We start from the raw sequence: 72,089 nt of genomic DNA, 5'->3' as shown, positions 1-72,089 counted from the left end.
TGGCAATTTCCTGCATGTCTTCCCCCTTTCTCACCTAGCTGTCCTGTCAAAAATTAAAGGTGGAAAAACTCCAAAAAATAATCTTACAAAAAAATTAGCACAACCACACATCCAATCAGCAGAAGACCTCAGACCCTTTGCAAAAACTATACACTAATTTATGAAAACCATATTTTGTTATATATGAAACACACTCGTTCCATATGACTTAATTCAGTTTGAACCACTTACACACAGCTGTTGCCAACCTAAAACACTTTTAGCAATTCTACTTCTCAGTGATTAGAGTACTTTGAATGAAGTACACAGAGAAAGGGCAAATATACAAGAAGTTCACCAAACACTACACAAGACCAATGCTGCAGACTGAGGAAAATGTTGTTTATTTCTCTTCCCATACCCAAATCAGTCAACATGGAGAATCACAACAAAACATGTCCCAGTTTTCATACGGCTACTACAGTAGTGTGCATAACACTGTTAGCTCAGCAAACAACAGACACACATAAAATACTGTATCCAGTACAGGTTACAATTACAGAAACAAAAAACAACAAAAAAAGATCTGAAAATACAGTACAGAAAATACTAGACTTACCTTCTGCATTTTTATAGTGCTTAAACCTGATTGGTGTGTCTACAATTAAGCAATCATGTGTTTGCACACCTGATGGCGGTGTTTTACTAATAGGTGTGGTCATTTGAGAGTCAGTGCTTTGGAATTGCAAGGAAGTGACATCATGATATACTTCTGTTTGTAATGCTGCGTTGCAGACACAATTTTTACCCCTTAAGTTATGACTTCAAGTCATGACTCACGACTTGGTAGCGTTCCAGGGTTCAGGTTAGGCTACCTAATGTTGACGTTAGCTAGCCGCTACCTAAAACGCTGACTTTAGCTAGCGGCTACCTAATGCTGACGTTAGCTAGCGCTAGCTGATACTAGCGATTTCTAGTCGCCGACATATTTTGGGCTTCATTTAATAAACATAACCTGTAGTAGTACACAATCATATGTGCATTGTTTTGATTACAATGTGCGGAATTACTTTACGTTGCCTATTTATGTCTATTTACCGGCATCTGTACAGCATCAACAGGGGGTCACCATTGTTGTTTATGTGTGTGTGACATCAAAAACTGTAACTGGGAGTACAACCATCTGGTAGTAAGTTAGCGGTTTGTCTGACAATACCAGTGTAGAGTGTAAGAGTGTAAGGTTTTGATAATTGTTTAATACTTTTGTATTTCAGTGTGTAAACAATCGGCAAAAACTGTAAGGAAATAGGTGAAATATGACAGCGATTCATAAATTTGGGAACCACTGCAATAGAAGATACAGGATTTAAATGTCGCCACCCTGTGTATATTGCACTCCCTGCACCACAGTAAAACCAGACTCATAGCTAATGGAAAAAAAAGTGCTGCTGACGCATATGATGTTTCCTGTCATAAATAAACTCAAGGATTAGTGCTAAAAGTGCGCAGAGAAACTGTGCTCTCCTGTGATATTCCACCTCCTGCACCAGGCCAGGCTGTCTATCTCTCAATCTTCAGTCTCCACAACAGTCTGCAGCAACGGAGAACTGCTTTAATAATAAATGATTGTACCTGTCGAAACTGTGGTGACGGGACAATATAACGCCTGTGTGTGCCTGTTAACATGTGTGTGTAAAGTAGGCAGCTTTGTGTGTGTGTGTTTGTGTATGTGTGTGTGCGCGACGGCCACAGGATGTGTTATTGTCTTAGGGGCAGAAGTTCTTCCTGTTTATCATGGGGCTGCTTCCTTCCTTCCACACATTTTCCAGCCGTTGGAAGACGAGGAGGTATCAGTCAAACCCTCTGCTTTGTATCCTCTCCTTGTTCCCCTCTTATTGCCTCCTTGCTCCATCCTGACCCTGGATACACACACACACACACACACACACACACACACACACACACACACACACACACACACACACACACACACACACACACAAACCCACACTGAGAAAGTAGAGGATGTGAACAGAAGGGCTTGTTAAATCCAACTTTCACGTAATGTCAGTCTCCCAGTCTGTCAATCTTGCATGTATTCGTTCGCCCCATAGAGGATTCACGTGGTGTCAACATGAGCAATGTTCCGAGGCTGTCATCATGCATTCACATGGAAAAACAGCTGAAAGCTAAAAAGCAGACAGGCAACATGAAGCTATTCTTACTCAGGGGCTGTGGGACTCTACCCAACTAAGCACACACATTTCTTCTATGTTCTACCATGGACTCTAACATTTTTTGTGGAAAAAATGCCTTGGTTACCTTGTTTCAAGCCATTCTAGCGTGGTATAGAAAGCCTGCAGGAAGACTCAGCTTGATTTCTGCCAGTTCTCATTAATATTCAACCAGCTAAGCTGTTTGAATCTGATTGGCTAACAGCTAGCCAATGAGAGCCTGGCTGTCAGAATCCTTTACCCAGCACAACTGGGCGAGCTAATGAATAGTAATGAGCTCAAACAACATGATGTTAGACTGACCAGCTTTTGTAATTGGCCTGATTTCTCCGCTTATTTCTGTTCAGTGGCTAGAGCTGACAGAGGAGGTAGCAGTTCATTTTCACATTCACCACATAACACAAACACATATGGACCTAACATATTTCAAAAAATGCAAGTAAAAACGGTTTTGTATGGCAGGGCACCTTTAAACAACATTCAAAACATACAATTCGCAACATGAACATAACATGCCCCCCTGACAATGGACACACACCACTACTGTTTCTGGTAGAACGCTGGGTTATGTTGTAACCTTGGTTCTCTGAGTGAATAGACTCTCCAGCTGAAGGCCACTCGGAGATGGCCTACAGATCAGAGATCTGAGAGATCAGAGAGAGATCAGTGATTCCACGCCAGCACAGGTGCTTTATAGACCTTTTTCACGGCAGACATGTTGACATGTCATAGTAGGAAAAGCACAGGCGTATTCAAAACCATTACTGATGGATGCATTCCACTTAGGAGAGACCCTGGTATTAAACCATTACTGATGGCTGCATTCCACTTAGGAGAGGCCCTGGTATTAAACCATTACTGATGGATGCATTCCACTTAGGAGAGACCCTGGTATTAAACCATTACTGATGGCTGCATTCCACTTAGGAGAGGCCCTGGTGGCCCTTCCACTTGATGGAATTGAGCCATCGTTAAGGTTATCAGTTTCAGCTGTGTTTTTCCTACTATAACAAGTCAAAATGTCTGCTGTGAAAAAGGTCCATGGCCGAGTCCTAATACCAATGAGTCTAAGACAAGTCTAAGAGACAACAGAAAAACATCTTGAGTCCGGACTTGACTCAAGAACTACAGCGCTGATATGCACATCTTGGAAAATACCATTATAAGCAGTCTTTTTTATCCATCGTTAAGGTTATCAATTTCAGCTTGGCTTTTTTTTACTATGACAAGTCAAAATGTCTGCTGTGAAAAAGGACCATAGGGCATGGCCGGCAAGCCGGTGTGTCTTAAAGAAGTATCCACGTACCTGACCTCAGGGGGATCATCCCTGTGCATATGGAATATGTAACGGTGGAGAGATATTCTCTATGTTCAGGGTAATGTCAATTCAACAGTGTTGAGCTGTGTATGCATAAGATGTTTCAATATCCACTGCCCATGACTGTCAATTTCCTAATAAGGATTAATGTCAAAAATGGCTTTAACTTTTTTTTCATTAAAGTTATTGGTTTGTTTTCCTCCTAGTATCACCTTCTAGTTTTGGTGTGCCCCCTGGTGGGATGAGAGGGTGCTATCACATTAAAAACCGATCATGTCATTGTGTACCCTGTGTATATACAGTAACATACAGAATGAATAACAATACATTGAATAAGATTGAAAAGATTCTGAGGGACTTAAGAACAAAATATAAATAAAATAGAATGTAAAAAGGGTAGGTGTAATAAGAAAATGCTTCAACCTACACATTTTCGGTCAGTATTAGTAATAGAAACGAGTTAAAGGTGCAGTAGGTAATACTTATAAAACTAACTTTCTGTCATATTTTCTGAAACTGACCCAATGTTCCAGTAGAACTACATGAAGCAGGTCATTTACAAAAAAAAATTGGCTCCTCTGGCACCACCGATTTGCAAAAATCCACCGCTCCCTGTTCAGATGCACCAACCGGGGCCAGGGGGGGGTTGTCTAACTGCGTGTCAATCACTGCTCATGCACACGCATTCATTCTCCCTTGTGGGGGGAGGGGCTGAGGAGACCGTTTTGGGCTTTACCTGAAAGGGGGGAGGGACTGAGAAGTTGTCGATGTTAAAATGTAATGGCTAAGTCCTGGATCTTCCCAATCCTACCTACGGCACCTTTAAGATGACACTCTATGAATTAAGGTGTCCCTTTTGTTTAGTTTTTTACCATTTATGTTATGTACAGTATGTGATGTGTATCTATATGATCGAAATAAACTAAACTAAAAACCCTCTATTGTGATTGTCCCGGGGATCCAGGAATATTAACCAAAAAAACAATTTTAATAAGAAAAAAAGCCTTGATAATGATATGATTCTTTCTTTTTTTTCTGTCTCCAGCTGTTAAGAGTCCCTGTTCTCCGACGGAGAGGAGGGTGAGCCGCAGCACCCAGTCCTATGGCTCCTTCACCATCACCCCCTTCACCACCAGCAAGGAGAACCTCCCTGTACTCAACACACGCATCATCTGCCCTGGTAAACACATTTATCAATGAATTGTTTATTTCAAATAATCACTTTCCTAGTGTTGACACGAAACTAAATATTTACATAAAGGGTCCAAGTGTAAATTCATCAACTATATTTTTTCAAGGGCCAGAATTTTTCTAAGCAGACACTCTGGGGGCCGGACTTTGAAATAAGATGAATTTAAAACCTAATACGCCTATTCTTGTTCGAAATTTTCACTTTCTTACTGAATTAATGCTATATTTTTTTTTACATGTATTAGTGTGAGCAAACTCCTAAAAAACATGGAAACTCCATAATGATAACTGGCTGTTTAACTAGAAAATGATCTCAGACTAGGAGGCAGTTCACTGAGGAGTGATGGTTAAAGTCTGTGATTATGGAAACATTATTGTAGTATGCAGTGTCCTGATTGGTGGAAAATGCTTGCAGAAAGAAAAGGCTGTTGTCAGGTAAACATGTCACTGTCAAAGAGGCTGAAGGGAAAAGTTGAGGTGGAAAAGCCAAAAGCCCAGCTTTAATGATGAATGACTGATAAGCAGGCTATGCACTCGTCATGTATGCCTCATTTGCAATGAAAGCTGTTGCAAAATAATACAACCAGCATCATCATCATCAAGAATGAAGAACTCGAACATAACGATCGCGTCATTCACGTGCATATTAAGTAGCCACTTATAATACCTCCATAGATTTACCGCTCCAGCGGAGTTTGGTTTGTTCAGCCAGCAGTGAGGTTCACAAGACTTTGTCCAAATTTCCAGATTCCAGGCAAACTAAGATAAACAGTTAGACTACAAACCGACAGCTATTGTTTTAGCTTGTTTGTAAAAATTCGCTATTTAAGAGTAGAGCTGTAGTTGCTTAAAACAGCGTGGTGGACAAGAGTGGACTGAGCAGACAGAGCAGATTGAAATATCGCTTTCTACATTTTATGCCGGTCTATACAGGTGAGTGCATTGATAAGTATTGGCTTTTTACTCACGAAGGTTTAATTGTAGCCTATTTACAGAAAAGAGACTAGCATGAGTTCATCTGCCCCAGCGGTGTTGGTAACTCTCTCTGTATCGTTCCCAGTCAGGTGCTGCGTGTTTTAACGCACACACATCCCGGCTCAGCTGTGTGTGTTTTAACGTGTGTGTGGAGCTCGGGCATCGTTGTACAGAATCCCGGCATGTGAATAGAGGGGGGCTGGGTTTTTGCTCTAAATGCTTGAAATGATAAATAACAGAATGCATTTTTTCCTCTTTACATTTTGTGAAAAAAGCTTTGGCGGGCCGGATGTGGCCTGCGGGCCGCCAGTTGACGTTCACTGCTGTAGGTATTCCAAATAAGTAGTAAGGGAGGATATATTTCAATTTATTTTCTTTTAACAGACCTTAAAGGTCCAGTGTGTAACGTGTTTAGTTGTTAATTATCAAAATCTGTGTTGCCAGTTCACAAACTTTTTCCTTTTTCATGAATATTTACCACCACCATCAATTCCAAGTATTCCTTTTGGCTTGAAATTTTACATTTGCATTTGCATGAACTGGGGTAGACGCTCCATATTGAAATACGTTAGCCGGTAAGGGACATACAGGACATACTGCTAATGCTGCTAATGGGTATCGTAGCTTCCCGGTCCCCGGCAAGTTTGAAGAAGGAAACATGGAGGAACACACATATTCAAAATCCAAATTTCAGGAACAGGAGTCTTCTTCTTCTTTGCCCAGAAAAAAGAAAAAGGATATTGAAAAGAGCAAGAGACCGGCATCTTCTGAAAAAAGCGTGAAGGCTACCGTAGCTGTAATACGTACTTTGAACTGCGTGGTGCGAGAGAGTTGATTGCGATATATGATCTCAACGCTAGATGGGAGAAATTCCCACACATTGGACCTTTAATGAAACTAGGGCTGTCCTCAACTAAAGAAATTCTCAGTCGACTTACACTCACAATGATTTTGTTGACTAATCGATTAGTTGATTTAATCGAGAGATTAAAACTGAGTTTCTCCACAAAGAATCACGCAAGAGCACCACTTTAAATCACTCTAAATTCAACATGAAAAAAGCATTAAAAAAGGATTGAGAGTAGGGCTGCACAATATATCGTTTTTTTTATCGTCATCGCAGTATCAGCTGGCGCCATATACACATTGCGAAAGGCTGCGACATAGCGTGATAGACACAAAAACAGATTTTTTTTTTTTGTGTTAGTTGAAAGAAAATATCAGTAGAAAACTGCAACACTAAAATGTAACAGTCATTCTTTTTTTAGTGGTGCCTTTATTTTAAATGAAAACAAATTGAACATTATTTCAATTTGTTCAATAAAAGAATGTTGGAAACGATTTCCTTTCATTTGTTTTAAGTCAACAAGCAATTTGTTGTGATGTTGAAGAATTCTGAAAGCAGCAGAAATGCAGAGCTGAGTACACTTTAATGTTATCGCATATCGCATATTTTCCTCATATCGTGCAGCCCTAACTAAGACTAAAAGAAGCGATTAGTCGGGCAGACCTTAGCGAAACACACAAGGACAGGGTCATCAGGACATTTGGCCTGGGCCTTGTGTGACAAATGTGTGTGTTTGTTTGTGTGCAGGCTTGCGGGCAGGTCTGGCTGCCTCCATCGCTGGCAGCTCCATCATTAGCAAGATGCTGCTGGCTAACATCGACCCCTTTGGTGCCACACCCTTCATCGACCCTGACCTCGACTCACTGTAAGAACCGTTTCTCTTTGTGTGTCTCCTCCCATCATTGTCACTGTTTTGAAAATCTGCCTTTCTCTCTCGTGTGTAAATCTATATGTCCACATCCATGTCTCTCTCTCTGTTTGTCCTCAATATATTTGTGTGTGAGCTTCAGTACGCTGACTGTTTGTTTGCTTGTGTGGCGGTTTTTTTTTTCCCACCCAGAGAGGGCTACATGGAGAAGTGTGTGATGAACAACTACTTTGGCATCGGCCTGGATGCCAAGATCTCCCTGGAGTTCAACAACAAGCGAGAGGAGCATCCAGAGAAATGCAGGTGAGACACATTTCTCTTATCCTCAGGCATCTCTCGGCCTGTCAACCAATATTGTCATTGGCAAACAGCCATATTAGGGAAAGTGTTTTTTTTAATCAGTGAAAGCTGCGCCATTGCCTACTTTGCATTTACAAAGCTTTTCTTATCAATCAAGCTATATTTATATAGCACCTTTCAAACATAACTGAATGCAGTTCAAAGTGCTGCACAGTGATTGAAAAACGGAGATTAAATAGTGGATTAAGAGACTAATGCACACGTAGACAAATACAATATTGATTAAAAAAGACTGCTTATAATGGTATTTTCCAAGATGTGCATATCAGCGCTGTAGTACTTGAGTCAAGTCCGGACTCAAGATGTTTTTCTGTTGTCTCTTAGACTTGTCTTAGACTCATTGGTATTCGGACTCGGCCATGGACCTTTTTCACAGCAGACATTTTGACTTGTCATAGTAGGAAAATCACAGCTGAAACTGATAACCTTAACGATGGCTCAGTTCCATCAAGTCTCCCAGTAAGATATTTCAGTGAGTCAGCATGCACAATACCAGGGCCTCTCCTAAGTGGAATACAGCCATCATTAATGGTTTAATACCAGGGCCTCTCCTAAGTGGAATACAGCCATCATTAATGGTTCTGAATACACCTGTGCTTTTCCTACTATGACATGTCAACATGTCTGCCATGAAAAAGGTCTATTGGACTCGCCAGATATTCTCGTCGGTCTCAACCAAGTCCAGCACTATATGCTTTTTTCTAAAGTAACTTTCTCCCTCAAAACAAAACCATCGTTGAAGCGTGCTTGTTCAGGAAACAGGTATTGGTTTGAGTCAAAATCCATCTAGAACGGGCACTGACATTGGTCGCCTGGTATACACCTGGCTGAGTAATATACAGTACCTCAATCATCAAGTATCACTCGGTTTCATTTCGGCCACAAACACAATGTCAGAGAGCACTTTGTACTATGCATTCTTAAAGACAAAGTAATACGTTTAAGAATGGGAATATTTGTTACATATTCCATCGGCAGTCCTGAATGTATCTAAAATGTGTAGTTGCACTTCAGCTTTATGTGACTTAAAGTGCTAATATTATGCTCATTTTCAGGTTCATAATTCTATTTAGAGGTTATATCAGAATAGGTTTACATAGTTTAATTTGAAGAAAAAAAACACCCTATATTTGTTGTTGTTGGGAGTCGCATTACGCAGCAGCGCTAGGTAAGGACTACTAGCCAGTCAGAAGCAGAGTATGAGGGCGTGTCCTGACAGTACCAAGGTAAAGACTACTAGCCAGTCAGAAGCAGAGTATGAAAAAGGAAACCTAATCCCTGTAGGCTATAATCCACTATTAACGCTTATAAACCATTTTAATAAGTGAGAAAAGCTTACTGGCGTCTGTGTGGTTTATAGCTGCACCCCTTCCATCTATCTGTCCGCTGTTAAACAACTGTTCTTTTTAGGGTTTTTAGGGTCCTTTCAGTTAATTTCACGACCCTTTTCCTTTTTCACCACACTGTTAACCTCACCCTCTGTTCCCTCCCACACAGGAGTCGTACCAAGAACATGATGTGGTACGGTGTTTTGGGCACAAAGGAGCTTCTGCAGAGAACCTACAAGAACCTGGAGCAGAAGGTCCAGCTAGAGGTGAAAAAGGGAAAACACATACCTATAAATTGTCACAAAAAAACAAAACAAGTCATGCCATATGTGCAAAGGATCTTGCATGCTCAGGTTTTACTTTGAAACTTTAGTCTAAAAAAAAACATCCACTGGAAATTCTTTAGTCCCAGGCAGCTGAAGGCCGCACCAATCAGCAAACAGCGGGGAGTGATTTTGATGAGGATATGACTCGCCACTTCTCAACACTCTTGAAACCTTATTTAAACATTAAGTGTTGCAGATGTAGGGTGAAGCATGATTCTGCAACCGCACAGCCTATTTCTCACCTCAAATTTATTCAAAACTGATTCAGGAGAAACAACGTTTACAGAAAAGCTGTCACGCTTCTCCAGTCTGAAAATCAGTCATTCATATCCAGAGTGTGCGTGTTAGCTACAGTAGATGGCGGTCGGCACTCCCCCGGTTTGGAGAACGTGACAGCAGTACCGACACGGAAGCTAAGCAATGTCCTGCTGTGGACGGGGGCAGCAGCTAAACACATTTTAGATACCTAAAAAAAATCGATATCAGTTTATGGACACTATATTTAGAACGAATTCAGCGATTTACCTTGTTGTCAGACAGCCCTTTACGACAGGGAACTGAAGCCTTTAACTCTGCTCCCTTCAAAGCCACCAGACTCCTTTGACAAAAACAGTCATTTTACCTCACAGAACACGGGAGTTGCTGCTCTACCGCTGCCGCCATCGGTTAGTTAATTTGATAGTTTTGTTAGTTCCTAACCATTTAAAACACCAAAGTCACACAATAACACAAAGGAGTCTGGTGGCTTTGAAGAGAGCAGAGAAAGATATGCCTAAGACAGCTTCAGTTTCACGTTGTAATGGGCTGTCTGACGGTGGATAAGCACCTCATACAACCCCACTTCCAAAATTCCAAACTATCTTCATGCCCATTCATACTTACATACAGAAATTTGTTTAGATTCAATCAGATACCTAAAAAAACTAAAACAAAGGTAGTAAGATATAATGGATTTAATGTTTCTGAAACCTTCTCCTATAGATATGTATCCTATCCCTGCTCCCTTCACTTACTGGTCTGCTTGGTTATTGTTTGTCTTTCCCAGTGTGACGGCCAGTACATCCCCCTGCCCAGCCTTCAGGGGATCGCAGTGTTAAACATTCCCAGCTACGCAGGCGGGACCAACTTCTGGGGCGGCACCAAGGAGGATGATGTGAGTGGCGTTTACAGAACACCAGATGAACTCTGTGTAATGTTCCATCCTGCTGGACGTTTCCTTAGGTACCGTAGGCGACTCAGATCACCTTTGGAGAGAAGAAAGGGTGGTTTTGTTTTTCCTCCCCAAGCCAATGTCAGCAATTGGTCAGACCACTGGATCAACGCCCCAAACTCTCTCTGTTGTTTTATACTCTGTTGTTACATATGAAAAGGCCGCCTGGATCCTGGTTTAACATGAGCCAGTTGGACTGGAGGTGCAGGGAGAGGGATGGTTCGAGAGATATTTGTGCTTGTTTGTTTAAGGCCCAGAGCACAAGGGCTGCTGAGGGATTAGAGTCACACACACACACACACACACAACCCTTCGTGAGCCCCTGCAGAGGTTACCCTTGGACACACATGCAGTATGTGCATTTGACATTATGTAACTGTTTTGTTGGAGAGGAGGAAGCAGGGAGAGGACATTTAGTCAAAATGTAGTCATTGCATGCACACGAACACACACACACAATCAAAGTTTCTTCTTACTGTACACTTTGACACATTGCATCTAATCTGTAGTTTCACTATCAAACAAAGACTGATAGTTTACATGAAAATAAACATCACTGGTACCAAACACTGATGATAAAGGGAAATAGCTTACTTTTGTCACTGATAAACATGTTACCACCAGTTCAGAACGTTTAGCTTGAATGTGTTTTGGTTTCCATCTAGTGTCCTCGGCCACACATGACAACACATCTGATCATGTTGTTTGACTGGGACAGATGCTGACTCCTCATTGCTCTGACCTTATCACGGGCAGTTTGCTGGCAGAGATCAATACCAGGCTTGTTTGGCCTTTCAGAAACAATTTATTTTCACATTCAGCCTGCATCTAAACTGAGCTGACAGCGCAAATGTCTCCTTTGAGGCAGGTTTTTTTTTTTTTTTTTTTTTTTTTTAAATATACAAATATTGAAGAAATATGGGCTCACAAATCCTCCCTCTCACAATAACATAAAAGGATGTTCGCTGGTGATATTTTATAGTTTTCTTATTGTTAACAAATGAATCAACCCTGCATATCCTGTAGAGCCAAAGCCATTATTGGCATATTTGGCATATGGAAATTGCTTATACTTTTCTGAAATGTACATCGTCAGTAAGAAGAAAAGCATTTGGTAGTATTGAGTATTGAGAGACAGATGAACACATTGTTGGATCTTTTCATGAAACTTATATAATATAGAACACTAGCCTAACCCTTGTGAAATAGATTTAAATGATAGGTTATACAGTACACAGTCAATAGATGCAACATGGTAGCGCACATACAGTTCCTGAATGTCGTCATTGTGTGTCATGTAGATCTTCTGTGCCCCATCGTTTGATGATAAGATCCTAGAAGTCGTGGCTGTGTTTGGGAGCATGCAGATGGCTGTGTCCAGAGTCATCAAACTGCAACACCACCGCATAGCACAGGTGAGAAAACACACACACACACACACACTCAGAACAACATGAAAAGAAATACACATAAGAAGCACATCCAAGGCCTGAAATTAACACCCGAACACGCGCCAAATGCAGGTGAATTTTGCCATTGGCGGGTGATATTGTCGATCTACCTGCCACGTTGGCGGGTAGCCAATGAGAATTAAGTGATTCATTAGTTGCTTTTTGCCACTGTTGTCCGCAATTTCTTTGGTTTGAGCTATAAAAAATTTTTTTTTAAAAGTGGCGGCACATTACTGCGTTAAAGAGGCCAGCTGAAACAAGCAGCCGACAAAAAGATGAGGATGATTCAAAGAAAAGAAGACATTTTAAAACCAAGTGAACAGTGGGCGACAATGGCATGGTTCGTGAATGGCTGATTCATGACAGCAGTACAGAACAAATAAAAAGATTACAAATATATATTCAATGAGTCATTAATTATATTGATTTTGTTAATAACTTGACAGCACTTAAATGTGTATTCTTAACAAGTTCATAAATTATGCATGTGCATTTCCTGTATTTTACCTTTTATGCGGAAACAAAAAATGGCTGGTAAAAAGCCTGTGTGGCTAGTGGATTTTAAAATTCACCTGCCACACTGACTGGTGGCCAAAGAAGTTAACTTCAGGCCCTGAGCACGTCTAATTGAAACCTTTTCTGCCCAAATCAGTGTCGAACAGTGAAGATTACGATCCTGGGTGATGAGGGGGTTCCCATTCAGGTGGACGGTGAGGCCTGGATCCAACCTCCTGGAGTCATCAAGATCCAGCACAAGAACAGGGCTCAGATGCTCACCAGAGACCGGGTGAGGAAGAGGGACAGAGGGGAAGTAGGGCCAGGCTTTGAAGCAAATTAACCATACCGGACAAACGGTGGAATTGCAACTCACGGCCCGTCATATGAGGCCTTCTGGCCCAAAAATACTTGTCTGTAAATCAGTGGATCCTATGTTTTGAGCGTCACAACCCCCGCAAAGTGACTTGTTTGACTATCAGAATTTGATCCATTCGGCCCGATAACATTTGGAAAGTCTAGTCTAGAAGAGCCGCACGATTAAATCATTTAATCCCTATTCAAGTAAGCGGAGCGCTAAACCCGGAAGTATGGACAAAGCTTTAAAAGAATTACTTCACATGATATGTACTCATCCTTTGATTTTTCCTGCAGGCGTTTGAGAACACGTTGAAGTCATGGGAGGACAAGTTGAAGTATGATAAGCCTCCTTTGCGGCCTCACCTCTACCCACAGCAGTCTGTGGATCTGGCTACGGAAGAGGAGGCCGCCCTGGTGCAGATGTGCGCCCGAGCCGCTGAGGAGCTCATTACAAGGTAAACGTGTGCTCCCAAGAATATCAGGTCCGCTGGCTTTACAGATATGTACGTAGAATCCAGGAAATCACCGTTTTCTCTTATGTTGTTTTATCCTGAATGGTGCCCACTGACATGTGCTCTGTCCAATGACAGGATATGTGAGGCTGCGAAGACCAATGGGCTTTTAGAGCAAGAGCTGGCTCATGCTGTTAACGCCTCGTCTCACGCCATCAACAAAACACACCCCAAGTTCCCAGAGGTTTGCTGTCAACACGCATCACACAACATGTGGAGGTTTTCAGTCAGGTTGCTGTCATCAGCAGCATTTTAGAGTTGAAGACAAGTTTAAACCCAACAGGTTTCCTAAACCTGTGAATGCTGTGTCTAAATAATCAGCAGTTTGTGTTTAAACACATTTAGATGTATATATTTTTAAACAATAATATCTCTATGCATAGTGTTACAGACTAATGCTTTAAAAGGTGTCACATTTTCCTTTTACTTTTTAAAAAGAGTTCTTGATAACCTGACAAACTGAAATGACAAACCATTTCAACCAGTTTCGACCTGAAGCGAAGCTATTTTAATGTTCCAAATAAGAAACAGCTTCCAGAATTGTAATATAACGTATGCTTGCACTGCTGTGTTTGTTGTGGGATGTGTGAGATGAGACTAAATAACTGTTGTGTCCCGTTTCCAGAGTCTGACCAGAAACACAGCTATAGAGGTGGCCAGCACTGTCAAGGCTCTGTACAACGAGACCGAGTCTCTGCTGTTGGGCCGAGTCTCTCTGGTGAGTTACTATGGAGACTTTATCGCTACATTCATTACTTTCTTATACTTTTTCTCCACATTATTTAAAGGTCCTATGACATGCTGCTTTTTGGATGCTTTTATATAGGCCTCAGTGGTCCCCTATTACTGTATCTGAAGTCTCTTTTATATAGACCTTAGTGGTCCCCTAATACTGTATCTGAAGTCTCTTTTATATAGACCTTAGTGGTCCCCTAATACTGTATCTGAAGTCTCTTTTATATAGACCTCAGTGGTCCCCTAATACTGTATCTGAAGTCTCTTTTATATAGACCTTAGTGGTCCCCTAATACTGTATCTGAAGTCTCTTTTATATAGACCTTAGTGGTCCCCTAATACTGTATCTGAAGTCTCTTTTATATAGACCTTAGTGGTCCCCTAATACTGTATCTGAAGTCTCTTTTATATAGACCTTAGTGGTCCCCCTAATACTGTATCTGAAGTCTCTTTTATATAGACCTTAGTGGTCCCCTAATACTGTATCTGAAGTCTCTTTTATATAGACCTTAGTGGTCCCCTAATACTGTATCTGAAGTCTCTTTTATATAGACCTTAGTGGTCCCCTAATACTGTATCTGAAGTCTCTTTTATATAGACCTTAGTGGTCCCCTAATACTGTATCTGAAGTCTCTTTTATATAGACCTTAGTGGTCCCCTAATACTGTATCTGAAGTCTCTTTTATATAGACCTTAGTGGTCCCCTAATACTGTATCTGAAGTCTCTTTTATATAGACCTTAGTGGTCCCCTAATACTGTATCTGAAGTCTCTTTTATATAGACCTTAGTGGTCCCCTAATACTGTATCTGAAGTCTCTTTTATATAGACCTTAGTGGTCCCCTAATACTGTATCTGAAGTCTCTTTTATATAGACCTTAGTGGTCCCCTAATACTGTATCTGAAGTCTCTTTTATATAGACCTTAGTGGTCCCCTAATACTGTATCTGAAGTCTCTTTTATATAGACCTTAGTGGTCCCCTAATACTGTATCTGAAGTCTCTTTCCCGAAATCCAGCCTTGGTGCAGAACTACAGCCACTAGAGCCAGTCCCACAATGAGCTTTCCTTAGGATGTGCCATTTCTGTGTCTGTAGCTGTAAATGCTATTGAGGAGGAGAGAGGGGGGGCAAGGTGGAGGGTGGGGGTGTGGCCTTCACCAACTTCGCTTGTTTGCAAGCCATGATGTCTCTCTCTTTCTCATGGGTGGGCCAAATTCTCTGGGTGGGCAAAGCAGAGAAAGGGGAGGTAACCTTTCCCCTTATGACGACATAAAGGGAAGATTCCAGATTGGTCCATCTGAGTGTTCTTTTTCTCAAAGGCAGAGCAGGATCAGGGACCATAGGCAGGCTGGGGGAACTCATATTAATGTTAAAAACCTCATAAAGTGCCCTTTAATGCTGGAGTGCAGAATGTTTGTCTCCCCCCTCTGGCAGTGAGTGTAATTACACAAACACTTTCGACCACTTAAGTCGAGTCTGTCGAGGTGTTGGGTGAAACAGGTGGACTGACGTTTCGTAACCAATCAGAGAGCCAAAATATTATTATAACCTTTATTTAAAAATCTCGGAAATCATTTGTCCTTCTTTTTTTTAAATTAGATACAAGAAACATAAAACATATAAATAATACTCAATGAAAACAGTTGCACACAGAAGTGAAATGATCTGAAATAACTTTTCAGTCTTAAAATGACCAGGGGTAGTAAGAGTGTCCAGCTTAAGTGAACATTGAAGGTGGTTCCATGCTTTTGGTGCATGGAAACAAAAAGCAGATTTACCAAACTCAAGAGTGAACCTGTGGGTCTTGAAGCAAGGCGATTTGTTGTGTGAGTTTGGTAAGGTCAAAATATAGCAAAAATAAAACTCTTCGCTGGGAAGAACTGTAAGTGTCAAGGTTGGTTGAAAGCACGTTGTGTACTGCTCATGTAACGGCGTTGCTGTGGAGTTAATAAACTATTTGTTCTGAGTACAAATTATTCTCTATAATAAAGCACATTTCACGCTGCGATAGGTTTGCTCAGCATTTCAGTAACTTGTTTAGGAAGGGCTTGAATGTAACGGACGTTCATTTATATGTAAAAGCGTTGCGCTCTAGCGTTAATGTCTCAATGATACTGTGGCCTTAGAGGATAATTCAGGTTTATTGTAAGTTGGGGTTGCGTGTAGTTGATCTCGACTTGTGTTTTCCCCCCTTTCGCAGCAACTGGACCAGCCAGAGGAGGACCAGCTGTCCAGTGCTCTGCAGAGTCTGGAGTTGGAACTGGGCAAACTGGGAGAGGTCCCCTGGCTCTACCATATACTGCAGCCCAATGATGAGGAGGTAAGCAGCCTCGGCAAAGACTGACACACATATGAACATGTACACAACACTGAGTAAGTTTACATGCACACTAATATTCCACTATTATTCCGAATATGATAATATTCAGAATTTGATTCAGGTCATGTAAACAGCATTGGAGGCCTTTTTCTGAATTCAGCATTTTCTGATTAAGACGTGGGATATCCCGATATTTATAGAGGCATTCTTTGGACATGTATACAGCGCATTCGGAATATGCGTCTCAATCTGGGTTTTTAGTGCAGGTGTAACAGTTTATGGCCTGTTTATGGTCAGCTCTGTGTTTTGCTATGGTTGTTGTACACAAACCAGCCAACAGTTCAAGTGAGTCTGGCTGCGGTAGAGATGCATGCTAAAAAAAAATAACACACAGCTACTTTTAAACATTATGAAAGTCTTGGATATAAACAGGTTTTTGGATATGCACAAACATAGCAACGGCGACCTTTTCAAGAAGGTGGTTGAAGGGAAAGAAAGAGGGACGCTGTGTTCGCACAGTCCAACAAGTCCGCCCCCGGTGGAAAACTTTGAAAAATTCTTGTTTTGCACGACTGCATGTAAACATGTATATTAGTGGAATATTGACTTTCGTTAGCCATGTAAACAGCTTAGTTGGAATATTGTCTTTTTCGGAATAAGGGCAAAAAAATGTGCATGTAAACATAGTCATTGTGTTAGACTGCACTGCACATCATGACTAAGAGCTATCTGCGCACACACATATGGTACGTCTTCAGTGTAACATGGCTCCAGCCAGTAACGGGAGAGCTGAATAGCTAAATGAAAGGCTATAGGTTGACTGTGCTTGTGTACCAGGACCACTCTCTGGGTTACGGCAAGAGGAACAGTCGCAGCAGCATGTTTCGCATAGTGCCCAAGTTCAAGAAGGAGAAGGCCGCCAAGAAGACGAGTCCTCAGTCAGGTAGGGCTGTGCCCACACTGTTTTTTTCCCTCAGTAGTGAACAGACTGGACAGTACAGGATGGGGAATCAGTCAGAGTCTGTCTCATCTGCCGACTCTGTCCGCCTCAAAATGTTTTGTTACTGCCTTTTATTTGAAAGGATGGTAGCATTAAATCCAAATGCACTGAATGACAAACTCAAATATTGCTGCGGCTCCAATAATTCTACATAAGAGGCGAAGCAAGATTTGATTTGTCAGTCGTAGTGTGGCGTGAGATAGTATGGATGTTATTTTGTTTCCCTTAGCTTTCTTGTGGTTGAATACATGAGACACACAGATTATTTTTATACTTCCACAAAGTGGAAACGAGAAGGATTAGCAGGAAGTGCTACCATCCTTCATTCAGTCATTCATTCATTCATTCATTCATTCATAATGTATAAGTGACCACTGTGTTTCAACTTTACACACAAAATAAACTTGGTTCTTCCGACAGTGGTCATGGTTACCTTTCACTACCATCATATTACAATACTCGCATAAAGGTATTACTTCATTGTAATCCACTGGCAGAAACCCAAAGAACGGGTGTGTGTTTGAGGTGGTATATCCCACAGTCTGACCCTAACCATCAACCGGCACCCCCTCCCCTCCATTCATGCCATCATCCAGCTGTCAACATGGCTTTCATAAGGCGCAAAGTCAGGAAGAACAAGGCTGCGCCGAGGGAAAAAAGCCTGCAGGGATCGAATATTTCATTTGAAAATGAACCAGCCAGAAATCAAATCACTTTTGTTGCATATTCAATATTTAAAAAATTGCGGACAAAAAGTCGATATCAGATTTCTAGGTGACCAAACAGTACACTCTCTAACTCGATGTTGTTTCACACTTAGTGGGTATTTGTTTTAACAGGAATCAAAAAAATATATGTTGTCAGATCAGATCAGGTTTAAGAGCCCTTGCTCTCTCATCGTGGGCTGGTTTCTTGATCAGTTGGGCTGTATTTCCTGCAGACCGCACAGGCTTCCGCCTCCCTTTACCTCCTACTTTCTCTCTATGTGTTCTGATATTGGTCGATGATATGCATGCCCCCAGTCTCTTCCCTGGAACGGCATCGGCCACTGCCTTGTTCTGACCAACCTTTTGGCCTTTGTCGAGCTCCTTCCTCCTCCGCCAGCTGCCGCCACTGCTCTCCCTCTTCCCTTCCTCTCTGGCGCTCTACCTCCATTTTTATTCCATCTTTCGTTTCAGTGATTTACCACAAATTTGTGCCCATTTGTGAGGTTGTGTGTGTGTGATGACATATTCATATTCACATATATATATATATATATATATATATATATATATGTGCCGCGATAAAAAGAGAGAGAAAGAGAACGTGAATGGGACAAGCAGTTGAGGAAAATTGAGAGCGAAAGCTTGCGGTGCGTGGCAGTGTGTGTGTGTGGATACCCGGTAGGCGCCCTGAGCCTCTCTCTGCTCTGCCGTGTGTGTAGTGGAGAGATGGGGCACAGAGGAGGTGGGCGTCTGGCTGGAACAGCTGAGTCTGGGGGAGTACAGAGACACCTTCATCCGACACGACATCCGAGGCTCGGAGCTTCTGCACTTGGAGAGGAGGGACCTGAAGGTACACACACACACACACACACACACACACACACACACACACACACACACACACACACACACACACACACACACACACACACACACACACACACACACACACACACACACACACACCTGTTAAGTGAATCTGTGTGAGCCCTCTCGTCCAACCAACAATCAACTCTTTCTCTCTGTCTACTGTATTTCTTTGCTCTTCAACCTGTTAGATGTCTCCCTGTTTTTGCCACCTCTCGTGCTGTGCTGCATTGCTCTGCTTGGCTTCTACTGTCTGATCGTTGCTTGGTGAAAGAGACTCGCTGTAACCCACTAACATTGTGTATCTGCTGAAGAGGGGAAGCCTACAGGGCGGGGATGGGAGATGGGGGATGGGATAGACAAAAACTGGGCTGGTTGTAGAGGACCAGAAGAAGTGCAAAGTCAGGCAGTAAGTTTAGATGTGACATTTGAAGATTGTGTGGAGACCTTCCCATGGAGTTTACAGGAGAATTAAATCAGTCATTCACACACGGTCACTTAAATTTATTGTGATCTGTTGGATGTTTGCGTGATGCCTTCATCCTCAAAATGTATGTGTCATGCAAACACCTGCTTTCCTGCTGTACTCCTAAAGGGAGCACAAACAAACCCCCGTACACAGAACTGAAAAAAACATTGATTAACAGAAATAAGAGCTTGACCGAGACTGGATTATGATGCTGATCCCAATATCACTATTTGTGAGTTAAAAGAATATGATTACATGAACATTCTTAACGATGCATATTACGAACAAACAGATTTTGATAATTATCTCTTAGATTTGGTCATTAAAATATTGTGACCAATACTAAGCAGTCTACAGTTAAAGAATAAATGTGTCAGTGCACTCTGGTGGACAAACTATGTACTGGAGACACTGTTTCTAAATAAACAATAATGTTGCCTGAAGGCCACCGTAGGTTCTACCACAGGCTTGGAAAGGGAGGCGGTTGATGCATCGACTGTAAAAGTGGAGCCCAAACATCTGGATCGCCTCCTGGTGGCTGGCTGCAGTATAGGTCATATACCTCGCCCCCTCCATGTTAGCAGATGGGACATAAGCCAAACAAAAAAATCTAAATACATGTCAAATAGAATTTTCCCAAATATGGTTTCTGTCATTTTAGGTAGTTCTGATCACGCTGATGTTTGTTCAAACGTTTATTTTCCTGATCAGTTTGGTTTTTAATAGTTATTTGATGCTATAAAAAAACCAGGACCAAACGTCATGATTGACAGCTGTGATTGACTTGCAATTGGTCCGGTGGGTGTATGGGCGGGACTTGGATATCGCGGCTCCACCGCCCAATCACTCTTACGCCCAATCACGCAGACTCTTACTCCAAAATTACAAGACTGCAGCGCACTTCTATATACAGTGGGAGGAAGTCCGGCAATCTTCAATCTCACCGCTAGATGCCATGAGATCCTACACGCTGGACCTTTAAAGGTCCTATGACATGCTGCTTTTTGGATGCTTTTATATAGGCCTCAGTGTAGTGTTAATTTTGTCACCTATTTTTAATTTAGTCTTAGTCTTAGTCTTGTGCCAAATATTTTTGTTAGTCAAGTTTAAGTCGACTAAAAGTCTCGTCATTTTAGTCTAGTTTTAGTCAAAGGAGAACTCAAGATATCTTAGTCGAGTTTTAGTCGACTAAAAGTCTCGCCATTTTAGTCAAGTTTTAGTCAAAACATTTTAGTCTTTTTTTTTAAATAAATTATTTCTGATAACCATTTCAGTCAAATAGTTATAAAAATAAATAAATTATATAAAGTTATATAAATATTGAGCCTCTTCCTTATTTCACCAGTAAACGACAAAACAACCACTGCATTGGAAAAGGATATTTTACAATAAAATAAATGCAGCACGAAACTGGCGAGGCGTATTTCAAGTGAACGCAACATACGTGTTGTTTTTCAGACAACGGCAGCTACAGACTGTCGTACGTCTCGTGTTGGAATCCTCCACAGTGAAATAGAGACAAACCTACACCGTTTAGCTGTCAGCATTGTAACCCTTTTATATATGTCAATGATTGTAACTGTGTTTACTCCAACTGCTAGCTAACGGTATGCTAACGTTACCTCCTGCCAAGTGTAGTGTTAACTAGCGCCCCATGCAGCGATGTTTCGGTTGACTCTAACGTCCGTTTAGGAGCATCAGAGAGAAGCGCAGGCATTTAAGTGGCACCAAAATCTGCGTTGCTATTCGGTCCGGTAGATAACGGTCGTTAGGGCACCTGTCGGTGCCGTAGCACCGGGTCTCGGTAACAGCTGAATATTCTATCTCATGATGAAAAAGTAGAGACGATTGTAGACGAAAATGAAGAGAGATTTTATCTTAGTTTTTATTTTATGCAAAACATTTTAGTCTTGTCTTTTTTTGTCAACAATAATGCATGTTAATTTAGTCTTAGTCAGCGTTTTTGGACATTGGCGCAGTCTCGTCATCGTCTCGTCTTAGTCATGGAAAAAAAGGTCGTTGACGAACATATTTAGTCTTGTCTCGTCTGACGAAATTAACACTACCTCAGTGGTCCCCTAATACTGTATCTGAAGTCTCTTTTATATAGACCTTAGTGGTCCCCTAATACTGTATCTGAAGTCTCTTTTATATAGGCCTTAGTGGTCCCCTAATACAGTATCTGAAGTCTCTTTTATATAGGCCTTAGTGGTCCCCTAATACTGTATCTGAAGTCTCTTTTATATAGACCTTAGTGGTCCCCTAATACTGTATCTGAAGTCTCTTTTATATAGACCGTAGTGGTCCCCTAATACTGTATCTGAAGTCTCTTTTATATAGACCTTAGTGGTCCCCTAATACTGTATCTGAAGTCTCTTTTATATAGGCCTTAGTGGTCCCCTAATACAGTATCTGAAGTCTCTTTTATATAGGCCTTAGTGGTCCCCTAATACTGTATCTGAAGTCTCTTTTATATAGGCCTTAGTGGTACCCTAATACTGTATCTGAAGTCTCTTTTATATAGACCTTAGTGGTCCCCTAATACTGTATCTGAAGTCTCTTTTATATAGACCTTAGTGGTCCCCTAATACTGTATCTGAAGTCTCTTTTATATAGGCCTTAGTGGTCCCCTGATACTGTATCTGAAGTCTCTTTTATATAGACCTTAGTGGTCCACTAATACTGTATCTGAAGTCTCTTTTATATAGACCTTAGTGGTCCACTGATACTGTATCTGAAGTCTCTTTTATATAGGCCTTAGTGGTCCCCTAATACTGTATCTGAAGTCTCTTTTATATAGACCTTAGTGGTCCCCTAATACTGTATCTGAAGTCTCTTTTATATAGGCCTTAGTGGTCCCCTAATACTGTATCTGAAGTCTCTTTTATATAGGCCTTAGTGGTCCCCTAATACTGTATCTGAAGTCTCTTTTATATAGGCCTTAGTGGTCCCCTAATACTGTATCTGAAGTCTCTTTCCCGAAATTCAGCCTTGGTGCAGAATTACAGCCACTAGAGCCAGTCCCACAATGAGCTTTCCTTAGGACGTGCCATTTCTTTTTTCAAGATTATTTTTTGGGGCTTTTCCCTTTATTAGTAGTAGAGACAGTGGATAGACATGATAGGGGGAGAGAGATGGGGGATGACACGCAGCAACGGGCAGCAGGTCGGACTCAAACCCACGCCGCTGCATGACTCAGCCAACATGGAGTGAACGCTCTTACTGGGTGAGCTAGAGGCTGCCCCAGGATGTGCCATTTCTGTCTGTAGCTTTAAATGCTATTGAGGAGGAGAGAGGGGGGTTAAGGTGGAGGGTGGGACTTTGGCCTTTACCAGCTTGTGGCCACGGTTGTAGCAGTATTTCCTCATGGGTGGGCCAAATTCCTTGGGCGGGCAAAGCAGGGAAAGGGGAGGTAACCTTGCTCCTTATGACATCATAAGGGGAAGATTCCAGATCGGCCCATCTGAGCTTTCATTTTCTCAAAGACAGAGCAGGATACCCAGGGCTCGGTTTACACCTATCACCATTTCTAGCCACTGGGGGCCATAGGCAGGCTGGGGGGAACTCATATTAATGTTAAAAAACCTCATAAAGTGAAATTGTCATGCCATGAGACCTTTAAGTTGCAGCCCGGGTTAAATGATAACGTTAAGTAAAGTTATAACTGACACCTCTGAAGCATTGAACAGATTCTTTTAACTAAATGAATAAGGAATGATGTCTTTAAAAGCAGCACAATTAGCTATGCCGAGATTACCAGGAGAACTGTGTTTGGTAATCCAGTGGAGAACTGGAAACTTTGGTTCCATGATTGACCTCGGTAAGCTAGGCCCTGTCCGCTGCTCGCCTGCTTGAACCAGGTTAGCAGCGTGGCGTGCACAACTGTTCTGTGATACTGCATTGCTGGAGGCCCATCGACCCCTTCCAAGATCACTCAATCCACTTGTATTCATTTTTTGTTTTGTCGGTTTGACAGCTGACCACAGAAAAAAAAAACACAGTCATTCTGTTTAAATGGCAACGTGATCCATTCCTCACGGCATCTCATCAGCAACAGCTAGCATGCTACCCTCCCCTTTCAGCCAACAGACTGTTGTCACAGCAGACATTTTGACTCGTCAGTAAAAAAAAAAGCACAGGTGTTACTTATAAATTTAACAATGGCTCTGTTCTATTCAGGGGCACGTTCAATCTCAAAACGGTGCGCACCGTTTTGCTACGGTTTCCTGGTTGAACGTGTTTCCTCAAAACGGTGTGCAACAGCTTTGAGATATATTTTTTCTCGTTTGGTGGGTGTGTCTCTCGTTTATTGGCTGCGTCACAGGTGATACCCAATCAGCAGAGACATGTCTGTAAACTCACACACAACCGTTTCAGTTTAATAAACGTGTTGCTACGTTTTGTCGGGGCTGAACATGGCCCCGGTGATGACAGTGTGAGTGAGCCAGCGTGCACAAAGCCAAAGCAACTGAATGGAATTCTACCGTCATTCATCTTATTATTTACAACTGTGCTTTTCCTACTGTGACATGTCAACTGGTCTTTCATTAAAAAAATTAAAAAGGCTGGTTTGTAATCCTCTGGCAGAAACCCAAAGAACGGGTGTGTGTTTGAGGTGGTATATCCCACAGTCTGACCCTAACCATCAACCGGCACTCCCTCCCCTCCATTCATGCTCTCATCCAGCTGTCAACATGGCTCCAGAAGGCGCAATGGAAAAAAAGCCTGCAGGGATCGACTATTTCATTTGAAAATGAACCAGTCAGAATCACTTTTGCTGCATATTCAATATTTAAAAAGAATTGCGGACAAAAAGTCGATCTCAGATTTCTAGGTGACCAAACAGTTCACTCTAACTCAATGTTGCTGCACACTTAGTGGTTATTTGTTTTAACAGGAATGTGTGTGTGTGTGTGTGTGTGTGTGTGTGTGTGTGTGTGTGTGTGTGTGTGTGTGTGTGTGTGTGTGTGTGTGTGTGTGTGTGTGTGTGTGTGTGTGTGTGTGTGTGTGTGTGTGTGTGTGTGTGTGTAAAATGCAGATCCACACGTGTAGAAATGAGATCCACAAATGTCTTTTCGATTCACAGATAAACAACTGGATTCCCAAATGTCGGTTTGAAAGTTGTAAATGTTCACAAAGATGTTCACAGATGCTTTTGTAAATGTGTGTGATTTACTTACAGATATTATTTTTGTTTGTTTTATTCGTGGAACTTGTTTGATTTTGCTAATTCTTTTTGTGAGTTTACAAATCTTTTCTTTGTACGTATGAAATGTGTTATGAAATGTGTTAATGTGTTAATTATATTTACAGGTTGTCACATTTACACACTGATTGTCAATTTGCTCACACAAATCTTCTGAGACATAAAAAAAAAGACATCTCCCCGTAGTTTTGAGACATTTCACTCAGAACCACAACTGCCCGACCTCATGGTGAAGTTAGAGCTGAAAGTCAGAGGATCAACCAAAGTCTTTAGGATTCAAATTTCATTTGGGCACCATGGATGTCTGTACACACACACACACACACAATCCATCCAACACACAACATGACATCATGACTTCGCGTAAACATACACGCAACTTTCTAAAGCCAAGTGGCGTGTTATCTGTACGCATTTTGAGCTATCCGCGTGTATGTCTACGCCGTATACAGCGGGACGGATTGGGTTTAGGAAAAGAAGAACGTATGACGGAGCATTAGGGCCACATCAAGGGGAAAAAAAATTAAGGAGGAAGATTTTTTCATTTATTTTGCATTTCGAGAATAAAGTCGAAATGTCGAGAATGAAGTCAACATGACGAGAAAAAAGTCAACATGACGAGAAAAAAGTGGAAATACGTTTTCGAGAATAAAGTCAACATGACGAGAATAAAGTAGAAATACCATTTCGAGAATAATGTCGAAATGGTGAGGTTAAAGTTGAAATGGCGAGAATAAATTCAACTCCTTTATCACTTAATCACATTAGAGCGACTGTCCGCCATGCCAGCAACATCATAGATAGGCTACGGGTTACATCCTTGGAGTGCCGCGCTCGCCTGAGCCCCACTCCTTCAGGATCTAACTATTTGATCAATTGTCCCATTGTGTCTTGTGATACAACATATGCGTAGGTGTAACCATCGATAGCCTAGACATCTGTCCATTACAAGCTATTTCAGTTTGCAGGAATACGGCCACCTCTTCAAAGTTTGTGTGGTTTCTCCTTCTGAACAGACGCAATTTTCGGGAACAATCTCTTCAAAGTCCTAATACTTATCACCATGCTGTGTCTATGCGCTAAAAGAGAAAGAATTTCCTTTTTATTAAAACCGATTCTGAAGTATAATTTCGCGAGTTCATATAGGCCTTCAACAATGCATTTTGTAGGTATGGTTTATTCTCAAGTCCGACTTGATTCTTGAAATATCAAGTTTTTTCTCGACATTTTTACATTATTCTCGAAATGGTATTTTCAACTTTATTCTCGTCATGTTGACTTCATTCTCGACATTTCGACTTTATTCTCAAAAAAGAATTTCAACTTTTTTCTCATCATGTTGACTTTATTCTCGACATTTTGACTTTATTCTCGAAATGCAAAATAAATAAAAAATCTTCCTCCTTAATTTTTTTTCCCTTGATGTGGCCCTAATGCTCCGTCATAAGAACGGGACGGTTGGGTTTAGGAAACGTGACTTTCATACTACTCGCTACCGTAGTCGCTCTTAATGCTACGTCATCTTCTTATTGAGAATCGTTCTTCCCATTGAAATACATTGGTTTAAAAAAACGTGCGAAATTTCGCTGGAAAAAAAAAATGAACAGAAGTTCTTTTCTCAGGAGAACTTGGCGTAAATTGACACGCAATTAGAGTGCGGATCGGGCCGCATTTTTCTGTCCGAGATACTAATGACACGTGCGTTTATTTGTGTGGAAAGCCCGCTTTTATTAAGCAACTGTAGGAAGGCATTCGGAAATGTCAACAGATGACCGCATCGGCGCACACCGGGGCAACAAGCGCACGTTAATAGGCTGTTTAATTTAAAACGTTCAATGCCTTATCACGCTGATGTGACCGAGCCCGACCCAAACCCGAACATCATTTCTAAATATCTGTCTGAACCCGGCCCGGCTCGTTTCGGGTATCCATCCTCTACACACAATCGCAAGGTAATGTAAGTCAATGGAGGCCAAACGGCGTTGATAAACACGCTAAAAAGCGATTACGCGTCTTGATAACACGCCAGAATGGCACACGAATTGGCGTGTCATACATTTGCCACTTCATGAGATCAGTCTGCAACACAACAGTTGTTGATGTTAAAGGCCCGTGTTTGGTTATAATACGTGACTTGAAATAGAAATGTCTCGATGTGTCTTTAATGTGTCGGTCTTCCTGTTTATCCTCTAGGATCTGGGGATATCGAAAGTGGGTCATATGAAGAGAATTCTCCAGGGAACTAAGGACCTGGCAAAGGTGTCCATGGTTGACCTCTAACCCGGAAGCAGACGCTACCGGAGAGGGGGAAACAAACATTTCCCCTTTACAGTCAGTGGAAGAGTTTGGGAGCACCGTAGGCACTGAAGGAGAAGAAGATGGGTATTCTAGGAGAGCTGGATTTGTATCCCTCTGCTGAGAAAGCCTTTGTGAAGTTGTTAACAAGATACATAAGTGTGTTCGTTTGTGCTTTGGTGCCAAAATAGCAGTCGAATGAAAGCGGATGGAAATGCAAAAGGAAGTCATGGATCTTCACAACAACAACAACAACAACAACAAAAGCCATTTCTAAGTTAATTACCATTCATAGCACACAATCAGGTATGCAACTAACCATACAGTTGACGGTTGACTTAACAACAAACTAGTAGCAAAAACCAGGACTTCCATGAGACGAGGGTGGGACTTAGCTTCAGTTCAGTTGGGTGCGAGTGTGAAAACGTGACACGTTTGCTGGATCACAGAACCGCAGCTGCGTCAAAGCAACCGTCAGGTTGCCGTAGCGCTGCCGTTTCGGTGGAGACGGAGACGATAAAGTGGTGACATCACAGTCTCTCGGTGGTAATCGTAAAAAGGTGTGGTGTCTGGAAACAGTGGGATGCCGTCGCATGCTATGCTCGCTCAACTTTCGATATGTTTAATTGCATGATTAGTGTCTTGATTTCTTCGCGTGCAAAAATAACACTTGAACAAGTTTTACATGTAGTATTACGATGCCATTTGTTACTACTGAAAGCATCCCTTTTTTTTTGGGTTCTAAATCCAACTATGGTTTTTCTAGCTTTCATTTTTTTTATTTTATTTTTTGCATGATAATGACGTGTGTCAAAAGATCCGTGCCATATATTTCAGTCATTTAGTGGAAAATGTGCTTTATTGATAGGAGTCATAAGAAGTTTTTTTTTTTTTTTTTAAAGAAGCTGTTGTTGAGTTATGAATATATGGAATTAATACCTGTAAGTGGACACGTTCTCTGTGGATGTGAAATCAGTACCAAAGTGAATGTCCGAGAAAACATGATCATCTGATGACTGTTCAGTTCGCGCCTCTTAATTTAATAGCCAAGTAGGTTCTTAGATCTTAATGGGAAAGAGATTAGGAAGAAAGTAAACGCGTTGGCCTGAAGCCAACCACATAAACTGTAGGCTTTTTTTTTTTTTTTTTTTTTTAAGGAACACTTAAAAGGCACTTTTTACTTCTTGCTTCATGCAAGTGCAAATACTCATATCATGACATAGAATTAACGGTTCACCTCAACTTTTTAACTTTTGGCAATTTAACACAGTATTTAACACTAATGGGAATAGCAGTTAGATATATCGGGTTTGAATATATAATAGAGCAGTTGATCTGCAGCCTGCATAGCGTTGTCCAAGTGCAGCTTTTATTTCTTCAAATAACAAGTTGATAGAACACTACTTTTACTTAGTTTCTTTTAAGACTGGTGGCATTACAGGGTATATTTCTATATGTGATGCTAAGTTTGTGTATATATATATATATATATATATATATATATGTATGTATATATATGCACTGTATATATAGTATACCAGTGTATGCAAACAATGTTTGTAGGTGTTGTAGTCTAATGCATTTGTAGATTGCTGACATGGCATGCAGTGTCAACAGCTTACACATTTGATTGTGTATATTACACCATAACAATTGTGTATTGTTGATTTTGTTCTAATCTCTTGTACATGACAATGCTGTTGTATTCTAATGATGGTGCAATATTTGATCTCTTGTTTTGATACTGTCTCTGCAGCTTTCCGACATGATGTTTCTCCTTGGGGAGGGGGGGAGGGGGGGGACCTTGAAAGAGTTTTTTGTACTTGTACTCCTCCTTCGACGGTTTGGGGATTCGATTTCAAAAAAAAAAAGAAAAAAAGTGAGGCCCGTAGACAGACTGCGTTTTCTTATGGACTTCAAATTTCTTCCAGCGGTTCACCAGTTTGTAGTTTTGCTCCTCCGTGCTTCCAAGATGACACACCGACGTAGGATTGTGTCAATGAATGAGTAGAATGGGCAGACGTGACTGTGGTGTTAACCTGTAATGTGTATCACAATGTATTTGTGTGCGTTTGGGTGTGTCTACTACAACAGTGGCATACTGTACCTTATCAGCAATTGTATACTTACCATTGCTAACTGCTTTTATCATATCTGATAGTTTCCCCCCTTTTGGAGAATAATTTGTCGCTTGTAGGTTGGTTTTAATTCTGTCTTTTCCACCTTTAAGAGTAATATGCCTTCTGTTAAGAATTAGTTTAAAACCCTACTTTTTATTTTATGAATATTGATTGCTAAATATTAAGATGCGCACAAGTTTTCATCTTTCATCAAAGTATACTAAATAATAATAGAACGTGAGTGAATCAGGGGCTGGATCTACAGTGTATTGTCTCTAATAGCCCACCAGAGGGCGCCTTTTTATCCCCCCCCTTTTTTTTTTTTTTTCCCCCCTTTTTTAAAACAACCCCCCCACACTTGCTCATGCCGACAATCAGTTGACAATCATATCAGGCTACGGTGTAGATATAGTGCAGTGTTGCTCTTTGGCATGCAAAAACAAAACCTATCATTTAAAATAATTTTTTTTTTAAAAAAAAAAAAAAAAAACAAAAAAAATGAGTAAAGACCATTTAGTGTCACAGACAGAACTTTGCTTTTTTTTTTTTTCATTTAGTCGATCAGACTCATCATTCCTTATTTGATGACAGTTGGCTTTTTGCTAGCCAGAAACTCTGGATTTAGTCTAAGCTGAAGTCTAAGTTTGGCCTCACATCTATTTAACCCTCTGAGGTCTAAGGACATTTTTACATTTATTTTTAAATTCACATTTTAAGGATATTTGCATATAACCGGATCCCATTGTGTGAAGAGATAATTTGGCCCTAAAGCTGAAAAGTTGATGTTCGCTTTTAAATATTTCTCCAATCTCTTGTGAAGTGACTGGGTTCACAAAAGTAGCGTAATATATGAATAAAATAGTAAATAAATGTCTAAAATGAACTTTTATAATATCGTTTTTTTGAGTAGGAGTGTTGTCAAACATCGCTTTTGTCCTCAGAGGGTTAATCTCCATCATGCCAGTCACCAAACTGAATCCACTAATACTGCAGTTCCTGATAGGGATGCACCGAATCCAGATTTTGGGATATTTGGTTCGAATACCGAATCCACTGGTTAAGATTCTGCTGAATCCAAAACCGAATACCGAATCCTCCTCCCATCCTCAGCCCATTAACACAGTAAACACATTAATGAAGTAAACAACGTCCACAGCAGTGTATTTTTGTCCTTTTCTGTCCTTCCTTTGCCGTACCTGAAGTTGCTGCATTCTGGCTGCTGTCTGGAGATTCCTTCGTGCACAACTGGTATTCATTCGGCCATGTTGTGTACAGTTTAGGGTCCTCGCCACCACCAGACAAATCGGCATTGCAAATTGAACATGTAGCTGGACTTGAATGGCCTTCTTTTGACTCAAAGTACTGCCAAACATCACTTTTTCTGCTCACGATTTCCTACTGCCTACTGCATTGAACGCTCCACCTACGTTAAAACCCCTTCCCGTTATCAACCACGGCGTCATAACGTCGACAAGCGTAGCGCGCGTAGTGCAAGAGTGGGGTTGCGTTCAGTGGAAAAAAAATGTCGAACCCCGTCAAAAAGCCCAATATTCCGGCCGAAATCCGAAGCCGAATCCTGGATTCGGTGCATCCCTAGTTCCTGAGCTGTGTCTGTCTGTGTTTCTGTTCTCTGTGTGTCCAAAGGGTGTGCTGGGTTCCCAGTGTTTAGGCCCCGAGACTCCAGGCGAGAGTATGCTTGACCTTTTTCCCAATACAAAGTGGAAGTAGCCACCTTTCTCCCTTGCTGTGTTTTTCCACTGGTCTGTAAATAATGCTGCAAACTGCCTGGTTTTCAAAAACCAACGAAACCCATGCAAGGATCTCTTAAAGACGGGACAGCATGTAGTCTTTGACGTGATGGGAGAACAGTGAGTTTCATTTGTTTACATTATGTTTACAATGGCACAGTTTTAATTTGTAAGAATATATATATGTAGGTATAAACAATATTTGCATATTTATTGCCTAAGGTTAAAATGACATGATGTTTATTGTGTTTTCACATTTGGAATATAATGTTACAGTTGTCACCTGTATTACTATCTGGATGATTTTGGTAAAGTAGTTGATAATTTTTATGACTACTAAATGACTGTTTTCTGTGCCTTTTTATAGTTAGAATGCATGGTTAACTATTTATTACAATTTGGAGTCACTGAGATGTGTATTTTTGTATTCTGAATAAATAAATGGTTCAGCTTTTGTTGTACATTTTTAAAGGTGCCTTAAAGCAGGCTACCTATTCATATCTCTCTTCAATAAAAACCAAATACATATGCAGCGTGTTTCTGCCTCATTCTGTTTTGATTACACCTCCAGGGAAAGAATCGCTGCTATAAAATATGAAGTCCTCCCGGGTCAAAACTGAAAAGGACTTTTTTAACACTTTTTTTTACGCTTTTGTCGCTTTATTTGACTCTTTTTTCAACAGTTCCTTCGCTTTTTTCACTACCATCAGTATACTGTACACACCACTTACACCAACTTAATACCACTAGTTTTACAAATGTGTTGAAAAAAATTATGAATAATTTGGACTAATAGTTAAGATCAGAGGAAAGGTTTTGTCAAAGTTTGGTTCCAGGATACTGTTTTGAAACCATTTTAAAGTGCTCATATTCTGCTCATTTTCAGGTTCATAATTGTATTTAGAGCTTATATCAGAATAGGATTACATGGTTTAATTTTCAAAAAAAAAACACCATATTTTTGTTGTACTGCACATTGCTGCAGCTCCTCTTTTCACCCTGTGTGTTGAGCTCTCTGTTTTAGCTACAGAGTGAGACATCTCACTTCTGTTCCATCTTTGTTGGGAGGTGCAGAAGCAGAGTATGAGGGCGTGCCCTGACAGTACCTAGGTAAGGACTACTAGCCAGTCAGAAGCAGAGTATGAGGGCGTGCCCTGACAGTACCTAGGTAAGGACTACTAGCCAGTCAGAAGCAGGGTATGAGGGCGTGCCCTGACAGTACCTAGGTAAGGACTACTAGCCAGTCAGAAGCAGAGAATGAGGGCGCGCCTGACAGTAGCTAGTGTAAGGACTACTAGCCAGTCAGAAGCAGAGTATGAGGGCGTGCCCTGACAGTACCTAGGTAAGGACTACTAGCCAGTCAGAAGCAGAGTATGAGGGCGTGCCCTGACAGTAAGGGACTACTAGCCAGTCAGAAGCAGAGTATGAGGGGTGCCCTGACAGTACCTAGGTAAGGACTACTAGCCAGTCAGATGCAGAGTATGAGGGTGCGCCCTGACAGTACCTAGGGTAGGGACTACTAGCCAGTCAGAAGCAGAGTATGAGGGCGTGCCCTGACAGTACCTAGGTAAGGACTACTAGCCAGTCAGAAGCAGAGTATGAGGGCGTGCCCTGACAGTACCTAGGTAAGGACTACTAGCCAGTCAGAAGCAGAGTATGAGGGCGTGCCCTGACAGTACCTAGGTAAGGACTACTAGCCAGTCAGAAGCAGAGTATGAGGGCGTGCCCTGACAGTACCTAGGTAAGGACTACTAGCCAGTCAGAAGCAGAGTATGAGGGCGTGCCACGCTAGCAGCTAGGCGAGCATTATAACGTGTGTAACAACGTTTGTCTCTGAAGTAAAGGCTGGACTACAATAGAGCTGTTTGGAGCAGTTGGTGAACAGTGTTTTCTGTTGGAGATGGTAAGTCCCTTTGGGGGGGACTTTGGGCTTTTTCACTTTGTATATAACACAATAAAGGAAAGGGGAAAAGCCAAAAAGCGTAACATGAGCACTTTAAAACGTTTCTTTCAAATGCTATAACATTGAAAAGGTTCACTGAGAGGCAGCCTCTCTTCTGCAGGAACACCCTGATCACATTCCCACCTGGTACAACCATGGCCACTGAGCAGCTCCACTGGAGTGGTGGTAGTGAGGGAGGGACTTTCATTTCCCCCCACCCAGATTTGATCCTGTCGGTCGGGGGATTGAACCGACGGCCCCACGGTTCACAAGCTTCTCTAACCTTTAGGCCACCGCTGGCCCAATTTCAACGAAAGCAGTGAACTGAGGCGCCTGGGCAGCTCACATGGTGGAGCGTGCGCCCGTGAGCAGGGGCTCGATCCTCACCACATCGGCCGCGGGTTCGGTTCCGACCTGCTGCTGTCGTTCCCCCCCTCTCTCTTCCCTTTCATGTCTGGGCTGTCCTGTGGAATGAAGGCCTAAAATGCCGAAAAGTAATCTTAAAAAAAGAAAAGAAAAAGAAAGTAGTGAACTGATCCTTCATTTAACTTGCGAGGAGCGTTGTATGGAACCATCCCTGTTATTTTGGGGGTAATTTGGTTGAAAGAAACCTAAATTTCTGATATAGAAACTTTGAAAACGGGTCAAATTTGACCCGAGGACAACTGCAGGGTTAAGGAAATAGAATGTGTTCCAGTTCACTGTATGTATATATATATATATATATATATATATATATATATATATATATATATATATATATATATATAGCAGCTTTGTGCTGCTCTCAATTGAAAAAAATCTTTTAAAGTTCCTCTTTTTTGCCATAGGATAAATCTGTTGTGGTAAATTCCATCAACGTTTCTAAACCAAACGAAGAATAGCTACATTGTGACTAAAGACAGTGGGCCATCTGTGACATTTGAAGTTTTTTTGGGAACACCCACATCCACATCCTCTCCTCCTGTTGACATTCCTCTCTGCTCTCATCTTCTCTCGTTCTAGTCTTGCTGTATCCATTTGTTATGTTTAAACCAGAAATGATTTCAGGAGCTCATTCTACTTTTTCTCATGTCATCTCAATTCATCTCTGGCAACATGTTGAGGAGTCACCTCAACCCCCCCCCCCCACCCATGTTGAAGTTCAATATATAAGAGATCTTCAACAGGGGGTCCGGGGGCCCTTAGGGGGTCATCGGAGTTACTGCAGGTGGGGGCCACCAAGTTATTGTTTTTTATTTTTTTCAAAAATTAAAATGTCTTAACATGAATCCAACATATTATTATCAAATATAAATCAGCCTATTTGTGAAAAAAAAACACTTATGATAGGTTTACTGGCCTATAGGTAAGAAAATCTCTAAGGCAGCCATATACAGTTCATCCTAAGGATTCACTGTGCCAAATGTATTTTTAACATCGAAACATGATTTATGATTTATAAAATCATGCCAACAATTATTATTTGTATAGCTTAGTATTCTATGTACTAAAAAGGTATGTGTAAAGGCTTTAGGCAGCTGACGCGTTATTGTAGGCCCAGTTTAATATGAAATATATGTAGTAGGGGGTCCCTGCTCCACTCTCTCGTGTAATTAAGGGGGCCTTGGCTTAAGAAACGTTGAAGACCCCTGCACTATATTGATAATAATATATAAAATCGATATTGAAAAAAAAAAAACTTAAAACATCTGTGATGCTAAGGAAATGAAAACATATGGGTAACTATTTTAACATGAAGTCATCAGGCTTGAGTTATTACCCCTTTCAGTGTCTTTTGTTGTTGTTGCATTTCTTAATTCCTTTAGGCAATAACCACAACAAACACATGTTCTTTTTATCTGGATTATTAGCCTTTACAAAATGCTCGAGAACTCAAAAACTCCCTGGAATCCATCTGAGAGAAATCTGATTTTACTACTTAAAATGTGGTCAACAACCCAATCATTTTATACTAATCATTTTTTTAAACTATATATAACAGAATCAGAATTTGGCATTCTAGTTATGTTTATTTCCAGTCACCAGCACCAATCAAAGATCTTTAATTTCCTTTTAAGCAGTTCATTCTTTTGTAATTTCCTTAAATAAATTCCATGATAAAACTGTGTAAATGTACAAATGCAAAGCAGCAGGTTGTGTTTCTGGCAAGTGCTAACAAGTTTATATATAAACTTGTTTCAAGCAGCTACAGAAAATATGAAATTTAGATTTTTGCTGTGGCATACAATACTATACTATAACACATAAATGTTAATATAAAACACATAACAAATGAAACACTTTTGTAGTTTGATTGCTGTGGGTTCGACAGTGCCAGTGCGACACAAATCGTTTTCTCGGCGTGCGATTGATGATGCCTCAAACACTTTGTTATCATGGGAAGAATGGTGATGCACAGGAAATGGGGAGTCCGTTTCATTTTTGAGAATCGGTGAAATTGAATCGTCAGATGGTAAAGTGTATTTATATAATTATGAACTCATCCAGTCAATTTTCAGAGCACATGTATGTGGCTCTTGGGAAAAATTGAAATAGCTATTTTACCAGGTCAAATGCTGAAAATAGATTGAACTGTGATCCTGTCTCTGCTTGCAACCGGGTCCGTGTCCCAGCGCATTAATGTGTTCTCGGAAATATGTAGCCTAGCAGACAGGTACGCAAACGAGGCAGATGAAAAAGGAATTGTTGAAGTCAATATTAAAATATCAAAATCAGAGGGAAAAGACGTGCAGAAAAGTAACTCAACAGTGGTAACAACAGCATCGGGAAATGCCATGAAAAGGAGACGTTTACACTCAATCCAGAAGAATGAAAATTCAGGTATTACCAGGGCTGCCAACTCTCACGCATTGGCCGTGAGACACACGCATTTGATTGGTTTCATAACGGACGAATCGTTCATGCATCGCGCATCAAACACAGCGGCCACCGTCAACTCCGCTGGAGTCCGACACTGAGCGGTGAGCTAAAACCACCTAATAATGTTTGGAATATGCAGCAAATCACCGCATATTGCTGTTGGTTAGGTTTTTTGAATCTACCGTAACGTTATCGTTAGCTGGGTGGCTAGGTGTTAGCTAACGACAATAACGGTGACATCACAGACCGCGGCCTGGTTCCGCTGCTAGCCCCCCAGTGATTGACAGCCTGTCAACTAGCAGAGGTGGTTACCCTAGCTGTGGGGTTTAAAGTCGTCTCGTGTTTCGCGACGGTTCGCTATGAGCTGATATGTCTACATAATGTGGCTAGCGAGGTAGCTAGCCGTTTGTCTGTTTGTGGTAGCATGGAGCCTGAGCGGTCGTGAATCAACATCAGCATCCACAGCGTGTGGCTCTCTCTGTGGCCTGTCGCGAAGGGTACCAGCCCCACAAGCTGCTGGAACATTAGCTAGCCGTTCTTCCAAACGTCCAGTGCCTGGTTGAGTTGCGTTTTTATTAAGCGTTTGGTAACGTAAATAGGCGTACTACATACATACGTAGTGGTGTAGAATAGAACATTCAGTCCGCCAAGTCATGTTGTGTTGTGTTGGGTCATGTTGCAATGGCGATACAATCGAACAAATATGTGTGGCCCACAGTGTTTAGTGAATACATCATTTCTCATAGGCCTACATGGCTCATGTTTCTTTGAGTGAAGATTATTTTTTTTTCCTTTCTAAAACAGTTACATTGTGCATATTTGTTATAGTGTCTTTTACATACATTTATTTTTTATTTCAATATTTCTATTCTGTGTTTATTTTCTACACTGCTGTAGTACTATTGTTAGTTTATTCCCTTGTGCTTGTTGTAACGTTATGCACCAAACACAACAAGGCAAATTCCATGTAAGTTAGGGAACATTTTGGCATTAAATCTCATTCAGATTCTGATATTGGAAGGTTGTTTTCAGCAGTGGTCAGAGAGAGAGAGAGAGAGAGAGAGAGAACATCACAGAGGTGACACTTAAAAAAACTGAAAACTGTGGCGTGCAAAAGTATTCAGCCACCCTGAGTAAAAAATAGCTCGAGCTCAGTCAGGTTGGATGGAAAGCGTCTGTGAACAGCAATTTTTCGAGTCTTGCTAGAGATTCTCAATTGGATTTATGTCTGGACTTTGACTGGGCCATTCTAACACATGAGTATGCTTTGCTCTAAACCACTCCATTGTAGCTCTGGCTGTAGGTTAAGGGGCGTTGTCCTGCTGGGAGTTGAACCTCCGCCCCAGTCTCAACTCTTTTGCAGACTCTAAAGGCCGGGACACACAGGGCCGAAAATCGGCCGTTGGACAGTCTGGCGAGGTCAATGACTCAAATCTGTTCGGTGTGTCCCGTGCCGTCGTCCGTTTGGGGGGCTGTCGGCGTTCATTTTGGCTGACCTGACATGTTCGGTCGGCGACGGGGCAGTCGGGACTCACCCGGAAATGGCGAGCGGAATGAGGTGACTAGAGTCTCTCAAAATCTGACGAAAACCTTTTAAACTGACCTTTGTTGATCTGAAAATGAAGACAGATTCAGCAACTGCACGGCCTATTTCTCGCTTATAATGTTTTCACAAACGCGTTTCAGTGAACTATTTTAGTACAATATGAGTTATCGTATTCTGAACGGCCGCCATGACAGCCTGGCTTTGAATTTCCGGAGAAAACAAACCCATGTGACGCGTCTCTCGTCTCTTTGGTGTGGCACTTTTTGGACCAACACGGGGAGGCTGATCGTTCCGACTGGCTTTTCTGGCGACGGTCTGGCTGGTGTGTCCTGGCTATAACCGGTTTTCTTCTAAGACTGCCCTGTATTTGGCTCCATCCATCTTCCCATCAACTCTGACAACTCTGACCAGCTTCTCTGTCCCTGCTGAGGAAAAGCATCCCCACAGCATGATGCTGCCACCGCCATGTTTCACAGTGGGGATGGTGTGTTCAGTGTTCATTTTCCGCCAACATAGCGTTTTGCATTTAGGCCAAAAACTTTTGATTTTGATCAGAGCCCTTTCCTCCACATGTTGGCTGTGTCTCCCACGTGGCCAACTGCAAACGGGACTTCTTATGGTTTTGTTTCAACAATGGCTTTCTTTTTGCCACTCTTCCATAAATGCCATGTCTTTGTAGGTTTGCAGTTGTGCCGTACTCTTTCCATTTTCGGATGATGGATTGAACAGTGCTCCGTGAGATGTTCAAAGCTTGGGATGTTTTTTTTTTCTTTTTATAACCTAACCCTGCTTTAAACTTCTCCACAACTTTATCCCTGACCTGTCTGGTATGTTCCTTGGGCTTCATGATGCTGATTGTTCACTAATGTTGACTCTATCAAACCTCTGAGGCCTTCACAGAACAGCTGGATTGGTACTGAGATTAGATTACACACAGGTGGACTCTATTTACTAGTTAGGTGACTTCTGAAGGCATTTGGTTGCACTGGATTTTATTTAGGGCTATCCGAGTAAAGGGGGCTAAATACTTTTGCACGCCACACTTTTCAGTTTTTTATTTGTAAAAACATTTGAAAACCTTGTATCATTTTCTTTCCACTTCACAATTATGCGCCGCTTTGTGTTGGTCTAACACATAAAATCCCAATGAAATATATTTACATTTGTGGTTGTAAAAAAATAAAACACACACAAAAAAAAATGATAATATATACAATTCTCTACTTATTTTGCCTTTTATTGTGGCAGCAGAATACACATTTAGCGGCTAGCCATGCCTTACTAATATCTTCCCCTAATAAAAAAGGAAGCTTTTTGTCTGCATCAAATTTTTGGAAATATTTGGTTCTTAAGTCTTTTATATTTGGGACATATACATAAGAAATGTGATACTGTTTCGATGTCCTGGTGGCAGTCTCTCTCTCTCTCTCTCTCTCTCTCTCTCTCTCTCTCTCTCTCTCTCTCTCTCTCTCTCTCTCTCTCTCTCTCTCTCTCTGTCTCTCTCTCTGTTCTGTTTATCTATCCTAAGGCCACCCACACTCATGCTCAAAATTTGCCCACATCAGCTCCAAACAAGATTTTAGACTACACAGTTTCTGCCCTTGACAGGTTGTTTTGCTGTCTCCCTTCTAAGATGATCACAAACACCCTCAGAATCCTTGCTTAGTTTCATTACATTCTTTCTGCAAACGACGATAATTAGCTTCATGAATCAGCCCTTGAGAATTAGTTCAAGCCTTAACTTAGTTACACTTAATTGCAGTTTTTCCACGACATGACTAACACCGAATACATGTGGCATTATGTGACCACATTGGTTGCATGAAAGGCGATGACGTAGGCCTATTTAGTTGATTCTCATATAGTCCATCACTGAATACTAAAGCTGTGAACTGAACATTAAAACATCCCAGGCTAAAAAAAAAGAAGAAGGAGGCTGATTTGCCAATTACTTTGTTGTTCATCTCAGTTCGAGATAGTCCCAGCTATAATGGATGTCATTGTGCCTGCTTTCCTTGTGAGTGGATTTGGGATGTACTGCATAGTTGAGGTTAGGCAGCAGTGGCTGGCTGTGTTGTTTTTTTTTGTTGTTTTTTGTACAGCCCACCAAAGCGCCCGTGAGAAGCTAGGAGGTCCTGGATGGCCAGAGGAAGCCAGTGGCATGTGTTCTACCCCTCTGGTTCTCAGGATGCAGGACGGGCTGATCAATAGGACCGCCTGCCTGTGTCTAGACTCATCTAGCTGCTTTGGACCATACCTCAAAGGAGAGGCTTGGATTTCTTGGGAAACTTTTCGTTCTTGTACACTGTAAATATTTTGCCTCCCCCCCCCCCCACCCCCCCCACCCGCTCTCTCAATGCTGCTTACCGAGTGTGTTTCCCCTGCTCAGAGCACACACCCCTGCTCTCTCTTGCCTTGCTGTTTGATCTTTGATGCAGGCCCGGCTGTTTAAAGAATATCAAAAGAAGCAAAGGCCTACTATAGCTTATCCTCACCAGCAGGACAAGTCTAGGCCTACTTATAAGAAACTCGATTCATGTTATTTTCACACGGGCTTTGAAGGAATTGTGGTCTAGAAGTTTGGCTGTACAATCCCAAAAAAAGCAGCAGGAGTTAACCTCCTGCTGCCTTTTAGTATTGCCTCTTGTGGTGAAATGTTTTGTAATCCGTTTCACAGGCTTGACTCCGTTGATAACCGTTGGCTCAGGGAATTAGTGAATGGCACAGGTGCAGTGACATAGCTCTTTGTTGCATGTAAACCACTAGGGATGTATTCTAGACCCACGACGTTCCACTTCGGGGATTGCTCCGGTGCCGCAGGAAATACCGCCAGATGCATGTCTTTTCGCTGATGTCTTTTCGCTGATGTCTGTTCCTCTTCCTTTGTGTTGGCGTTCTAAACTCTGGTGAATTTCTGAGGACTATGGTTAACTGCTCCTCAGATCTCTGCAGGGTAAATCCAGACAGCTAGCTAGACTATCTGTCCAATCTGAGTTTTCTGTTGCACGACTAAAACAACTTTTGAACGTACACACGTTCCACCAAAACAAGTTCCTTCCCGAGGCTATTTAGCAGAGGCACCGAGGCTCCGTCCAGCGCTTAGCGCCGCCCATGACGATTGTGATTGGTTATAAGAAATGCCAATAAACCAGAGCACCTTTTCCTCCCATCCCGGAATGCTGTGTGGACTAGCCAGACCCTCCTCCTAAGTGCTGTGGAGGAGGGTCTGGCAAAGCGAGACTACTAGGGATGTTACAATCCATGTTATGTTCTTCTTTACAGATGAAATAAACGTCAAACTGACTGACACAAATATTCGATACCAGTACAAATACCGTGACCTCAATCCCGGTTTCTAAACGATACTTTTTTTCGATACCAGTTTTATAAAGCCAAAAGAATTTTCAACATTACGCATTACGGCACAAATCTTTTTATTTATGGTTCAGCTCCTACTACGGGAGCCCCGTCTCTGTAGAGTTTTTCCTGCGTGTCTCTACGACATGTAACGTTAGACAGCTAATCACAGACATTATTAGATCTTGGTAGAAGCATGCTGCATGCTTATTGGCTCACTGACTCTGAGATTTACTCCTTAGGTATTGAAATTGGGTATGGAATGCGTACAAAGTATTGAATTGGGTACCCAGGCCTACTAGAGAGAGAACCTCAGACACAAAGCTCAGCTGTGGGGCTGAACGTGATGATATAACTCTAACTTTTTATGCTCTCTTCTTTATTTTAGCAGTTTGACGTTATTCTCTAAACTTCTTTGCCATGTCACTAACTCTGTCATTTTCTATTTTCCTTCACCCCTGGCACCTTTCTGCTTACAGGTGAGCGGCCAGTCAGCCAGCCCCGTGCAGCTCTCTGTTGCTATGGATGCCTGTGCACGTATTAGAGGAGTCCCCCTAAGGTCCAGGGCCTCAGTTCGGAAAGAGGTCTGTCTTCCGGGTCATTGCATTTTCATTCTGCAACTATCTGTAGTGTGAGATTTCAAGCGGCCCCTCTCCAGTGTTTATTTTTGGCAGCAATACCATCTGACATGGGGCTTTTATTTATTTGCACATTATACTTAAAAGCATTTCTGCAGGACACATTGAAATCAGATTTAGCTTGCTCACATAACACTGACTGCAACATTTTCCCTAAACTTGTAATGCTGACGTTCTGTTAATACGCAAGAGATCGTGTCTTAGTTGTGCGTGATAATGCCGTACTACTGTACTTTAACTCTTTGTTTTGTGTGATTGTGGTCTGTAGCTAGATGTTTAGTGGAGTTTCTAATGTGGTGAGATGTGTTTCCACTCCAGTGGATAGGCCAACACGATCTTACAGTGTTTTTAAATGTCAGTCGGATTAGCTAGAATCTATATTAAAGTCATATTTAAAAGCAGGCGGATACATAAAAGTAGATGCACACAATACTGTTCTTCATTTATCTTTCGTGCATGCTACAGTGATTGGATAAATGCATACACATTGGTTTCTCATTCTTTCTGTTGGTCTAAAAAACACTGCACATGTTGCAGACTGTGCGTGACAGTGGGCCGCAGTGTGTGAAGAACCTCTTTAGGAATAAAAAGGAGCTATGCAGCGTTGCCCTGGAGCTGCCACCCAGAGACACCACAAGACTAACGGAGGTTTGTCACACAGAAAGCAGTGCAAACCTATGCAGAGCTCAGCCATATTCAAACATGAGACGCATTGGTGCTGACCATCAACTGTGCTTTTTCAGATTCATTTTGTGTGTCTGCCTGGTCAGTGTGAAGGGGAAGATGTCACCCAACAGGTATGTTTTCATAATTACAAACATGAATTAATGTGTGTAGGTCCTGCAATTAACCATTTGAGCAACAAGCTAATGTGCTTCTGCGTCGTCGTCTTCTTCTTCTCCTCTCCCCAGGCTCTGTCGTCTATGCCAGGAGGGCTGTGTGAGCTTCTGAGGTCCCTCCACGTTCACAGCCTCAAGAATGACGAGGTGCTGCTGCTCAAAGACTCCCGCAGGCTGGCAGAGCACAAGGACGCTGGGCCTCAGGTAGGTGATAGATCTTTCATATTGGAGGTATGTGCTCAGTCAGCGTGTTGAGCAAAGCAGAAGTGAGCAGAAGGCAGAGAGGTGAGTAGAGAGAATAATGAGAAGTAAGAATGAGCGACTGTACTGTAGTTTTTGGTGCAAGAAGCTAAATCTATCCTAACAAAATGTATAATAAAAAAAGCACCAGTGGATCAAGATTATTTCTTCTATTTCCATAGAATTAGCTCCTGTGTTAATAATCTCCCTTGACAATGTAGCCTTACCCTAAAGCTAGGGTAACTCAACAAGTGCTAATGAAACCAGAAGAAACAAGTTTATTTACACTAAAAACATGCACATTTGAGTAGTCAAATTTAAAGATATCTGATCCTCTTGGCAGAGGTTTATTATATTTTAAGACAAATTTAACTTTTAATGTTCATTAGTAAAACTGAATCACTTTTAAGGTGTGGCATTTTTGTTGTGTGTTCCTAAAATTCTTTCATTTGTTGACTGAATAGTTTCCTCATATTTGGCCTTGTCTGTGCCTGCAGGTAAACACACATACCAAGTCTTTTTCTCACTCTTGAAGAAGTGCAGGTGGGATAGGCAGACAAAGATGTTGTTTTTTTCAGCCCACGTTTTCTAGCCTTGTCCTTCCTGGTCACGTGTGCCGTGTTTGGGTACACACAGGCCCTGCAGCTCACTCTGTGGTTTCGCCGTCCGTTTCAGACATTGAGTCGACTTGTACTGAGTGATTCTGCACATGCAACAGATGAACTCGCAATCAGAGTACAGACATAACAATACACTTCTCAACTTCCTGCTGTGAGATTAGGATATGAAAATTCCCATGTGAATTTGCAAAAGCCAAGATCTTTCACAATATCAGCTGTTCAGCTGATTGCGGGACACGATCGCTTTGACAGTTTATAGACTGTCTGCCTGTTGGTTACAAAGGCTGTTATTTTTCTCTAAATGAGTTGAACACATCGCCATGTTTAACGTTTATTATTTCTCTTTCCCTTCCCTTCTTTTCCTCTTCCCCTCTTTATGTGTTTCTGTGCTGTTTTCATCTGCCTGTAGTGCTGGTTAAAGGCTGTGTGTGTGCTAAGGCATAATCCCAGGACTAGTGTCTACCCTCAGGCCAGTGTTGCATCTTTGGTGGGCTTGCTGGGGTGCTACATGGCAGGTGTACGCTATGCTTTGGAGCTCCAGGCTCATCAGAGGGGCACAGCTGAGCCCAGCCAGCCAGAGGAAGATGACACCAACCAGTCAGTCTCCTCAATCGAGGATGACTTTGTCACAGCCTTGGAGCATCTGGAGGAGGACGACACAGGAGACAATCCCTGTAGGTTTAACATCTAATGCTTAGTGGCATTTAATAGCTTTTGGTCTCTTATGTAGAACATCTTGTGACCCCATAAACTGAATTCAAATACTTCAGCAAAATCCAATATGGAGACCTGAATTTAAAACCCTCTGTTTTTTTTACCATCATAATCTATGCATTCTTTAAAAAGTAGCAAACATTTAAATTGTGTTGGTTCACTGCTAGATGGCACTTTTAAGTTATTTTCTAGTTGGGATGCACTTTCTCCTCTACCTTTTCATATAATCAAGGCACAATAAATGATCAGCGTTTGTTTTCAGTTAGCTTTCTTTTGTGGATAACTCTCCTCTTTGTATGATCAGTATTTAACAAGTTTCTTCCCCTCTCCCCTTAATGTCAATCTCCAAATCTGCAGCCTCCTATCGCCATTTTAAAAAGCGTGATGTGGCCTCCCAGACAGTCCCAGCACACAAGAGAAAAAAGGAATTATCAGGCTCCCGCATTATCATTAGCTCATCTTCAAAAAAGAATTCAGCCAAACATAGGCCTGGTCCAGATGCATCTGTCACAGTGCAGAGGTCATCGGGCGTGGAATCCCAATGGACATACTGCAGTCCCGGAGCTCGTCTCCCCTCACCTTTGATTCATGTCAGTGAATCGGAAGAGTCAGACTGCTCAAGCCCCAGCCCAATAATTTTTCTGGATGAGGTGGGCTACCAGAAGAGCCTGCTGGCCAAGCTAGACATCCCCCAGGTGCCAGGGGGGCCCAGAGAGCGAGTTGAAGACTCAGACTCTGAAGTCAGTGAATTCTTTGACAGCTTTGACCAGTTTGATGACCTGGAGGAGCTGAGCTCAGAGAACTGCGCTCTCTCACTGCCTCTGGACGCCATCAGTGCCCCAACCACACAGAACCAGACCAGTGGGTCAGCATCCAAATATGTTTCTAGGGGCTGCTCAACCAAGGGTATGAATCCTCACCGCTTTGACCAGCGCACTCTCCCGGCCAATGTGAAAAAACCCACTCCTCTGAAACCAGGCTCTCCATACTCGCTTCATTCTGAGGTGCCTGACTCCCCTCGCCCAGTGCAGACCCCCTCTGAGGAGAATGGTGGCCCACTCTTCAGTCCTGTCAGCTCCTCTGCGTTCAGCCCCCTAGTGGACTCTAGCGGACAATTGGAGTACTTCTGGAAGGCAGATGAGGATGGACAGGACAGCTCAGAGCTACGTAAACCCCAGGATCTCTGCTCTCTGTATAAAACCTACTCAGACTTTGCCAGCAGTCTGTCCAAAGAAATTCTGGGATCTGTGTGTGGCTACCAGTCTGCCGTTGACATCAGTGACAACAAGAATCTCAGCTGCGTCTGCCACAAGGAATTCAAGAACCCTTCGGGCTACCTGATGAAGCTCTCAGAAATTCAAGAGACCGTAACGGTGGCCACACTGCAGAAGAAGTCCCAGTCTCTTAAGGATGGCATTCAGAGGTTTGCCACTGACCTTGTGGAAATGAGCTTGGGCAGCGCCTTGCGAGACCTCCAAAAAGGTGTATCGTCCTGTACCACCACCTTGTGTCACCTGGCTGCCAGGCTGACCTCCTCAGTGTTTCAGATGGCCTTCCATGAGATTGGCATGCGCCACGCCTATGTGTTGAAAGAACGAGCAATCAATGGATTAGCTGGCTTCCTGGTCGGAGAGGCTGTGTCTGGGGCGCTGAAAGATTTTCTGACCGTGAAAAAGCAGATTTTCCACAGCACAGTGACACGTTTTGCTGCCGATCTGGCTGAAGAGCTTGTGTTTGAAGGCATTATGGAAGTGTGTCAGTTCTCCCACCCCTCAACTCCTCTCACCCCTAGTGATTGGTCCTTTGGCCATGGGCAAGAGGGGGGGGAGGAGGAAGAGGAGGAGGTAGTTTCCTCCTATGCTTCAGACTTGTCTGAGTCTGTTATCCAAGAGGCCTTCATAGAGCTCTCTCAGGCTGATGTTGCCTTCACTAGCCAAGCGGCTATTAGTGTGTCTCTGGACAACATCTGTTATGTCAGTGCAGAGAACACTAGCGCTCAAACCTGCAGTACCTTTGCCAACCAGCAGGTTTTAAGTGCCAGCTTAGCTGCTGCGGCCCCAGGGCCATCAGGAGAGGATGCTACCTGCACAGTGAAGAAAGCCCTTTTCACTGTTTCAGGCATGGCCAGCTGTATTCCTGTGCCCCAAGCAGGCCAAGCCCTCTCCCACCTTCAGGATTCTGAGGAGACCTGTCAGTGCAAGTCTAGCTTGTCAGATACCCCACAGACCAGCCCCAAAAGATTAACTTCATCTTCTTCTGACACTACCACATCTACACAAACTCACCTGTACAGTCATGGAACTCAGACCCCCATACCTGGAGAAGATCCCTCCCAAGGAAAGTCCCCATTCCAAAACTTCTCAGGCAACATGATGGATATGATAGTAACTGAGGCTTGTGAGCTAATAACTGCTTCTAAGATGAAAAAGAGTTTCGGCGACTGTGCTGATTTCTTTACAAAAACAATTGGAAGCAGAAGGGACTCTTCTTCTAAGCAGGAGGTGGTTATTTATGACGCTCCAGATTCCCCTTCAGAGCAGGGAGCTTGCTTCAGATATGACTGCAGAGATTCTGGGTATGCAAGGAAGGGCGTCCCTGTTGAGCAAGCAACCGACCATAGCATTCCTCACATTTCCTTTCAGATAGGCTCTCAAAGCAAGCGGAGGGCCAGCTGTGAGTTAGACCCCAGGACCAGAGGTGTGGCTGAAACGCACCCTGTGATGATGGATACTCTTGATGTGCCGGGGAACGAGATGGGTGGACAAAGGAGGATATCTGTTCCTGGGGATGACTCCGCTCCAAGCTCTGGCCAAAAATCTGGTGGGACTCCTGGCACTCCTCCTTCTACCCCTCAGCAGCCCACTGAGGTGTCCAAGGAGAAACAGATAAAACAGTTCTCCAAGAAGCTGAAAAGCAAGCTGGCCAAGGAATTTTCCCCTGCTACCCCCCCACCCACTCCTCACTATCAGCCTGAGCCTGGCCCGGGGCCAAAAGACAACTCCCCTGAGGCAGACAAGGCTGAGTTTATGCTTAGACTGATGAGGTCTCTCTCTGAGGAGGCAGATGGCAATGAGGATGAAGAGGAGGAAGAATTGGCAGAAGATGTTGGTGTTGGTGGCACTAACAGATGTTTAGAGACGGGGGGTGGCCTGCATGTACTGAACCAGATGTCTGCTCGCAGAATGTCCAACAAGGAAGCTCTCCACTATGCTGAGCGGTTGGCTTGCCACATCGTCTCCATGGCAACAGAGATGGACACCCTGGGAGTTGCAGAGGAGGAGGAAGCGATGAGCAATGGCAGCGAGAAAAGGAGAGACAGTGTGGCTCAGTTCTCAGAGCAGACCCTAAACACCTTGTGGGTCTATGCCGGGGAGGTAGCAGGAGAGGTCATCAATGATGTGAAGAGGGTGGTGAACGCTGCACAGCAGTGTCCATATCACAGAACTCCCGGAAGAAGAAGCTTTGACAGATCTAGCTCTGATAATTTGTCTCACCACCAACACCAACACCAGTCGCAACCCAGTACAGACCAGAACAGAGACTGGAGGGTAGGGAGGCTGGCTGAGCAATGGTCTAATGACCTGATAGCCTCGGTCTTTCGGTCTCCCACCTCCACTTCAAGCACCATCTCCAGCTCTAGCTCTGGCCTGTCCTCGGAGTATCCTAGCTGCGAGAGTGTGACAGATGAATATGCTGGCTACCTTATCAGGGTGCTGAAAAAGGAAGGAGGCAGTAGGGAGTTGGTCCTGGACCAGTTTGCGAGCCGTTTGGCTTACCGCTCCATAAAACAGGGCTTGGCTCATGCTAGTCGCAAGATCAAGCAAAGATCCTCTAGCACCCGCCTTCACTCATCCAAGTCGTTGCCAGATGAATGGAAAGCTTCTGGTAGTGAAGCCTCGTCGCCCAAGGACAGAGTAGAGTCAGTAGTTGGTCCCTCGGGCGCGGATGCTCAGTGTTGTTGCAGGGACTCTGAAGAGCAGAGTCAGAGGGAGTACATGGATCTGGTCAACTTTGCAGAGTCTTTAGCTTACAACATCACCTGTGATGTCACACGCAAGCTGCATCTTTCCTCTGCACGACTGCCCAAGTCTCTCACCGACTCCTGTCTTTATAAGAAATCCAAACTTGAAGACATGGCAGAGAATCTCATCAGGAACTCCTTCTCCTGCCCCGTGTTGTCCAAGGAGGGTAAGAGCAGGCATTACCACAGTACAGGAAGCCTGTATGATGGAGGCTACAGGACTAGGGTGATGCAGGTCGTAGAGCATTATGCCAGGAAAATCGTTGATGACACTCTAAAGATGAGCCTGGCTTCAGTTGGACATTCATCCCGAGAGCACCAGAAGACCCAGGGCCACAACAGACACTCTCACACCCAGCGGTTGTCTGAGGGGCCATCACTGGGCCTAGCCCTGGGGGAGAGGGTGTGCCGTTATTGTCAGGTCCAGGAGTGCCTGTACTGCACAAAACCTAGCAGGCACCACCACCGGCCTGTATTACAGAGGAGGAAAAGGGGGTCAGATTGTCAAGCAAGGGCCGAGCGACTCTCTAGCCTGGAGATTCCCAAGATCCACATAGACCTGGACCACAGGGCAGTTTTTGCAGGGGAGATGGTGTCCATGGCAATGGAGACAGCTAAACGGGAGCTGAGCAACACTAGCCTTAATGCAGACAGTGGCATCGGCCATGATGGAACCAGCTATGCTGAGAGCCTGACTGCTGAGATCATGACGTCAGCCTTGTCCAATATCTGCCAGACCGGTAACATCAGGTAACCACACCAAGATTCACTTTACTAGTTGCTTTTTTTGTCTTGTCATGTCCATATCTTCCTGTTATGGCTAGGTCCATGCATACATACTTTAGCATTTAAGGAGATTTGTTTAATTTACTTTTTTTGATTGAAAAATCCAAAACCCTTTTACAAAATGGTGCTTTAAAGCTGCTACTATTCATACTATACTTAACTTTACCATTTAAATACATTAAGAGAATTGTCATCATGAATCTGTAAGTGTAAATATTAGCATCATTGAAGCAGTCTCCATCCATCTCTCTGTGCATTTAGCTTCCCAGGCAGGGAAGCCACTGAGTCCTCTGTGTCCCAGCAGCTGAGTGTAGGAGATGACAGTCTGGGCAGCTGGTCTAACCTGAGCTTTGAGGATGAGCACCCAGACGACAACAGCAGCTTTCTCCACCTCAGTGACAGGTATACAACCAGGGCTGTGACATTGGCACCCGCCCGCCCTCCAAAAATATTAGTCGCTGGAGTACTTGCCACAGTGCCACCGCCCGACACAGGAACACAGCTGTGATCCAGTGTGCACCCCACGGCCGAAGCATGGTGGCCTATCCGCACACCAGACCAGCAAGCTGGCCAATCCCGTAAAATATCCCCCATGCTACATAGCGGGTTCGGCCGAGGCAACAGTTGGCGTCTGTAGGAGTTAAAACATTTTGACACGAGGTTTGTAAAAGAAGCAGAGAGAGTGCGCAGCAGGACAATAGACTTATTAAAAAGCGTTTGCTCTGTGCGCTCCGCTTCCCGCCACCGGGGGCGCGTACGTGCTGCATGAGTGACACGCGAATGATCACTCCAAACCACTTTCAATTAATCTTCTAAACCCCTGCTTCACTTTGTCATGCTACTTTGTCATGTCGCTTAATCCATTGCATGTTTTCATACAAAAATAGTTTCACACACATGATAGCTTATGTTTTATGACTGCAGTGTTGTACCTTTTATGCAGTCTTGATTTGGGTGTGGTCAGTGGTCATTTGCATTTAAAGGGAGTTGTAAATCTGGTTCTTCAAGTTAATTGTAGCACACCACAGTCAACTTTATTCAAATAAAAAGGAATTCCCCACAAAATAGTGGCTGGTGAAATTGGAAAACCAGTAGCCACAGTGGCTGGTGAACAAAAAAGTCAATTAATGTCAAGCCCCGTATACAACACTGAAATTTCCTAATTTGGGATCAGTAAAGTCTATCTAATCTTATCTAAACCACTAGCTTTCTCATACATCGCATACCAAATATCCAGTTACCTGTAGGGCACACTGCTGCTATCTCCCCTTCTGTGAATGTTACCATAGTAATAGATAATGAGTACACTTTGCAGATTACCAGACACTAAAACCATATGTCTGCTAAAGATATAGTTGTCTTTGTGTGGGTGTAGGAAATGCTCTCATGTTTAGAATTACACTTCTGGTTTTACTATTGCAGCAATAACCAAAATGCACAGCATCATACCAAAATGTTAAAAGCATGTCATTTTTTATTCATGTGGTGGCTTGTAATGGATTCTGCTCTGACTGTGGCTTTTTTATTTTAACATACACAATATTAGATGACGGGGGGGAATTTGATTCTTGATTAAATCTAGCTCTTAGCTCTCCCAGTCTTTTCCTCTGGAGCTTTTAGTGGCTCAGGTTTTCAGGCAGTGTTTTCCATATTTTGTAGGAAGAGTAGGAGTTATTGAAACCCTCCTGTGAACTGGGTACAGTTTTGTCTTCCCAGTGTTTCCCAGAGAGTATGCAGCGATAATTTCATTTGATATGATGACAGCTGCTGGTGTCGTCTTCTCAGGAGATTGGGTTGCTCTTTCCAAAAGGGTGGCAACAACAGGAGACCCATGCTACTGTCTCAGCCACATGAATGCCCACTCCGTTTCTTACTTTGGTCTTCTATTTAAATGTGAACATTTGCTCATGGGTTCTATAAAATATGTATAAGATACTGTAAGATACCCTCTGGCACAGTTGAATTCTCTGGGGACTATGTTGACACAGGCCCATTTCATTCTAAATGATTTATTTCCAAGAAATGTATGCACACTTCTCTGCTAAACAAAAGATTTAAAGTGGTGTTTTTGCATGATTCTTTGTGGGAAAAACTCACTTTTACAGATTGCGGTTATAAAGCACTTTTCTCGTCTTAACGACCACTTAAAGCGCACGGATCTGTCGATTTAAGTCAACCGATCGGTCAGTCGACAACATCATAGGAGTGTTAGTCGTCTAAGAATTTTGATTGGTTTTAGTCGCGGACAGCCCTATCTGACACAGGTTTAATATTTCAGTTGGAGGCAGTGGAATTTATTTCTGCGTAGACTCTGGACTTAAAAAGTGAGGCTTATCACTTTAGTCGTGCTGTGTCAATTTCTGCTGTTCATTTCCTCTGACCCAGAGAAATACAGAAACACTCTTTTTTTTTCACTCCTGTGGTTAAGTCTAAAGAGGGGGAGGCTTCCTACAGTAAGTTCACAGTGTATAGTTTGGCTTCCTCATTTACACTTCACCGCCAAAATGCAATTTTCTCTGATTTGTCTTGCATTATACATGAACTCTAAGATTTGATGTAGCTCTCTCTGCAGCCAAGTTCTTCTCAGAATGTTTGTGAAATACACCACAGGGAGCAGAATTGGCCTTCTGTTGTTAGATGGACGTTGTCCCTATTTGTGTGTACGTATGCAACAAAAACAAAAAGAGAGAGAGTTGGACCGAGTGAGCCTGAGTATCAGCCCTCTAAGTGACAGGGTCTCATACAAGTCTCCAGCCTCTGGGAAATTAGCCTGTTGACATTTCTGGCAAAGGTTGATATCTCTACGGAAGCGAAACTGACATTTTAAATTCTTTCCCAAGATACCGAAAGCACACATTGTGTTGGCATCTAGTTATTTTGCCATCAGGGCCAAGTTAACGTATCATAATATTGTCTAAAGGTGTGTCTTTGAGTGCTTTCTTCACTTGAGGCAGTGTTTCTACAGGAACAAAGTCCACCATGTGTAGTTCGTGGACTCTCTTCAAAAGCCCACTGCAACCATATCCGCTCGGCAGATGAAATAACAGAATGTAAAAAAAAAAAAAATAGACGACGACTTTGAAGGATTATTAAGACACTGAGCATGATGATTGACTAATTGAACACGCTCTCACCATGTGTCATTCACCCGAACCGCAGGGAGAAAGCTGTAGCTGAGGTAATGCAGATCAACGGAGGTATTTTTAGATATCCCAAATGTTCCTCCCGTCAGCCATACCGAGAGTGCAGGTTCCAGCCAGCAGGCTAATCATTGACTAATTACAGAGAGAATGTGTGTTGTTGTGCTTCTGTTGCCAGCCAGTTGTCCTGTTGGAACCCACAGGATTAACGGGATAATGTGAGGACGAGAGTGTCATGATCTCACATTTCAGGCCTTTAGCAACTAATTGGTTCGATCAACATTACAGATGATTCAGTGGGATGTGCGGTGGAAAGATCTGTATCATTTAAGGAATCCTCCTCTGTTTAGAACCTCACCTGTCATTAAAAGGATTAGTCCAAATGCCAGAAATGGTCATCTACCTGAGTAGTGTTTGTGGAAGCTCTATGATACATGATGGGGCTGTACCGACTGTCATGTTTTTACATCCAAAGCTTCTTTTGAGGTTTTGGAACAAATCCTGGAACAAATTTCTCAATTCGGTTTTATAAATGTCATTTTATGGCATTAATAGACTTGTGTGCGGCTTTTTTTTACCTTTAGTGAAATGTTGTTTATGAAAGGCTAAACACCAACAGATATAAATTGAAGCAGATTATTTTGTGAGGTAAAAACATGTTGTGAATTTTGGAAATGATTACAGCTATATTTTTGCATTTAAATTTTGACTCGTGGAGTTTACAGCGCTGTGGAGCAATTGGAACGGTTTGGATCACAAGAGTCAGAAACAATCCTAAGCAGCCACCACTGGAATCTAATTCTACAAGTAGTATAATAATACTATTAGCGTAGCCTAATCTGTATCTGCAACTGTGCAGAAATACCGGCTTTAAACATAATGAATAGACAGAGGGGGGGGGGGGAAAGAAGCTACACAGGATTCAAATTTTGAATTTGATTGTCAGCATTACGAATTAATCTTTAAAGCTTTAAACTATTCGGTACAGCCCTACATGATAGATGTGGTCATTCTAGCAAATGGGATGAAACTGCTTATTATATCCTGAACTTTGTTTGATTTCAGAAGCTCTCTTGTGATTATGTCCTTCTCAGTGGGTAGCCCCTGTCAGTGTCATAGCGCTGCGTTTGCCTTCTCTCTCCAGCAGCAATGGGAACAGCAGTAGCTGGAGCAGTCTGGGCCTGGAGGGGGAGGCGTGTGAGGAGCGCATGTCATTCTCTCCCTCGGACAGGTTGGTTAGCGACTGGTTGACACAGTGACCTTTCCAAAAATGCCCGTAAGACCTGGGGGTTCACTAAGAATGGGACAAAGAAATAGTTTGAGTCATTGAATTTACTATGATGCCAAAAGTATAGAAGGAAGCGTCTTAACTAGGGCTGGGTATCAAATTAGATACTATTTAGGCACCGACCGAATTACCTCCTTAGTAGCGTCAGTGAGCCAATCAGCACGCAGCATGCTTCTACCAAGATCTAATAAAACTTGTAAATGGCTGTCTAACGTTACACATCGTAAAAACGCGCAAGAAAACTCTACGTTACACACAGAGATGGGGCTCAGCAAAAGAAATGAAAAGATTTGTGTAATCTCTGTGTAATTTCTTTTTGTTAAAATGGATTTTATAAAATTGGTATCGAAAAAAGTATCAATTGGGCGCCGATATCAAAGTCACGGTACCGGTAGTCTATATACACAACATTCCATTTTTGGGATTGATAAAAGTTCCTTCCCCAGGCTATTTTGCAGAGGCGCGGTTGCTCCATACAGGGCTTAGCACCGCCCAGGATGATTGTGATTGGTTTAAAGAAATGCCAATAAACCAGAGCACGTTTTTCTCCCATCCCGGAATGGCAGTGCCAAACTATGGTGTCCGTATAGGCACCCGTATTGAAATGTTTTGAACGATACCCAGCCCTACGTGTAACCGATCAATGAGTAGAACCAAATTGGAACCAGGGGCTTGTTTTCATCCTATGAAAATGATGTACAAGATTGTACCATGGTATTTTGAGTTATACTTTGTCTCATACTCGGAACCACCAGCCCCTTGCATGTGCTTGTTGATGTTTGCATGTGATCTATTCCTCACACTATTCATGTAATTTAGTTGCTTAAAAGAATAATTTCTATTGTAATTACATTTTGTGAGTCTTGCCTTCCTTGCATTAATAATATTTAACAGTTCAAACCCACCAATACGTTCAGATATTAGTCCTGCAGGTGTGCCGTCATGGGCCGCGATTCATTTAAAAAATAAAAAATAAAAAATAACTTAATCTGTACTGCCAGCCATTTATAAACGCAGCATTGTTTTCTCAGGCTGGTGAATGTGTTTTTGCTGCCATCCATGTAGCTGCTTGTTTCGGCTCATAGCAGTCTCAATCAACGTGTTCATAACATGCGCTTGCAGAAAACCCCCAAGGATCATTTGAGGTTGAGAGGCTGCCACTGAACAGCAATCTTTCAAATGCAAAAATGCTTATCCTTTAAACAACTTTCACATTTCCTGGGTTTTATAATCATCTAGATAGTGAATGAATGAATTCAGTTCTGTTTGGCAGCTGATAACTAGTTCTTAGATGTTAGGACTACCGACGGATATCTGAATGAACCAGCAAGGCAATCACTGCCTGGCAACTGCATGAGCAGTACTCCCAAAATGTGCACTGTAATGGATAACTTACAGTATATTAAGCATGTTGATGCATGTTGACACCGGCCTGAAACGAGTGGCAAAACTGCTACAGTCTAAAAAGGGCTACCACTTATAAAACCACTTTTACAGCCCTTTTGTTCCAACCTTTCACCGTTAATGGAACCGTACGTACAGAAACAAATTTAAAAATCTCTGCATTGAAGAGTAACCTAAACCCAAATCCACATCTATATGAGGCCTGATGAAATCTGATCAAAAGCAGAAGACAGGACTGGCCAAATGCTGTTTCTGTACCTTGTCTTTGGTGTCACTCTCCAAAAAGTAACACAGTAGGAGACAATGGGCAATATGACCTAAATACCACATGCATTCGTCAACCGTCAGATATTTTGCCATCAAGTTTATATGGTGATTATTCAACCATTATTAGACCGTTGGACGCAATGTTGCAAAGCAATTACAGCATTGCTTAATGACAATATTAAAAAACAAAGTTCAATGTGATGCAAGTATTTAATTCACTTGATTTTAACTTGACAAAAACGGACATTTCTGCCTAGTTAACTTTTCCATAAACAGTATCTCTGCTGATTTTTTTTTTTTTAGAAAATGTTTTAATCACAATACATATCGATATTGCAATGCAAAATAACATCGTCAGTACAGTAATAGAGGATTTCATACATACTGCATTACCCATTTCAACCCAAGAGAACATTATTTAGCAATCCGGATCAACAGCAATTAGCAGTTGGCCAGTTCAGTGCCTGCCATTAGGTGGCAGGTTTCTCACAGAGTCACATTTGTAGTTTTTGTTACTTCCAAAGATATTTTTTTTTCTGCTAGTTGCCAATTGCAGCAAATACACTGGTGGGTTTGGACTCCTCAGGCAATGCCATAACTAGCTATGGATGATAGATAAAACTAAAGTCACACTGGTATTGTCTTTTTAATGCGTGACTTTGTAGCTGGTGCTGCCCTGTCTGTCTTAGGCTACATTTACATCGCTACGTTTTGGTTTCTAAGCAGAGTTTTGAGCCAAAAACGATCTCCGTGCACACAAGTGTTTGTAGCTCCAGTAGAAGAACTAATCTCTGTTTAAACTAACACGCCCAAACCGCACATCTCATCAACCTTCTCTTATACCAGGCATGCGCATGCCAGGGTCAACAGGAGGCAATGTGTGGACTCCGCCCGTTGCTGGTAGTTGCCATGGTAACGTTATTAGCTTAGTCTCAGAAAACGAGACGCCATGACCCAATCAGGTGGCGAAACATGGCGGTTTTGCCAAAGGTCTCAGTTTGTGGCCGTTGCTCACCTCTCCTTTAACAACAAGCACATAGCCCGATGCAAGTGTCTTTGCTAGTTTAAGACCAGCGCAGTTGTCAGTTTCCCGTCCAGCGCCCACGTCGTTTAAATAGCAAATGCACCTGCACCCATCTATGCGCCCATGGGCGTGCTGGTCTTACAGGGAGGTGTGTTCAGGTGCATTCTGGGCGTATTGCTATCTTAAGGCAGCGGGAAGTGATCGCGCCATTGACCAACAAAAACCTGGTCTAAAGTCAATAGCGCAGCATTTCATTGTTATTTTAACAGCAAATTAGTAAAATGCTCCTAGGCTCGTGCACACACACTATGCTTGTTACACACACAGGGAAGCGCAGCAGCACACAAACATTCAAAAGGTTACAATAAAAAATATTACGGTGCAAATCCTCCCTAATGGCAACGTGCCAAGGTCCAAACGCGCCTGGCTTTTAAAGGGAATGGGAGATGATCTCTGATTGGTTGATTGCATGTTATGCCCAAAACACACCTATGAATTAATGAAGACACTAAGTACAACCCTTTAGAACCATGCACCCGGCGCACCGACCCTTTTTTCCGCCGTCAAACTAGCAAAAGTGGATTTGGACACGCCCAAAACGCACTTGTGCCAGGCGCTTAGATCGTTAAAATAGAGCCCTGAGTCGTCTTTTCTTCAGGAGAGAAACGAGAAAGGGTTAAATCGTTAAAATAGGGCCCAGCATGTGAAAAGCATTCTTTCTTAGGCATCCTCCTTTCTATGATATCCTTATGATATCGAGCAGAGTCTTAGTGTCTATAGCCGTGGGCTGTGTCAACAACACTGTGATTAACAATCTTATAAAGTGGAGAAATGCCACGTCACACAGCAAACATTTGCGCAATTGACAGAATGGATGAGTAGATATTTTTTTTTTTTTAGAATGGAAAAATCAACTATCAAGATGGGCTCTCAGTGTGTCTTAACTGACAAAAGAAAATACATTTACTGGAATATAGGAAAAACAGTTGATGGGAAATATGCGGCGTAGCTGCCTCGAAGTATTTTGATCAGCATTGCTTTGATTACAGTACACATGTGGCTTCTGATATCCTGCTATGCTTTTAGCTTAAGCATGCTTATTGTCTGTATCCTCTTGCATGCAGCCTCGTCTCCCCAGCCATCTCTCCCTCCTCACTAACCTGTGTGACATTTCTCATCCAACAGTGACAACACAGAGGACAAGGAGACTGAGGTGAAAGAGGAATCCAGCGGTAAGGATGTTTTACTTCCTGCAACTTCACCTTCAGAGTAGGCTGGCTTTTCTATTTCAGTAAATGCTATTGTGAACAAGGCTTTTCATTGTCGATTAATCTGTCTTATTATTCTTTCGATTAATCGATTAGCTGTTTGATCTATAAAAATGGTGAAACACGTGGATCAGTGTGTCCCAAAAGCCCAAGATGACGTCCTCAAATGTCTCGTTTTGTCCACAACTCAAAAGATATTCAGTTTACTGTCACAGAGGAGAGAAGAAACTAGAACATATTCACATTAAAGAAGCTAGAAGCAGAGATTTTATACTTTATTTTCACAACAAATGACTCAAACTGATTAAGTCGATGATCAAAATAGTTGCCGATTGATTGAAAGTTGACAACTAATCGATTCATCTTTGCAGCTCTACAGTTTACCACACTTTTTGACAGCAGTGGGCTATGGTTAAAAGACAAGCCAACCCCCCACTCTTCTAATTTGAGATATTTCCACTCCTTGGGATTCAGAACAGTTGGTCTACGTACGTCTGTCTGCCTGTCTGAATGTGTCGTAGCCGGGGATTTTACCACCCCCATATTCAGCCACACTAATGCTCATTCAACCACTCTGCTCCCTCCATATTGTGTGTGTGTGTGTGTGTGTGTGTGCGTGCGTGCGTGCGAAACCAGAGCAGCCCCCAGTGAAGGGGAACCCAGTATTGGGCAGAACAGGCTGCCCTTTGCTCGGGGGACCAAAGGGCTGTTACATATTACACTTAGTGTATCCGTCTGTCTTTAGGATGTACTGGAGAAGAAGAGACACAAAATATCAAAATTAAGTGCAATACGAGGAGGAGGATGTGTCGTGGGTTCTCTTCTGTGATTGTGAGGAAAGGTAGAGGGGGTATAGTGTCTGGTTTATTAGATGTTCATTGAAGCATTGGATGAGATAATGTATGATTACGTTTCTATGTAGGTTAACTGTATGTTTATTATGTGTTTATGCGTGATGTGTCGCCATTTCGTTTCTCTCGAATGCCCAAGATGAATTTCTCCTATAGGAGACAATACAGGCTTATCTTATGTTATCTTATCTTACTTTAAAGCTTTTTGTACTCTGTATACTGCTCCCTTATGGACTAAGTTCAAAAAGGCAAGCATGCAGAAGCTTAAGGTTGCTTATAATGACTGTATGAGGATACTGCTCAACAAACCCAGGTACTCTAGTGCAAGTGACCTGTTCTGTAATGCAGGGGTCAGCACCTTCCAGGCATTGCTGAGGAGTCTCATCTACAAATTCATTTGTCGCCTGAACGTCTCCCAAAATAGCTTTGTTATGCTATTAGTAAATCCTAGGTTTAGTGCCATACGATACCAATCATCACTATGGAAACACTGGTATAAGTGTCTTTTATAGAAATGTGGTATTGTTGTTTCTTCTGGATTTTATTTCTTTGTATATGTTTTTATTTGTTTTTAAGGTATGTTGTATGTCATGTCTTTGTCTCTTGAATGGACCTTGAGTCTGGAATAAAAACGTTGATTGATTGATTACTAATGCAGGGGTGTCAAACTCAACTTCACTAAGGGCCAGTAAGAATCAAGAGCAATATGAGTAAAAACTCCTTTGTTCCCTGTGCAAAAACTTGGCTTAAGTAGCACATGTTATCTTGATTTTTAGAGCTGGCTACGGTAGTATTGTGTAAAATACTAAAAAACTCGGTTTCACTAAGGGCCACACTGGGAAAATACGAATTGCATCAAGAGACAGACATGTAGAGTTAAGTGACATGCTTTTATTTTGAAAAAGTCAAACCTCTTTGACTGTATTACTGCATGTCTTTTAAAGTCTTCTCACTTACAGTTTGGTTGACGTAAAGCCCTAAACTGAAGTCAGCCAAAAAAGTTCCTTAGCCATCAAGAGAAAAGCACAAAAAATTGATTAAAAACTTGGAAAAAAGCACTACTATGTACGGTAGACTCGTTTGTCTGATCAGTGATTAAAAGAGCCAGTCTAAAAAAAAGAATTCTCTACATAAAAAAAACAGCAGTATTAAAATATGCAGGGATGATTCATCTTGAATGAACCAAATGTGCTTGTGCTGCAGGGACTCTGTGCGTGGACAGGACTCAGGTGCAGGCTCCCAGGTCTGCACTGGTCGTAGTGAACTCGGATGTCAGGGAGTTGGGCCGTGGCCCCCAACACATGACCCTGGACCCTCAGCTCAGGAGCATGCTGCAGTGGGTGGCAGCCTCCATGACCGACATCCCCCACATCCAGCTGAGTCCTGACAGAGAGCTCCAGCAGGTGATTGCCCTCAGTCCATGTTCATTAGCTACCATCACTGTGGCATCTGTTATTAATGTTTATCGGTGTTTTTTGGCTCACTGACTCTGATGAGATTTACTCCTTAGCTATTGAAATTGGGGAATACTTTCGAGGCAATTTGGTCGGTGCCTAAAAAGTATTGAATTTGGAACCCATCCCTAGTAATTAAACATCAACACTTTCCTTAAAGGAGAATTCTGGCCAATTTTTACCTGAATCTTGATCACTATATGTCTGCGAGTCCTGTCAATTGGAGAAAAAAAACTGGAGTTTCTGCAGCTACGTCCAGAGCTCCCAGTTAGCTAAAATGCTAGTTGTCAGGGCATCTTATAAAGAGTGCCTTTGTACCTCTCATCCCCCTCATCCCGGACGGCAGCTAGCAGTTAGCAGGCCGAGCTAGCTACCGGCAGGATTGAGACAAAGTAGGCTAGGTGACAGTACAAACTTTGAATTTAAACGGTTTCTTCACAATGTCTGAGTTGAAAACGCATCTTGTTGTCATGTCATGCACAGACATTTTTATTGCATTTGTGTCTGTTAAGAGGCACAAAGGCACTCTTTGTAAGATGCCCCGACAACTGGTATTTCAGCTAACTGGGAGCTCTGGACGTAGCTGCAGCAACTCCAGTTTACTAGCATCGATTGTGTTAGTTTTTTTTTTTCCTCCTATCGACAGTACTCGCAGACATATAGCGATCAAGATTCAGGTAAAAATCGGCCGGAATTCTCCTTTAACCAAAGCCAAATGTCAGTTTTAAAGGTTAGCTATCTTGTGTCGTGGTATCCTGGTTTCCACCGCAGTTAGCCTTCCTGTCTATCCACTGTCATTATCTAATAAAGGGAAAAGCCCCCAAAAATTATCTTTTAAAATAGTTAAATGTAACAACTTAATGTTGAATTCAAACGCTCTTTTCACATCGTAGGAAAGCACATCGCTAAGATGATTAAATACATTTTCACTAACCAATGTATGATGAAGGCATGTTGGGTGTGTGAAATTAGAAAGCTAACGTTAGCTAACGAGCAGCAGCCGGCCGTTCGGTCACTGTAGGGAGACTGCCGAGAGAACGGCTGACAGCCCGGGAGAGGCACGGTCTGACCGGCCGAAGCCGAATCCTGGATTCGGTGCATCCCTAAAATCAGTTCGTAATTTCATTTTATTTAAACTACTTGAGCTCCCCGCAGTCTTTCTATGTACGTCCTGGCAACTGCATAAGTACTACCTGTGGTACAACTACCCCTTGTTGGGAATCAACATTAAACTGCGACCCGGTAAAGTGACCCAGTTTGTAGAATTCCCAAATATTCTTTCTTTGACCATCCTGTAGAATGAATCTATTTCTTTAAAGATATTGTGCGTAGTTGCTGTCGCCCAAATGAGGAATTCCAAGTTATGACAACAAAACTGTCAACGCGTCCACATGACATGCTTGCTACAGTTGCATTTCTAGAGATGAATCGGCGAAATCACGTTTTATTTCTCAGATTTACGGCTTTGTTCTAACGCTGGGCACTCTCTCTCTCTCTCTCTCTCTCTCTCTCTCTCTCTCTCTCTCTCTCTCTCTCTCTCTCTCTCTCTCTCTCTCTCTCTCTCTCTCTCTCTCTCTCTCTCTCTCTCTCTCTCTCTCTCTCTCTCTCTCTCTCTCTCTCTCTCTCTCTCTCTCTCTCTATCTCGCGCGACCATATAACATTACCGTGCTTTCGGGCGGTCGTTGAGGCTCCGTCTAAAACTCTCCCATTTCGACCAGCTGTTTGTAACATAAAAATAAAATGGATTATGGATCATTTTATTATTATAAAACGTTCTAAAATGTTTTTTTGTCTCGTCGCGAGTCTTTGGTCTGAACTGAGCTTTAGTTCAATTTTATATATGGTTCTATGTTGTAATCTTTGATCTGAACGTAGTTTCTGAGCTTAGTCTCATTCCAAATATCCTTCTTCTGTTGTTCCTTATGGATCTTTAGAAGTTTCTGTTCGACTATATTTATATTACACCGCAAATTGAATGATTCCTGAATTACTAATTCCTGAAAATAAAATGTAAATCGGACAGAGGAAATATTTCAGAAACATCTCGAAAAGGAATAACTGTGTGCTCTATCCCAGTTAAAGATTATATTTGGTCCGCCCAAATCGCTCTGGCAACTGGACAACTATTTCACATCTCTGCTTTACGAGACATGACTCGACAAGACTAATGAATGAGAAACCCACATCCCCTTCTTGGCAGTCTACTACACTAATAAATCTGAATTACAAATGATAAGCCTTTTGTGGCCTCCTTTTTATGTTACCGAAGTGAATGATAACTTGTGTGCCCTTTCAGCTCCCGGCGGTGGTCCAAAGGCTTCGGGAGAGGAAGTGGAGGGTGGGGGAGCTGCTGCACACGCTGCTGCGCTACTGTGAAGAGGGCCAGGCACACAGTCCGTCCCAGGCCAGAGAGGAGCCACTGCAGGCGGGCAGAGAACCTCACCGCGTCCCCCTCTTCCAGTGGCTCCTGGAGCATACCTAGGGCCTCTCCTCTCCTTCTTCCTCTCCTCTCCTCTCCTTATTCCCTTCCCTCAAATCTTCTTGCCTTTCCTCTCCTTTACTTCGCTCTCCTTTTCTTTTCTCTCCTCCCTCTCCTTTCCTCATTTCCTTCCCTCGCCTTTCCTTAATTTCCCTCAAATTTTCATTCCTCTTTCTTGCCTTTCCTTTCCTTGCCTCTCATTTCATTTTTTCCCATTCCTCTCATTTCCATCTCCTCCCTTCTTCCTCTCCTTTGCTTTTTCCCCTCTCTTCATTTCCTTCCCTCTCCTTTCCTTCCCTCACATTTCCTTTTTTCCTTCTTTCCTTGCCTTTGATTTCATTTTATTTCTCAGTTCCTTCCCTCTTTCCCTTTCCCCTCCTTCTTTTTTTTTCGTCTTATTTCCATCTTCCTCTCTTCTCCTTCTTCCTCTCCTTCTTCCTCTCTTCTCAGCTCCTCTCCTCTCCTTCTTACTCTCTTTCTCTCCTCTACTTCTTCCGTTCCTCTCCTCCTTCCTCTCAGCTCCTCTCCTCCTTCCTCTCATCTCCTCTCCTTAGTTCTAAAACAGGGCTTTGCAAACTCCACAGCCCTTAGAGGGCGCCATAGAAACCAACCGATCTAACTTAACTCTGATGAATGTGGGCGGCGTGTGTTTTGCATTGCATGCTGTGACCCAGAGTACTTCTGTTGTTTTTGATTATTTTTTCTTTCCACCTTCTGTTGTGTTGTTGCAGTTTTCTTATTAATCGGGCAGCAGCATACATCACCCGTGTTGATTTAGTGAGCTGTCTCTCACCCGCCTACACTTCTGAATCAAAGCCCTCACACCTTGCTGCCATTGTGCTTGAGCTACAGAGAGAGAGAGAGAGAGAGAGAGACCCATCCCATCTGTTCCAGACAGAGAGACAGTAATGCAGTGAGTTGAGAGAAAGAGAATGTGGTTGTTTTGTTTTTTGTCAGGGAATCCCCATAGCTGCTGGGCAGATGATGTCATCACACCCACAGCTCACCTCTGTGGTGTTTCCACATGTTAAGAGACCAACCATGCGCTCACACACACACACACACACACACACACACACACACACACACACACACACACACACACACACACACACCACACCCTTGTGTTATCAGAGGGAATCCAAGATACACTGACACCACTCCATCTAAAATGATTCCCCCGTAGTATTCCATGATTGTATTGAGCGACTGTGCTTGTCTTTCACATTTGGTGCCAGTGAAGTTTTTCCTCTGGAGCTCTGACGGAGTTAAATGCCGGTATAACGACTCGTCACAGTCGACTGATATGCTGCCATACGTACAGATTGACAAGGCACTATTAAAAGTTGCAAAACCGATATCTTAATTAGTAATTAGTAAGTTACACCACAGTCCGTTTTCGTTGATCAAATGGCCACTCGTTTGGCTGTAGAGTGATAAAAAGCACTTGATGAAGTTGCCATTATTGGTGTTCATGTTGTATCTTAAAACTATAACGCTGCTTGCCTAGCCTCAATCTCCTTGGTTGTCGAACTTAGTAAAAAAAAAAAAAAAAAACGGTTTACCAGGGCTGTCGGTATTAAAAAAAAAATACGAGTAGAGTATGTCTAATCAAACATGAAATGCTGCTGAAAGCTATGAAAGAAGCCATGATATTGGCTAAATGTTGCCAAATGTTAAGCGTACAAGGTGACTCTCCTCGCCTCCGGTCAGTAATAAGTGTACGATGCGCCGGTCATCGGTGGCCCACGTCCAGGTCGCGGGGAAGATCCAGTGACGCAGATAGTTGATCTTTGAGTAATTAAAGACACCCTTTCCCAGTCTGTACCTACAAAACCACAAACTAACAGCATAGCTCAACCCTGCACTCACACGCTCGGTCACCCACGCTCCACAAGTCACCTTGTGGAATGAGGAACTCTGAATACCACATCTTTTCACACAGCTCTAACACACGCACCCACCCACCCTTGTTACTCACCAGCCCCCGCCCGCCCCCCATGTGTGTGTCCACACGCACAGCACTACTAACTACTTGCTGAAATGCACTTTTTTTTTTTATTTGGCCGAGGAGAGACTGGGCATTTCCCGTTGTGCACCAATCTTCTGGCAGACAAATTTATGTACATTTGCAGTTGTTAACGAAATAAAAAAAAAAAAAAAAAAAAAAAAAAAAAAAAAAAAAAAAAAAAAAAAAGATTATTATTTGTTATTTAGAACGAGGGACCCAAGAATGACATGACGTGACATATGCCCTCCGATTTCTATCAGGACTTTCCCTTTTCGGAGTTGGAAACACTGTAATATACCACAGCTCCGCATCTATTATTATTATTATTATTATTATTATTATTATAAACTTAAGTGTTGTCGGTGGCGCTCACCTGCATGGCTGAATCTTCATTGGCTTTTGAAGCTCGACGTTCTATTCTTCCCCTTCGTGTATCGGCCTTCACTATTCGAGCTGCAGTGATTCGTGCGTGTCCACGCTGCCCACGCTGTGGGTCTCCGCAGATGCCTTGTCTGTTCCCGCTTAGGCTGCCAAATGGTCCTATAATCTTAAAGGTGTTTGTCCTGCATCATTTGTTTACATGCACACAAAAAAATTAATATATCACAAAGTCTGCTATTTAAAAAAATAAAATGGAAAAAAAAATCCAAAGTGATACCCATGTTAGACCTACTATTAAAGAAGGATGGTAGAAAAAAAAAAAAGAGGACACAGTGAAGTATTAACCTGAGAGAGTGCATATATTTTGGTTTACATTAAAGGGGATGTATGAAGAGCCATGGAGTTGACATGAAGAGAGTGCGTCACAGTGTACAAATTCTCTCCCAGTGTGAATGTTAAGTTGTTGAAGTAGGACTTTCCAAGTTTTTTTTTTCTTCTCCCCCCCCCCCTCCATTGCCCAGCCCCCTCTCATGTGTTCTTTCTGTATCTACTTTACATTCCTGTGCATCCCAAACGACCTATAGCTCTGCTGTATATTGTTGTGTTTGTGAAACTGAATGTGTCCCCGCAAAGACTCCATTTAGAAGCAGAAACTGTCAATCTGTGTTGCTACCGTCGTTCCCAGTGTTACTTTCTGCCTTTCAGACTGGAGAATTGAAGAAAGAGAGATGTACCTCACCTTTACTCACTCCTGTATTTTTCCTGCTTCCTTGTAAAATCCTGCCAAATGAAGATATTTAATAAATTATGTAAGTTATATAACAGTGAGTTCACTACTTGTCCTCCCTAGTGGCGTTGCTGGATAGTTTACCCATTCTAAGCTTGAAGTAAAAACTTTTGAAATGTGTTCGTTGAAGCTTGGTGTGACAATAAAGCTTTTTCATGTGCTCTTATATTAATTTTTTTGTCTCCGTTTAATGAAGAGATCACATCCTGGTATCGTTATGTTGTAATATTATTGTTTTAAACTTTGTCAAGGTGTGGCATTACCGATGAAGCCCATCAATTTTCCAAACGTGAAAATAATTGAGTTTTTTCTTCAGAGTTTTGCTCAATGAATGAAAGAAAATGCCTGGCTTGTTGAGTATTTGACATGTTGTATCCAATAATTAATTTTAAAATGTTGATTAATTGATTAGTAGAAGAGCAGAGCATTTATCGTCATTTAATTCTTTTACCTAACAAGAATCGTCTAAAAAGTGAGGATGTCCGTGGCCGGTTTAGCTCAGCTGGTAGAACAGGTGCCCAAACGTAGAGGTTTACTCCTCGACGCAGCGACCGCAGGTTCGACTCCCACCTGCGGCCCTTTGCTACATGCCATTCCCCCTCTCTCTCCCCTTTCATGTCTAGGTCCTGTCTTGGCCTAAAAGTAGCCCCAAAAATATAAAAAACAAAGTGAGGATGTCTGGCTTTTTTCCATTTTGTAAATTAAATATTTTTGACAAAACAAGCGATTTTGAGAAGATTTGATAACCCTTTACTTGAAGGTATCTACATAAGAGTGTCATGACCGTGTCATGAACACATGACACGGTCATGTCACATGAACTCTAACCCTAACCCTAAAAACCGAATGACACTTGCTGAAAGAATCGTTATGTCATAAATGTTTATGACTTGTTTATAATGTTTATGACACGTTCATGACTGTGTCATGTCACTCTCATGTAGATACCTTCAAGTAAAATGTAACCAAAGATTTCCTCAGTGGTGGAAAGTACATTTACTCAAGTACTTTGTGAAGTGTTTCTATTTTAACCTGGTTTATACTAATAAGGGAATCCACTACATTTACTTGACTGCTATAGTTACTAGTTACTCTGCAGGTTTAAATAATCTGAAACATAATATGATGCATTTTTATATAATAAATGAACAAAAACTTAGCTCCCTCGACCAGCTGCAACATTAAACTGCTGCTAACAAGCAAATGCATCGATAATACTAATAAAATATGTTTTATATTTCTGTACTTCAGTAAAGCTTTGAGTGCAGGATTCAACTTTTTTTACACTTTGGAATCACTACTTTAAGGATCCAAGTACCTCTTCCACCACTGCTGTCCTTTAGGGGTGGGTCCCCAGAGCCCCCACGATATGACATTTTCATCATACTTCTATTGCTATATTCTGTGACGTATTGCAATTTATTACCTATTTTTCCAACTTGAAATTATGTCCCCAAAGGAAAACTTTGCCAGCACCTGTTTAAGCCTCCTGTTGTCAAATTTGACCCATTTAAAAAAAAAAAAAAAAAAAAAATCTATAATCAATTTGGGTTTCTTTCAACCAAATAAAAAAAAAAATAAAAAAAGGTAACGTGGATGGTTCCCTACAACGCTCTTCACAAGTAAAATAAATGGTCAGTTCACTACTCTCTTTGAATTTGGGTGTTTTATTCAATTTTATATAATTTGAGAAAAACAAATTGATTAAAGAACGTTGGAAAAAAAGGGACAAAAATGTCAGACAAAGCTTCAAAAACGGCGCAGAACAAAATGACAAAAACGGGAAAAAGTGACCAAAAAACTTGGATAAAAGTCACCAAAAAACGTTGGGGGGGGGGGGAAGATGCCCAAAACATTGAAAAAACAGGTTTATTTTAAATTTTGACCCAGAAAGTTGCATGGTCAACGGGAAGACAACACAAGGGTTAATCTAAAAACAGAAAAGTCTCACCCTCCAGTAGACTGGAAAAAGCAGTTGATTTTTATTGGTGTGGTACCAAACTTTACGAAGAAGCAATTTCTTTTCATTTCTTCTGTGCAGGTGCATTGGAAAATAATAACCCATTTAGGGCTGGGTATCGTTCAAATAATTTCGATACCGGTACTGATACCACTACTTTTTTCCGGTCCCAATTTTATAAAATCCATTTAAAAAAAAAAAAAATTATTTGAATTTTAACAATAAATGACATCCAACATAAGCCAAAGTGAACAAAGCATAGTTAAAACAGCATGTCACTTCCCCTCTAGTTATAAAATCCATTTTAACAAAAACAATTTACGTCACACATTTATGGCAAAAATCTTTAGATTTTTCCTGCCTGCCTCTACGGCGTTACTAGATCTCGGTAGAAGCATGCTGCGTGCTCATTGGCTCACTGACGCTGATGAGATTTACTCCTTAGGTATTGAACGACGAGGCGTTTTTCGATCCTCGATACTTTAGAGGCAATTCGGTCGGTGCCTAAAAAGTGTGGAATTCGATACCCAGCCCTAGTCACATTAGACATAAAAAAAAAAAAAAGGAAGATCCCGCACGCTGCTCTTGCTAAAGCATCACCACTTATTGACGATGCTAACATTTCGTTCCCTCTGCCCCTTCGTCAAGGAAACTCGTACTGGCTTGGGATGTTGCCTTTTTCACGTCTAATATTGTTCTAGTGCCAAAATGTTAAATTCTCATGTGGAATTTATATAATAAAAGATCCATACTTGGCGTCCGTGTATCGATACAGTATCGCCACGAAAAATATCGCGATACACCCCCAACCGGCTCGTCAGACACCGCCTACCAAGAGCCCGGGTCTGTCCGAGGTTTCTTCCCAAGAGGGAGTTTTTCCTCGCCACTGTCGCACTGCTTGCTCTTGAGGGAATTACTGGAATTGTTGGAATTGTTGGGGCTTTGTAAATTATAGAGTGTGGTCTAGATCTACTCTATCTGTAAAGTGTCTCGAGATAACTTATGTTATGATTTGATACTATAAATAAAATTGAATTGAATTGAATTGATACTATGCTGTATCGATTTTGCCCCCCCCCCTAATATCCTTACAATTTGATAAACATTAAATCCCCCCCAAAAATTGTTTGGTCAGACATAATAATAATAATAATAATAATAATCGTTACTTGCATCCTGACAACCGCCAGTACTCGATATCGGTCTCAAGACCACTTTTTTTTGAAGGTCTCGGCTCGGAATCGACCGTATTTTTACTCCATCTTGTCTCGGTCTCAGATAAAGAGGACTCGGGGGATTTTATTTCAAGACCACAACTGCCTTTTGATTATTTTATCAAGGCATTTCCCATGATACACTTATGGCAATAAAAGAGGTTAATGAAGAAGAATCTTAATTTGTTTTCTGTAGGTGTTTTTTTTAAGGGAATGGGGCTCTTTCAGATCAATTTGAGGAGTGCCTATGGTCAGTATTTTCACATTTTATCGTGTCGTGCAGCGAGGGACTCTCACTGGTCTTGGTTTCGACTCGGTCTCGACCCCTCAAAGTCTTGGTCTTGTCTGGGGTCTCGATACACTCTGGCCTTGGTGAGGACTTGGTCTCGGGTTTAGGCCGTCTTGACTACAACACTGCTGCGCAGTGATGTACAGGGTAGGGGTGGGAATCGCCAGAGGCCACACGATACGATGTCATCACGATACGATACAATGTTATTGCGATTTTAAACATATTGCAATATTCTGCGATATATTGCAATTTATAACTTTTTTCCAACTTCAAATTTTTCCCAATTTCAAATTCTGTCCCAAAAGGAAACTTCTTCAACATAGATACATTTCTCTTCTCATATGTTCAGCTCACTTCAATTTTATTGCTGCAAAATGGGATTGTCAAGAAGACAAACTGCCCAACACACATATATAAATATATATAATAATAGATCGATACTACGGAAAATATTGCTGATACTATGCTGTATCAATTTTTTTCCCCCACCCCTAGTACATACTGTACCTATTTACAAGTCTGGTCACTTTACTAACCACGGCTGCTCCAACTCGTTGCTGTAACTTGTGCTGCAGGTGCCTAAGGAAACAGGAGGGCATGTGTACTGTATCTATTAAAGCTGGTCTCGATAACAGCGCTGCAGTTCTTTGAGTATGCCTGGATACAGCTGCACAAAACAGCCCTTTGTTGCTCTGTGATTAAACCGTACCACACATGCACGAATGTATAATTAGGTAATGTGCGCTACAATGGCCAGTACCTGTCAGCATGCGTCTCTCTCTCTCTCTGGGTAGTGGATGAATGGAGGTGTCTGTCTGACATGGAGAGAAAGAGAAGGGGAAGGTGTGGGAATGCCTAATTGCAGGCTGTGTAGTGATACAGGAGGCGAGGAATGTGTCTTACACGCACATCTCTGATCTTTTGAGTGGCGGGGAGCCTGCTGACAGACAACAAGAGGCCATACAAGGATATGGCTCAGCTTGACCTGGCTGGCTGATGTCATTTCCAGTAGGCTTCAAATTAAGGGGAGATGTGGGGGTGTGTGGAGATCTAAATCTCTGTTGTTCCCTCTTGGTGAGAGAGAGAGAAAAAAAAAGAAGGCTTACTGAGAAAAATCTCCATCATCCTGCTCTTAAGCATCAATGACAAATCTTTCATCCCGTTGCCCGGCAGCAGCCTGAGATTGTTACTGTAACCGTTGTTACGGAGTTCAAAGATTTGAATTTTTTGACTGCCGACGAGGCCACCTGAAAGTTTTAACCCTCCCGTTGCCCTCGCGTCAAACTTGACCCGTTTACAAAAAGAACTGTGACAAAAGAACGTGGAAAAAAGTGACCAACGTTGGAAAAAGCTACGAAAATGCAGAAAAAATTGACAAAAATCATTATAAAAAGTGACCCAAAAAAAACATCAAAAACATCACGAAAGGTGATAAAAACTTGTTTAAAAAAAAAAGTGACAAAAAAATTGGAAGAAAGTGGGAAGAAAACAGCTGAAAAAGCGACAAAAAACACTTGAAAAAATTGACAAAAACAACATTAAAATAAGCGCCCTAAAAGTGACAAAAAAATTTAAATAAAATCAACAAAAATGTCAAGAAAAGTGTACAAAATGTTGAAATTTCGACCCAGAAAAACACAAAGTTGCATGGTCAACACAAGGGTTAATCACAGCCAGAAGAGCCCAAGAAGACATAACGCACGTTAAACACCACTTATAAAACCACATTTGTATGGTGTCGGGGTGCATGACGTGTGCTCTTAGAGATTTCATTATTAATGTATCATATTTTCAACACATGTCGGGCATCATTTTTCATGGCTGGATCGGTTCTAACAGTGTGTCCTCACCCAGGGACGCAGCACGCAAGTGAGCCCAGCAAAGAAAAGAAAAGTAAAAATAAATTGGGAAAGTCCGATTACTAACTGATGTGGATACACTAACCGAAAATCGTGTCAGCATGTACATTCATTTGTTTCAACTGTTTATTGAACAAAATAAACATTTTGAAAAATAGATTTCAAAAACTGTGATTAGTTTATTGATTGATATATGCCTACATAGCGCAAGTACCTAATAAGGCTATTTTACAGAAATCAATGTTCTGCTCTTTTCATCTGTGCTGCAGGAGTTTTAGAAGCTGCGGAAGGGGGAAACAATCCCAACTCAAGGTCCACTTACTCGCTTTTCTTTTCGTCTGGTTGTCTTCATCAACAGATGGAGTTTGTTAACGTTCAGCTCAGTTTCCCCCACAAAACGCTCGTCTAAACGCGGAATAAAACGCCGCGCCACTTCTGCGTTTTCTCTTCAGATGGTTTCCGTCTAAACGCAGCCTGAAAAGCCTTTCCTCCTCTTCTTGGCATTGGTGGTAGTAGATATGTTAGCGTTACTCATCCTGGATGTTGTGAGAAAGCATTAGTGGTCGAGTGACACAGACCAACCACTACTTAGAGTGCGTCAGTTGATGCTTTAGGTGGCCACAGCAGAGTGAGTAGCCGGGGTGATACTGAAACATGGCCGCAGAAACCCAAACCAGAGATTGCAACAGCTTCACCGAAGTGAAGCCACAGGAATGTCACTCAAGGCACGACAGCCGTTCACAAGGAAATCAGACGCTTTTATTAACCTATCTGACAGGCCGATTACACACAGTCAGTCAGTCAGTCAGACACACACGCTCGCACACGCACACACACACACACACACACACACACACACACACACACAGAGTCAGCACTGCAAGCAATGTATAGCAGTTATTGTGCAGAAAATCATCAGTCAGCAATGTAGAGAGAGACAGACAGGAGCCCAATGGCATACAACCCTCGGTCTGTGTGTCTGCGCCACACACACACACACACACACACACACACACACACACAGAGTCTCTGACATCAAATAGGCTGGGTCCTGGTCCCCGTCGATTCTGGAGTCACTTTCCTCCCAACAGCAACAAATGGCCGGGTTGTTGGGAGAGTCCACTGAATGAGGGTGTGGGGGGGGGGGGGTGTTTGAGTCAAGCCCATGGAATCCATGATATACTGTACTGGGCTTTGTGCTGGAGAGGGGAAAACCAGCTACATCATCTCTACAAGGCTTTTGTTGACTCGGGCCTGAAGAACATATCCTTTGTTTGTTTTGATTTTTTTGTTCGTTCTTCCCTTCCCGATGCGTCTGTTCTTCGTGTCGTCACCGTGAACTGTTAGGTGAGAGCCGCTAATGAGCCGAGGGAGTGAATCACGGAGGTGGGTCCGAGGTCACGGATGACCTACTCTACTGTAGCGTGCGGCGCAATGAGGCCCTTCACAAAAAGTGTTTGACATTAAAGGCAACATTCAGAAATTCATTTTCTTCTTGGAACTTTGTCATTAATTGTTTTTAAGGCGGAGGTCGCGCAATCCTGCTGTCCGTAAAAACCTCACGGCCCCGACTGTAATTCTGAAAAAGTTTATGGAGTGGAAAATCAAATTCTTCCAATCTTTTTGATTTTCTTTTTCTTTCAGTAACCAACTTTCTCACTGGATTTATGAAAGAAGGGAGTGATGAAGTCATTTTTACATTTCACAATTCCACCACCTGCATCCTTGTAAGGGGATTTAAGTTTGTTTGCTGTAGTTCAAGACTTTGTTTATGCTAAGCTAGGCTACTTCATGAGCTACTTGTTACTTCGCGCCGTTATGTCGAGAACCGTGCTTCTCAACTTTCGTGTGACAAAATCTGTCCGATTAGCTCTTCATTAACACCGTCATGTTGCCAAATGGGCTCACTTGAACCCATTTTAAG

General features: G+C 42.2%; 2 protein-coding genes across 15 annotated transcripts in view; both read left to right on the top strand.

Annotated features, from left to right (window-relative positions):
- dgkh (diacylglycerol kinase, eta) overlaps positions 1-29,463 on the top strand; it is an 85,772-nt gene extending 56,309 nt beyond the window's left edge. For 4 of the 8 annotated variants that reach the window (XM_039818039.1, XM_039818037.1, XM_039818040.1 and 1 more), the window contains 14 exons: positions 4,577-4,711; positions 7,292-7,409; positions 7,605-7,715; positions 9,270-9,366; positions 10,472-10,579; positions 11,938-12,051; positions 12,740-12,874; positions 13,237-13,397; positions 13,533-13,638; positions 14,080-14,172; positions 16,390-16,509; positions 17,347-17,452; positions 18,936-19,066; positions 26,952-29,463. In XM_039818039.1, coding sequence (XP_039673973.1) covers positions 4,577-4,711; positions 7,292-7,409; positions 7,605-7,715; positions 9,270-9,366; positions 10,472-10,579; positions 11,938-12,051; positions 12,740-12,874; positions 13,237-13,397; positions 13,533-13,638; positions 14,080-14,172; positions 16,390-16,509; positions 17,347-17,452; positions 18,936-19,066; positions 26,952-27,038 — 1,622 coding nt within the window. In that variant the 3' untranslated portion in view covers positions 27,039-29,463. Of the gene's footprint in view, positions 1-4,576; positions 4,712-7,291; positions 7,410-7,604; positions 7,716-9,269; positions 9,367-10,471; positions 10,580-11,937; positions 12,052-12,739; positions 12,875-13,236; positions 13,398-13,532; positions 13,639-14,079; positions 14,173-16,389; positions 16,510-17,324; positions 17,453-18,935; positions 19,067-26,951 lie in introns of all 8 variants that reach the window. The other 4 variants (XM_039818041.1, XM_039818044.1, XM_039818038.1 and 1 more) reach the window with 3 other exon arrangements.
- Positions 29,464-35,299: 5,836 nt separating this feature from the next.
- On the top strand, positions 35,300-61,891 carry akap11 (A kinase (PRKA) anchor protein 11). Of its 7 annotated transcripts, none has more exons than XM_039817671.1 (12): positions 35,300-35,318; positions 41,108-41,212; positions 41,804-41,914; positions 42,010-42,063; positions 42,178-42,309; positions 43,375-43,639; positions 44,037-48,450; positions 48,721-48,888; positions 52,771-52,857; positions 56,795-56,841; positions 58,932-59,131; positions 61,479-61,891. In XM_039817671.1, exons 1-12 carry the CDS (start codon positions 35,316-35,318, stop codon positions 61,662-61,664), a joined length of 5,772 nt encoding a protein of 1,923 aa, XP_039673605.1. In that variant the 5' UTR covers positions 35,300-35,315; the 3' UTR covers positions 61,665-61,891. The 7 variants fall into 7 exon arrangements, with proteins under 7 accessions (XP_039673605.1, XP_039673606.1, XP_039673608.1 ...); XM_039817672.1 differs by having other exon boundaries at positions 52,774-52,857; positions 61,479-61,890; XM_039817674.1 differs by having other exon boundaries at positions 48,748-48,888; positions 52,774-52,857; positions 61,479-61,889.
- Positions 61,892-72,089: the final 10,198 nt, after the last annotated feature.

Source organism: Perca fluviatilis, chromosome 12 (assembly GCF_010015445.1).
Source record: "Perca fluviatilis chromosome 12, GENO_Pfluv_1.0, whole genome shotgun sequence".
Taxonomy (NCBI): domain Eukaryota; kingdom Metazoa; phylum Chordata; class Actinopteri; order Perciformes; family Percidae; genus Perca; species Perca fluviatilis.
Note: the sequence above shows the minus strand (reverse complement) of the source record. Positions and strands in the feature narration are given on the sequence as shown.

Coding starts and splice junctions, on each gene's coding strand:
- akap11 (XM_039817671.1), top strand. Junction 56,842..58,931: donor GGTGAAAGAGGAATCCAGCG/GTAAGGATGTTT, acceptor CTTGTGCTGCAG/GGACTCTGTGCGTGGACAGG. Junction 59,132..61,478: donor CTGACAGAGAGCTCCAGCAG/GTGATTGCCCTC, acceptor GTGCCCTTTCAG/CTCCCGGCGGTGGTCCAAAG.